The sequence below is a fragment of the Glandiceps talaboti genome, chromosome 18 (genome assembly GCF_964340395.1).
Source record: "Glandiceps talaboti chromosome 18, keGlaTala1.1, whole genome shotgun sequence".
In the NCBI taxonomy this organism is placed as follows: Eukaryota; Metazoa; Hemichordata; class Enteropneusta; family Spengelidae; genus Glandiceps; species Glandiceps talaboti.
In genome coordinates this window covers 2,409,934-2,482,022 of record NC_135566.1, presented here as the reverse complement: position 1 = coordinate 2,482,022, position 72,089 = coordinate 2,409,934, and the positions used below count along the sequence as shown (strand labels likewise).

General features: G+C 36.9%; 1 protein-coding gene across 1 annotated transcript; it reads left to right on the top strand.

Annotated features, from left to right (window-relative positions):
• The first annotated feature begins 34,414 nt into the window (after positions 1–34,414).
• On the top strand, positions 34,415–71,811 carry LOC144449108 (LIM/homeobox protein Lhx5-like). The gene is made up of 5 exons (XM_078139567.1): positions 34,415–34,587; positions 34,958–35,163; positions 39,789–40,351; positions 53,829–54,015; positions 69,229–71,811. The coding sequence occupies exons 1-5, from the start codon at positions 34,415–34,417 to the stop codon at positions 69,594–69,596; spliced, it is 1,497 nt and encodes a 498-aa protein (XP_077995693.1). The 3' UTR covers positions 69,597–71,811.
• Positions 71,812–72,089: the final 278 nt, after the last annotated feature.

The window sequence follows — 72,089 nt, the reverse complement described above, 5'->3', positions numbered from 1 at the left end:
ACATTTCACGAGCCGTTGTTATTGCCCGCTTAATATTTCCTTTAATTCAAGTCGTTTGTTGTGTGACTAAAATTGTTTTGGCATCATAAAGTTGGAAATTGAACCCAAGGGACGTGCAATGATATTTATTTTATTACCGACTTCAAATCGTGTTCTGAATGGCATTCACAGATAACGCAAATGTTGGTATTCCGATGTGTTATAGAAGGAAATGTTATCACATCTTCAAACAGAAGCAATATTTCATTGCGTGTTTTTTTTCATGTGGAATGATGAAATATCGTATGTAAAGGAATAATACTGAATGATGACAAATTATTATCGCTGTCATCGGTGATTGTTGTTGGATTTTCATCAGGATCATTCTAATTTGGGGTCTTTCACATATCAGTCTTTTTAATGACTTGATAGTGGATTGACCGAATCGGGCTTTGTTTAAGCAAATGTTCTTCATAAATGTCAAAAATGATATTTTGAGAGATATGGGAATATTAACGAAGAGAAACGAACAGAGAAGAATACTGACAGAGATAGACAGGAACTGACGGGGCAAAGTAGTAAAAAGGAAGGCAGAAAAATATACAAACGGAAGGATGGACAGAGAGAGAGATAGCTAGGCAGACAGAGACAGACAGACAGACAGACAGCCAGACAGACAGACAGACAGACAAACAGACAAACAGATAGATAGATAGAGACAGACAGACAAAGACATATACATACTATAGACAGTGAAGGGGAAATTTTCCATCCACTGTGTATGTACAGTCATAGGCTGAAGGCCGGGGTTAAAGGAAAAAGAGAACAGGTGAAGACTGGCCGTAAAAGCAAAAGAGTAAACGAGTGATGTGTGTAGACAGAGCACAAGCGAGAACGAGAGAGGTAAAAGAACGAGGGACAATCTGAGTTAAATGCACGTGTAGCAGTACTAAGATTTAGTAGCAGTACTTGTAGTGGTAATTTTATTGTGGCAGTTCGCAGCAAACATTCGTTGACAACTTTAAATGTCTGACTGAAAACTTGAAGACATCTCGAGACATTATTAATCGTGTCTTTTATAACAAAGTGGGCCTCTGCGGTTGAAATAAGTCCTAGTCATCTACGATGCACTCTCACGGTTCGTGCTTACCACTGTGACACATGTACATCACAGAAGTATCATGGGTATACTTTTATCAGCTAATTATTCAGATTAAGGTCAAATAGAAAATACAATCAAACGATGTCCTTAATCAGTATGTGGTGTTTTGGGTTTGACCTTTGTATTTAATTTTCCATTGCTACCAATTTACAAGTTATCGATGTCTCGCAAATGAAAACTTTATCTTCTCCGTCAAAGTGAGGGAACAATTATCTTACAATTAGGCTACTGAAAAGTAACCACTGTTGTTTTGATAAGATATGTATGTATGTATGTATGTATGTATGTATGTATGTATACTATTGGTAATTTTTGAAAATGTATCAGTTAATCACTAATATGTAATTGCAATACTTTTTGGTATAGATGTGCGCTCCTTTTTAATCTGAAGATAACGTACAAATAGAGTAGAGTTTATCATCCAACATACGGGTATTGATGCGTTGGTGTTGAGGTTTACACTTGGACGAATAGAAACACCTAGACCTAGAGAATCTATAGACCGGATGGTAAAAACAGCTTAAGATATTCTAACAATAGTGAATGTTGTGATGGATGTTACAAAGACAATCATCACAACTGACATATGATATCTTAATGGCACGTTCGTGATCTAGTCACACGTATTTCAATGCGTCCACTTTTCGACTCACATTTCAACTTTTTGAACGAGATCAGCACTATTATTTATCTATGACAATAGTGTGGAAACATGGCTTCGTCATTCCCTCTCTCCGAATCCCTCTGACAATTCCAGTAAAAAAAGCATGTGAAATCCAATCCTATGCTTTTATTCGTTGGTAGTACTCAGGCATAAGCACATGTGTCAAAAGTGAAAGGGATTAGATTGGCTTTGTTGTGAACACTCTGTGTTGTTGTGATGCCAAACATTAATGGATACATTTCAGCCACAGAGAACACGGCACAACGAGGCAAGCTTCTATGAAATCTACGTTCTTTTCTTTTACACCGTGAATGACTCGTTGACGTACGAGTGTCAATGGAGATCGATTAAAACCCCTTACAAAGTACCAGCCAGCCTCGCAGTCGACGCTATTGGATACTTCAACAATTCCTACTTATTCTAAAGTATTGCCCTCTCAATGAGATCTTTGAAAAGCTATGTTCATTCCGCGTCAAACACATGTGCCAGCTATTCGAGATGCTTTTCGAAAACTATTCGACATACGGAATACGGGGATTATCTTTGCTTATTGCGTAAGTGGAATCAACTACATAAATGTTCCAGGCAAAAATCAACGGCTCAAAAAGGGTCACATTTCACAAGATGTCTTTGTTGAAGACTTGGTGAAAACCGAGTCGTACAAAACATTGTATACTGCATAGATATTGTGCTGTGAGCGTTGACAGAGCACCTCAATAAACACCAATGGTTGTTACAGGCGTGTCTCTCACCAGTAGACATGCATGCACAGTAAAATAGCAGTGATCATGACCAACTCTTACATTTAGATGCATGATAGACATCGAACTGAAAAATTAATTTCGTTATGCTCTGTGTTCAAAAGTATTTCTAATATTACAAAATTTCACCAATTCGGTCACTTTATATCTTCAAACAGATGAAAATAAACACTCGTTACAGACCATCGAATATTTTGCGACATGTTGCTAACTTTGTTGAACTATGTTTAAAATCTTTTTCTATTCTAAACCTCAAAATTGATTAAATTCATTCCACGGCAGAGTTTGGAAAGTTATATCACTTTCCAGTTCATTTCACAGAACAAGAATATCATAATTGTGAAATAAAACTAAATTGTAACTTACAATCCAGCCTTTGATATGTTTTGTTAGAGAATCAGACACAGTCATCCTTTAGAATCATTGAAATGTTTAATAAGAGGAAAAACGACGAGACGGACTTTAAAAATACGAACCTCCTATAGCTAGCAATCTCATGAGAATTACACAATCAGTCTTGACAGATTTTCGTTCTCTCAATTACTGCAAAGTCCAAGTGTCTACGGACGTCAAGTTTAGTACGATGCAACTTTTGTATGTGGAGGTTTATTCATGTATACTAAGCTGGTAAAAGCATACTCGATCAAACTGTCTATTGAAATAGACAGACTTACGACAGCCACAATCTCCAGTATTGAAGCCATGAATATTACACAACCAGTTTTAAATCTGTTTTTTTACCTAGTCTGTTGCGCTGCTATGGTGACAAAGGGCATTGAACAAAGACAACGGGTAATGTGACGTCATAATTATCGTGACGTCACCAATATGTCAGAAGTTAACTTTAAAATTAGCATGACTACAGACGTCGTGGTTTACCAATTTCTGACCTTGGTGATTTAGGATTTAGTACGGCTTAAATGGTGACCGACAACATTTCGATTTTGAGACAATACTGCATACGGAAAGGATAATGAGAAAATTGAAAGTTGCATATAACAATGCTGCACGCATATTGTTAGGTTGTGATAAACGAAGTAGTGCTAGCTCTATGTTCGCATCGAATAGGATGTTTACGTCTGATGCTGATGAGAAAGCAAGTATTTAGTTTGAGAAGACGAATCTCAGTAAGTTGTAACAGCATAATTAGATGTACATGTGATTTACTGTATTTCAGATCCCATATGGTGGAATTATGGGACAAGTTACTTTTTGTTTAATTTATATGTTAAGATTCTTATATTTAAGAACATCAGTCATGTAGCTTTTCTGTAACATATATTATATATGGACGTTGTTGTCCGAATTAAAGACTGATTCTTACTTGAAATATAGCAATGAAAATCAGACAATGTACCCAATGCATACATACATACATACATACATACATACATACATACATACATACATACATACATACATACATACACACACACACACATACATACATACATACACACACACACATACATACATACATACATACATACATACATACACACACACACACACATACATACATACATACATACATACATACATACATACATACATACATACATACATACATACATACATACAAATAAATAACAGTTGGACAGAAAGACAGGCGGAGGTAGGGAGAGAGGGAGTAAACGGGTGGACGGATGAATGGATAAATAGATAAATGATTAAATAACTAGATAAATAAACAAATAAACAAACAAACAAACAAACAAATAAATAAATAAATAAATAAATAAATAAATAAAGATATAAAGATATAAATATAAATAAATAAACATGTAAATAAAATCCAAGACAAGCACTGGGATGAATTTCATCCAATTCAGATCTGGTGGGTGATGGAATTTAGTAAATTAAATCGGCTGGTAGTAGTTGTTCTTTTTACGAATGAAATATTGACAATATCCGTTAAACTGTTTAATCCCGATATGCCAATGATCTTTGCTTCATGGCAGGTATTAGTGTTACACAATATGTTTACTATTTCAAATCTAATTACTGGCCTAAAAGCAAAAACCTGATAGTCAATGTTTAGTGTTGTAGTTTGACGATCCAACTAACGTGGATTATATTTCACAGTAAGCTTATAAATAGTGGCAAGTCTTAAAGCTGATGTTGCTTTCATTCCTTACGATATATAGAATTACAAAATCTCTTTTGTTTTTATTCTGTGACATCGTCATTTCTAAATTTTTGCGAGCATGAAGTGTTATTCACACGGAATCTACTTCTGGGCGCTAGACAAGTAAGGAACGGTGGACCAATACATTCGACGATGGAAATAATCGACACGGAAATTTTATAGTGTTTCTTTTGTGTTTAACTTCATGTACAGATAAATATATAAAACGCTCATAATACAATCTCTAATGCACACTTTAACGTTTCGTGTATAGGGAACGTACTTAATCCATTGGATAATATAGTCGGTTATCTGCCATATCCGTAGTAATGGATCGTTGGCTTTTGTCAGGCTCGTCATAAAAGGACGCGTGGAAAAGAAAGCTATTGTTCCTTACACTGTGTTCATTGCACGTTTCTTGGTGTTGTCAATTTTACTGAATGAGGGTCGTTACGTAGCCAGAGCTAATTTACATCATCAGGGCCGACACTTTCCTCGCCGAGAATTGCAAATGCATGTATGGAAATTATTCAATATGATGAGCCTAGATCTTAAATTACATGTACCTGACTTTCGACTGGAATGGACTAAGAGATGCATCGTTCCATTTTAGTAACCGCGAGCCCATGATACTCTGAAATGTTCACACCTAAAAATGTAGCTTGCAGCAAGCGAAAGCCGCCCTGCTTGTTTGTATCGAGGACACTGTGATGGATGTATTTACAGTAATGACAGACAAGCCGATTTTTCGAAGGAACATGAGTAAGCCGAGATTTACACAATGAAAAAGCTCATCAAAAATTGATGTAAATATATAAAGGCTATTAGTTTTGTATGCAGTTCTTGTGACTACTACACAGTTGCCCTACCGACCACCTGGGCCATCTCAAACTATAGCTTTTAGAAGACCTGTTTTCGTCTAATATTGGACACTAATCGTATACGCCGTATTTAAGTCGACAAAAAATGACAAAAATATCCAGTAACCGTGACCTCTCCGATATTAGTCGAATGTCCCGTTCGGTAGAAGAAAATCGCATTCTGAATCATTCAAAATGGTTGTAGAATTATTCTAGCATATTTTTTTCGCAGTAAATTAGCTCTCTTTGACAACTTGTAATGTAGTATATAAAATCGCTTGTTAATAATTGACTAGAAGTGAATGGCTATCTAAAATAATACTGGTGCTGCCAACGAATGCAAGAACACTTTCTGAATTTTAGACAAACAGGAACAAAGACTTGAAACTAAAAAGATGACAGATGATGACGGGTAATAAAAACAGGAGATACACATCTACTGTTGAGATAAATGACGGATTTTGATTCCAAAAAAATCATAAAATCTACCAATTTTATCAACAGTTTGTTTAATTGTCAATTTACTGGATCCTACGTATATATATATTTCTCACCTTGTTCTAAATCCTATAACTGCCACACATTTAAATGATTTCTGCAGTATTTAGATTTTTGTTGCATGGTTCTAAGCTTAATTTTCCGATAATTCCAGTTCAGTTAAATTGAGGTCTGTATTATACTAGCCAATTGAACGTTATAAAATCACATACGAGTGTTTGAATTATAACAGAGTAAACATATTCCACATCAAAGTTCAACCCTGGTCACGCATCTGTGTTCGGAGATCAAAATCATGGTGTACATATTCAGAGTTAAATCGACGGGATCCAAAATAGTATCTTTCCAGTTTTATTATGTAAAATTTCCACCATTCCTCCTGAAGTCATCGACTATTTATTGTAGATATAAAAATAATTAGAATATCAGTTTCGTATTTTAAAAAGTATAAAAACGCACATACGCAGGAATATAAAGTAAGAATGACTGTGAAAACATGGGGGGGGGTTAAGTATTGAGGATGAAGACACCACAGTAACATTTTAAATTTAAATCTTTTAGCACTGTGAATTCACCAGATTCAGGTATAATATAGTCCACTGATGTGAGGATGTAGTGTGGCATAGACTGTGCACTGTCTATGATTGTATTGTAGGTGATTCAATGTGGTGTAATCGAGTATACAATAAGTCCTGTGCATGAAAGGAAACTCATTGGCTCATGTTTTAACTGTATCTTAAGACAGAAAGTGACAATTTCTCATAGTTTGATTGCTCAAAAGGAGCAAAACGTTTTTGGGAATGCACTTTTTAGTAAAACGTCAGTAAAATTACTTCAACGAAAGGACAATCATATTCTATATTTAGCCCATGTCATCGATTGATACATATAAACTTATTCGACTTGCACATTTCTTAGACGGTAAACAAAGATTGCAGCCGTCACAAATGTCGTCAAAATTAATTGGATTTGACAGTTCAACGTGATGTCATAAAAGTTTTGTTTTTAGATTCATACAGTAACCAAGTAAATTACACAGTTAGGGTCACACAACATACACCGCTTCTACTGAACATTGTATTCGAGAATAAGTAACGTATTTTCAATCTATTTCAAAACTTTGGGGTATATCCATTCTATTTCACTGTTTAAGCTGCTGTAAACCCCAGTTCCTCAGAGCAAATACATCTTACGTTTTCAATAGCCAAATTTGATTATAACTACCAAGTATAACCTATCGGCGCTCTCACTTATTAACAGTATCTTAGGCAATACTTTTTACCTCAGCCACAGTAGAAAATTGTCTATAGTGGTCTGAGTTACACATTCATGGTCGATGTCTCAGCTTCGCACCTACCATTCTTATACAATACGACAAAAGTGTAAGAACTAAAAATAACAGAGAAAACAACAGTAACAGTAACAACAAGAACAATAGTGTTGAGGACGGTAACAATGATGGTAAATATTGTTGTAGCGTCGATGTTGATAAAAAGTCATAATTCTGTAAAATACTTCAAACAAAGAAGTCATCCGTTGGCCATATTTCAGTCCGTGTTTTTAAAATCATTTATGTTCTATGTTAGCTCCGGTGGCTGACTCCATAGCTCTGGTAGGCTGTAACTTGTTTATAGTTCTATTGGAATGGTTTGAGGGTCAACAAGTATATATTTGTATAAAACTAATTCTATGACCTTTCACCTTTATTTAGAAGTGAGACAAAAACCCTGACTGAGCTCGCAGCGACTGCGGGAAGTATCAACAGCGGGTTATTGACCACGATGCAACCTCTCTCACCCTGCCGCTACATCATACAAACGGTAACAAAATATTGACATATAAAGCTCACAAAATATATAAACAGGGGTAAAAATGGACGCGATTTAATCCAAATATTAGGGATTGTTTTTTCTTTAAAATAAGTAACATGCATGTACTCTAGTTAAAGAAGTTGTTACAGTACTAGTATCGTGTCGGATCCTAATTTTTCTAAAAGCTATTTTTTCACTTATAATTTCGACTGTATAATGTTGGTCATTTTCTTTACTTACCTGTTATGTAACATATTTCATACCTAAACCCCAAAACTTTGCCCTTGTCATCAACAAATCGAGCGATTAATGTATCGTTTTATTAATCCATTGGACATTTTGTTGCTTTGCCAAAAAAAACCCCGAGATTGTCATCTCTCAAATAAGATACCCTCTCCTCTCCATGGATGCAAACAATCGTGTGTTTTCTCTTTTTCTGAACACAGGAAACGATAAAAAATAAGAGAGAAATTATATACTAAATAGAACAATTTAGAACGTGTCTAAAATGTTTCTATTTTATTGTGATGAACGAGGGTCATCTTCGTGATGACGTCACCATCAGGCTAAACGTCAACTTACAGGACTGGCCGCAGCAAAATCAACAAAAGTTGTTATATGCAGATATAGCGCCTTTTCTGTTAATCTAGTATTGTACTTTATATTAATTTATACCCCTCGTCATATCAATAGCATAGAGGGTGTGTAACTGGGGTCTTATATTTTACTATGTGTAATTATGCATAATGATATGAAACTAAAACCGGTCATTTGAAGCCAATCTAATTCGATGAACGTAGAAACTTTGTAAACGAACATATGGAATTTTACGAATTTTTGATATCCCAAAATGTCAAAATGTATACGTAGTATCATATGGAAATAAATGTACCTGGTGATAACTCCTTTTATTGTTGCTGAAGCCATGGCTGAATATGTTCAGTTGTTGGAATGTTCTAATATGAAACAAAAATAATCACCATAAATGTACATCACAGGCGCTTATGAACGAATCGAAATTCAAAATTTCAAGGCAGGGTATTTCTTATGTTAGGTCACCGCTACCCGTTATCACCTAAATTCTTTAAGGGAACATGATACATGTGCTGGCTGAGACAAAAGGCGCACCGCTCTTGACAGGTTGATATCAGATATGCACGCTGTGAATTCCTTGTGTATATTCCAAGTTGTATGTTTCAGAGATAAAGCACGTTCCTTATCATCTTTCATGTACATCTGTTGCCCCGTAACAACAGGACAGGTTGACTCATCTTAGTTATCTATATTTGGGAGAAAGAATCTCCAATTAACTAGGTACCTACGTTGTTATCTTACGGGAGGAGAGTTACAAATTCCCCCTCCCCTTATCTTCGACCCTCCACAATTTTACTAAGCTCTCCATTGAAATTGAATCCACTCATCTTCACCATGCACGGTTGTACCATATACAAACCGCTCAGATGTAATATAGATACTTTATTTCTTGCAATTAATATCAACAAGATAGGTTAGTAGATCTCTAAAGTTACCTTTTTGGAATCTGGTTTGAAGCGACTAGCGTAGTGTATCTCCCTACCAACCATATAGACTGGAATCCAGTGTCAAACTAAGATAAACTATTGTACGATTGTGAAACCGTCGATCAAAAGCCGGAGAAGCGTGTCGTGAAATTTGGATACTGTGTTGTGATTTGTTGAGTTGCTTTCAGTAGAAAATAAATATGACCTCCCAAAACCGTAGTTGTTTTGTTATCTGTAGAATAAAAAGACAGTGTTAAAACATTTCACGTTACGTTCCTTGTAGACACCGTCGTGAAGCGCAGACCTCTTTACGGCACCACCGGAAATATTATTATAATCATGATTATGATTTTTATTATTATCTTTATATAAGAATAAGTGATTGGGCTTGCTAGAATGCTCGTAGAAACTATATCATTATTCAGAAATACTATTTCAATTTCAAAAAATCTATTAGCAACTTTTTTTTGTCTCTGGTAGAAAGGCGAACAAAATTTTGGTTTGTAACTGTACAAGAATCATTTCAAAGTTGTTACTAACGCCAACACCTCATAACATGTGAATCAATGATAGACTGGTTTGAACTAGTTATTCAAGGTGGACGGTCACCGTGATTATATTCATGTACAAAATATAGTAAATATTCTAATGTTCAAATTCATGTATTTACTATTGATCTCATCGCCCCTTTTTTTCTAGACGGAGTTTTAATTGATATACATGCAACTGATACTGGGTATTCCATATAATGTCCAAATCGACGCGTCCGAATTATCTTTAGAAAAAAAAAGATATAGTCCACCACATTCTTTTATAATAAAATAGTCACGTTGTTTGACCACGAAGTTGACAAAGGTGACCTTTTTAAAAGATAATTTCGACAGGAATTAGATGTATGTCACAAATAGATTTACAGACTGCCAAATCCACATCCCTTCCACGAGAAGAAAAAAAACGAACACTGATACGAGTCATTAGACCCATTGACGATAATTACATTCAAGTACTTGAACACACTATACAAATAGTCCTGTTACCCACGGGGCATGACCCATACTAGCACGGAAAGGGGGCACACGATTAACAACACATAAAGCCCACTTTAATGTTTTCTGACTTGTAGTAGGAAGTAGTTCGCGGCACTCGGAAGTGATTAGTACGATCTCAGACCCATAGCTCACCGAGAATGTGTCTGTCTAACAGCGTGTTGTTTATAAATAGGATCGTGGTTAATAAGAAGCTCTACTTGAAATAAGCCATATGTTGCAACTAACGTGAAATGTACAAGGAAATCACTACTTGGAAGCAAACAATCGAGAAATGCCACATGCTTTAATCTGTAAATAAATACAAGAATATCTTCTTTATTCTATCATTATGCTCATCTGAAGAGATGGCATTTCGACCACATCGTTATTGCATATCATTTTAGTGGTTTCTTCCTTTGTGTTGTCAGTCAATTTCGATCTTTAAAACGAGACACACAAAGGACATGGAAAGAGACTCGTTTATGAACAACGATAACTTGCCTTTCTAAGGGTTGCATTCCTAAGCTGAGGACATTTAGTCAGAGTCCCCAAAACTGTTTATGTGGACGATTTTGTCTTCTACATACTCCTGCAACTTCTTAAATAATAACCAGTGTTAGCTTATGTTTGTAAATTTATGGTAAAACTAAGTTCAATGCAATAATTTCAGAGTCATCTTTATCATCTTTAATTGCATGTTAGAGGAACAATTCTAAAATCGTTGACTTTTCATAGGAACAAGACAAAAGACGGGAGATGATCAGTTGTAATGTCTTGGGTATGCCTACCAGCTCTTCTATCATTTATGAAAAATGTTTGACTTTTTGGTATTTAGTAGATAGTACCAAATCATTATATATATATATATATATATATATATATATATATATATATATATATATATATATATATATATATATATATATATATATATATATATATATATATATATATGGGGGGGGGTAAATCGATAGGAAAGTCAGACTACATGTACAAACATATGTGGCGTGAAAAGCAGAGATTACATGTAAAAGTTGGACCTTTAGCTCAAGACTACCAAACTCATTTTTTATAATCCATTGGCCATGATTTCATTAACAACACTATGTACGACTTTGCATTATAAACCACCAACATATTATACCAACAGACAAACTATGTTCTAACAGACAGCATTTGAAAAGTCGCCGAAGTTCCGAAACATTCTTGACAATGTACAATACTGGTGATGTAAAATTGTACCGTTACGTTAGCAAACGTCCCTATTGTAAAACAGCTAGGTAAATATATCCATGTTCGTGTTGACTGTGATTATGAGAGCACTTCGTAACTATAGCAACCTCTTTTGCTGTACCGGAGGGGTTTCCACCTAGCTATGTAGTAATTATTGTCCGTTCCACCTTCGATCTCATCAAGTCACCATGATAAAAAGGTGAACGCGTCCTCGTATTGGTATCACCCCGTCAGTACATTGCAAGCCATGTTGGTGATACTCACCTATCTGTATGACGGCTCTGCTCTGTCTCTGTCTCTGTCTCTGTGTCTCCTCACACGTGCGGCCACAGCTGCAACATCAATCGCCGAAACTCTGATCTGGTGCTTTCCTCGTCATGCATTCAACGGATGCTTCGGGGCTTGACGAGCGAGTGTCAGCGATGGAAAGCCAACAGAAAGCCATTATCGGCTTTCCCTTAGTGTCTTCCCACCGGGTGAATGGCGGTTTGTGTACATTTCGTTCGCTCATATCAAATTTATACGGATAACGTAATGTCTTTGGTCTTGGCTGGCGAGTTTCTGATATGCGGCTATAACTTTTCATTGTCTCTGGACAGATCAAAATAAGAAGCTGGTAATGAACATTCATGCGCAATGACTCAATGATCCCAGCAAATAAATCATTCTAAAAGATACTTCAGCAATTCGTATCTTTACTACAATTTAGGATACTAGACAAGGGCTCTTTAACATCATCACCTCTTTTCGTAAAATGACACGGGGTTACAGATGATTAAATTGAAAGTTTAAAAGAAAACGAAATAAATTTGGACAAGTACGTAACGGAGATGATGTATGCTCACCATGTAAAAATAAGGGACAGTTGGACACGTCTACACACGGTCATACAGACAGTCACCATCACAGACACAGACACATACACACACGCATATATAGACACAGACACAGACACTGACACAGACAGTGACAGTGACACTGACACAGACACGGACACAGCCATTCACAAAAACATGATAAAACAAGGCTGCTAAACAATTTACCATAACACATTTCGAAATATTTTACCAAAAGTCTTTCAGATTGGCTGGATAAAAGAGTTGTTAAATTTGTGAGAAAAAAACGGGAGATACAAACGGCAATCTCGACAAAAAGTATTCACATTCTTATCAGTTATGACCGTTAACTGTTAACGTATGTCATATTCATGTACAATAAAGGACTCCTACCCATACCGGTGAAACCGACAAAAAGATGCAAATTAACTGAAAAATTGACATCTGATTTACATTTATGTAAAGAAAAATAGAGTCGTGGGAACTTGTGGATTCACACAAAGTATTTGTTGATTGGTACTTGGAACTTAACCTCTGAATTGACGTCAGTGTCACGGCACTGAATTACTACATGTAACCTTTGTTGTCACCCTACTTGTACCAATAGATAATTAACCACACCTTATTCTCCCATTAGATCAGTATTGACAACTTTCCATAACTATGAAAGTTGGTCAACAACTTTATCATGTCACCTGTCAAGTTGAGAACGTTTATAAAATTGATGACCACCCTTTGTTATGTTTTGATGTACAGTTGTCCAACATACCAGCACATTTTATATTTTTGTGTCGTGAGTTTCCGGGGTTTTTTTTAGAGCGGAATGAAAAAATATATGTTTCCATGGCACCCAAACATCCCGTGTTGAAGCTTGATGTTACGTTTAGTAGGTTGATGTACATTACATTGATTAACTTTGGGTGTCACAATTTTTCTAATGTTGCAAATATTATATGTCTTCGCAAGTCTCGATTCGTTGAAATCAATATTCCATATGTTCTGCTCCAAAAGAGGGGTCTATAGTATCAAAAGTGTGCAAAGTAAAAGGCAGGAGGGAAACATGATAACGCTTTGCATATTGTGTTAAATTCGAAACCGTTTTCTTTCAATGTCTAACTTGGACGATATTAGCTGGTATTACACTTCAACTCTGATATATCTCCAGAGTTTCGTCTCTTTTGCACGTTTTGTGTTTAGCAATCTAATAGCATAACTGTCAACGCAAAACTAAACTAATTATTTCCGGTAATGGTGTGATATGTCGTGAACTGTAGCGGGGGATTGTTTTCATTTGGTAAGACTCGATACTTGGCCTGAGTCTACCATGTAATAATCGCCCTGCGTGATACTCAAATTAGTCACAGATTTTCTTCGTTCGTATTTCCTCATGTTCAACCTGATAACATTTTCACTACGAACTATGACAAGCGTTATGATAAAAAGACAAACAAGTTGCATTTTTTTCAAAGATGGTCTTTCCCTTGTGATTATCACACTCTAGTACAATATGCTTTGATGTGATATGATGTGGTGTATAGTGTGTTGTGATGTGATGTGATATGATGTGGTGTATAGTGTGTTGTGATGTGATGTGATGTGATGTGATGTGATGTGGTGTATAGTGTGTTGTGATGTGATGTGATGTGATGTGATGGGATGGGGTGGGATGGGATATGATGTGGTGTATGGTTTGTTGAGATGTAGTAACAATGAGTCGTGTTGTTGTGTGTGATGTCGTGTGATGTGATGTGGTCTGATATGGTATGATGTGATGTTTTGTTGTATGATGTGTTGTCGTAAGATGTTATGTAATGTCGTCTGATTTAATATGGTATGATGTGACATGACGTGATGTGACGTGATGTTTTGATCTGTTGTTTTGTGTATTTGTGTTTGTTTGTTTGTTTGTTTGTTTGTTTTTGTTTGTTTGTTTTGCTTTGTTGGGTTGGGTTGGGTTGGGTTGGTTTTGTTTTGTGTGATGTATGATGTGTCGTGATATTTTGTATGATTTGGTGTGATGTAGTACAGTAAGATGGGGCATGCTGTGGTTTTATGTGATGTGATGTGATGTGATGTGGCGTGGCGTGGTGTGGTGTGATGTGATGTGGTGTGGTGTTGTGTGGTGTGGTGTGGTGTGGTGCGATGTGATGTGATGCCACAGTATTATACACCATAACAGAGTTTATTGCATCACACAACGTCACACCACACCACACCACACCACACCACACCACACCACACCACACCACACCACATCAAACCACATCATATACTATTGCATCATATAAACTCTCAAGCTAATTTTTACTAGTAGAGTAAACTTCCCATTATCTATTGAGCGGTTATGAAAACTTCGGCATATTATCAGTGTGACATGCAAACATCAGTCATGTTATCATAATTGACGTTTCTTTCGCACTATGGGTTTGATACTTTAATTAGCATTTGAAGTTCGTCTTTTTTTTCGAGATGATAATCATATTTTCATAAGCAACATAAAGTTACGAAAACAAATTACAATGTGTTATCCAAAGAGCTCAGAGTTCTGAAGTAAATCTAAATCAGGTTAAACTATAAAATGTACATGTGTACATTTCTTACAGCAAGCTGAGACAATATTGAGAATTTACTTTAAAATAATGTATATAAATGCGCATGTCTTGTACGAAGGAACTCCCCATTTCCTTTGTGATTTTTTTGTTCAAATGCGAGTTTGAGAAAGCAAGCTGAATTCGACCACGAGTACCCTAAGGAATGTAGTCGTAAATGACATACAGGTATCTTGCAAATAACCCTTCACTATCGGCGTTTCTAGTCACGGATTGCCAGCCGACCAGCAAATAGTTATTAAAACTTTTATGAAGACCGTTAGCAGTTCAATTTTCCGATAACGTCAGGCGTTGTGTATTCACCGAGAGTGGCGAGTCCGTGTGTGTGTGGATTTCATTCATGCATGCAAATCGGCTCTTTAAAAACATGGAGTGAGATGTCGAAAACTCCCATCCTCTATGTACGTGTAATTGACTAGGTTTGTCGATTACGAAGTAATAAATCAAACAGGCAGAAGCAACGAGCGGTGTTGCTTGAAATGGACATTGTGAATGACATCTCAAAAGTCGACATGCATAAAGTTAGCTTACATCTTTCTTTCTTACTTTATCTTACTTTATCTTTTCTTATTACATTAATCATCACTGTCAATATCATCATCATCATCATCATCATCATCATCATCATCATCATCATCATCATCATCATCTAAGCATCACAAACTATGGTCAAGTGCGCACAGAACAAAGGAAAATTGAAAGATCGTCAACACAATTCAACATCAATGACCGCTTAAGCGTTTTTATATGTTGAACTTAGAGATTACTAAGCTGCATGAAGTGCTTTTAGCTGGAGGGTAAACTTATGCAATGAACTCAAATGATAACACAACCGCAAAGCATCATTTATATAGTATATTGGTTTGCCTATGTAATCCTTGGTAATGTGTACTTTGTTTGTAAGCTTTTACAACCAAATTTAGATAACATGTTTTCAAACCTTGTACAAACGGAAGAAGACCCAGTGACAGACCACGAGAGGTTCAATCAACGTTGACGACTACTCTACATAGCCTTCTTTCTCTATCTGGGTTCCAGCTATCGTCTGCTTCCGTCACCGTCTCTGACCTTCTGTATTTTTACGCGTGTGTATGGTTCGTGTCTCTGTTCGTTCTTCAGCCTGTGTCTAGTTCCGTGTCAGTCTATCTCTGTCCCAGTCTATCTCTGTCCCCCATCTCACACATTACAATATTACATTATTGTACTTGCATTAGGTCAGAAAGTCATATCAAAAGTACTAGTATTCCACTAAGCTTGTTAAAAAATGGATAAGATTTTCCCCTACAGTATGTGATGACTTCCACTAAATATATTACATTTCAGCCATATTTGTGATTGCAAGAACGGAATCACCTGTCCAAGAAGAGAAAATAAAATTTAAGTCAATTGATGTGTTTCGTGTTGAAAGGGGAAATTTGAGCCAGACTGACATCCCCTCCCTCCCTCTCTTCCTCCCTCCCTACCCGCTAGTGCATAGCTACAATGGTCGGACAGTATGTTGGTAAATGACAGACATATATCAGGACACAGGTATTGAACACTTTCACGTGACCAACATTCTAGAATAGAAACATTAATTTTTATCATGTGTTTGTGGGATGTAATTATTTTTCTTTAGACTAGAGTACCTGGCCTACTATTCCAGAGCTTAATTTAAAATTCTAGTTTAGCACAAACGACAATAAAACAGGGCGTTTGTTTAATTTATAGAGTCCTAACGCTCAACATATTGCAATTAAAAGAGTTGAATTGGCTGTAAGCTTTGAACAAGTAATCGCTTCGTTTCGATATTATCTCTTCCACTCTGTTTCGTTTTTTATTTCCTCTTTGATCGATTCACCATGTCTAACTCACTGATCGGTGCCCTGTAAGCGATAAAAGGTCACCAAACTTCCGTCAAACTGCTATCACGTGGAAAATTCTCGCCTCTGAAAGAATTTAATGAATAATTAAGGTCAATCAGAAATATCTTAATTCGCTATCTCATCAATATTTGACATGAAGGGGGAATTTCTGTGACTTGAATCTGCAAGTCGGGGCAAGGGAGAGACGGGGGAGACGGTGTGATAACCCTGTCCGATGTAAATGTTAGCAACTACGCAGTATAAACCATAGCCCATAGCCGTTCGATTCTTTTGACAATGTTATCATTTAGATTGTTAGAAGTTGTTGTCAGTGAGTCAATCTCGCCAAATTATTTAGTATACATGGAGATAGAATTTATTACGAATAACAATAATCTCATTTCAAAGTTTCAAATTGCTTAATAATAGTTAGCAATGACAAGACAATTTTATTGGCGTACCCCCCCCCCCCCACACACACACAGAGGAAAGAGTCTATTTTTAATATTGGTGATATCCCTGATAATCCTCAGAGAGGTTATGTATGTATAATTTGTATTTATAATCTCTTTCACCAAAATGATGTACACATTTGCAATATTATCGACGTGTCCCTCGCCATCCACGAATCGAACAACGTGACTAGAAATTGGTCAAGCGATTACATTCTCCCTTACAGTACAAGCGAAGATAAACTTATTAGTACTGAATGTAAATATACCTCCGAGGTTTATAAAGCATAGCTGACTTTACTTCATTTTCCCTTTCCTGGGGAAAGTTCTGGTTCAAAGTGACAGAACTTCGATGTCATTGTTTTGGCAGGCTATCATTTCCCGCCTTCTTGTACACTGAGAGACATGACTACTCATCGTTGTTGTCTAAAATGTTCACCGGGAAGGAATTGATCTAGGAAGTAGCCTCGAGAGAGAGAGCGGTACAGGTGCTCGCAGTGCTTCTTTGTAATTTTCTTTTTATAGTATTTCACTCTGCAATCCACGAGTAAACCGTTAAAGTACTGAAAAGCAGGGAGGTCGATGAGTGCCGCAGGCTGACTCCACCTCGCCGTGCTCTTACAAATTTTCACTATAACTCACTGAATAACTATAGTACTGGGTCATTAGGAAACTGCAAATACCTTAAACTCGTATACCTAGTGAATTAGTACGATGAAATTACAGCAATGCTACTTTGTTTTGTAACATTTTAGAAGTTAACGGACAAAAAAATGAAGTTATTCTATATGTATGTGTTTGGCTTTCATAGGAATCGGAAGATTTGATATTCAGATGTGGTATCGATTGATTGATCGATCAATCGATAAACTAATATAGGTCAGTTATTCAAGTTAGACACTATAGTGAACGAGTGGTTTAACTCACACTATTCTACAACCCAAATAAACAAACAAACAACTAGTCGATCAGTCAAGGAGGCGATTGAGTAATCTGTACATGGACTGACTACAATCAATCGATCGACTAAACCACCAACCAACCAACCAAACAAACAAACAAACAAACAAGCACATACATACATACATACATACATACATACATACATACATACATACATACATACATACACACACACACACACACACACACACACACACACACACATACATACATACATACATACATACATACATACATACATACATACATACATACATACATACATACATACATACATACATACATACATACATACATACATACATACATACATACATACAATCAATTAACCCAATCAATCAATCAATCGGCCTCCAACAGTTCCCATCTCATCTAGACAGGTATTAGCTAGGGCTCATCCAAGAATGTCTTCAATCGGCGTAATGCCAACACATGGAAGATGAAGGAGACTGAAAAAAAACACCTTGTGGGAAGGGGAATTATTTCAGTATAGGTAAGAAATTAATCAGATTGGAAACGATGACGTCACACTTCATCATTCGTAGATTCGTGTACTCACATGCTTACTAAGCAGCTGATCAATCGTCCAAATATGGACTGAACTGACTTTTACTCTAGCTATCAATCAGTCAATATGTCGTTCAATGGATCAATCAATGAACTAATCAATCTACCAACAATGATTGAAGGAACGATTTTATAAATAAACCAATCAAATGATTGAATATATACCCTATAGTGAATACTAATATCTATGGATTAATCAATCGGTCTGTTTAGTAGTCGATCGTAAATAAACTAAATTAGTTGATTAGTTACCAATTAATCAGTCATTTGATTAATCGATCAACTATTCAATCAATAAATTAAAATCTAACCAATCGCTCAACAAATCGATCGATCGATCGATCGATCAGTGAATGGATGACTGACTGAATCAATTAATCAGCCAATCGATCTATCTAGCAATCAATGAATCACTGATCCATCCAACCAACCAACTAACCAACCAACCAGTCAATCAATCAAGCAAGCAAACAGTCAGTCAGTCAGTCAGTCAGTCAGTCAGTCAGTCAGTCAATCAATCAATCAATCAATTGGTTACTAAATAACAAACGAACTAAATCCTATAAACTATAAACCATTGAATAAATGGACGATTGCTTTTAAGTATGTGACTTTGTTTACTGAATTCCCCTAGTAGTTTTAGTAGTTTAATGTATGTATCTGTATTATAGTGACACGTATTCAAATTTGTCATAATGATATCTCTCCCTATGTGACCTTGGGGTGTAACAAATCAATGTATTTGTCACTAAATCTCTTGATCTATTGATATTTCTTCACGCCAAATGCACGATCTCCTCCTGTGTGCATCGAGCCGGAACACAAAAACTACTCATCAAATAAAGCCGTCTGCTCATAGTGTGTGTGTGTGTGTGTGTGTGCAAGGAATCTCGTTTTTCATAAACAGTACTAGTGTAGGTGTATTAATGTATGGAGATGTGAAATCGCATGTGTGACGTAGGTTAACCATATCAAGTTCATGATAATCACGTACATGCCTAATTCACCATCATCGGTCAGCTTAGCTTTAGGATGCAAATGATCTGGCGGCATGCATACTTGATGTGTTTTCTGTGGAACGTACACGGATATGGGTAAACTTCCAGTTGTTGTAAGACATCTTTACCAGGTAAAGATGTTATAGAAGGCAATCTGGGGGAAATGTTTATCAGGCTACTAACTAATTGTATTGGTTTATTTTATTTTCTTGCATGAAATCTTCAAAAAATGAAATGAAATATGAATAATATTGATAGAATATTACAACATCATATGTGTGCCTGTGTGACCTGAATATGTGGTAAACACTGACATCAATGTCATACACAGCTAGACCTCTTTTGAAATTAGAAGAAGCCTGCAGTTCCTATACGAACTGTAAACTGTTAAAGACATTTTTCTGGGGTGTTCCATTTGTTCAGGACATCTGTATTTTCCACCCCTCTATTACTTCCCTCTCGCATATTATGGGATATATTTTTGTGAGACTATATAGGGTTTACAATCTTTATATTAAATAGTACTATCATGAAATAGGAAAGTCGTATAATTACAATTCAAGTAACCAGGCTCCACCTTTGTTGGGAGGGGGGGTGTATGGGCTGGGGAGGGTACTAATCGTTGGTTATATATTAACAGAAATGTCAATTTAGACCTAAATGTTGTAACACAATTAATATTGACATCCCCAGAACTCGGGAGTAACATTCCACGGATGACAAGGTAACAAAACAGACTAGATACACGTAAATCTCTATAAGTACTCCATCATACTATATTCGGTCATTGAGTAATATTTTGTCAGTACTCGTATTTCAATGAGCTAACAGAGATAATAATGTTTCAACAAGAACTGTGGTTTTCTCCAACAGCTGTTCACTTGAGTTTAGATATGTTTTTTTTCCCTGAATTTTTATGACTTCCTTTTTATCGTTAGATCATGGACTATTTCCCAGATGTGTCATTAGAAGCATTAAACAATTTCCAACAAATATAACAGACGAAGGAAATGCTTTTTAATGATATACCTTTATCGCATCGGTCTATGGGGGCAAAGGTAGAGTAATATTCAATATGTGGAATGTGCAATGCTAAGGTTTAATTGTAGTCTACCCTACGGAAAGGTCAAAGGTCAATATGCATTGTTGTGACATTCTTTGTTGTGATGTCCCAGTCGCACTTATTTGGAATCTATGTTCATTCCAATGTATTTCGTTTCTCCCGTTGACATGGCTCAATTTACGTACATGTGTCTAAAATACAGGGGTATATTTCAATCGGTTTTGAAATGAAGGAAACTGAACACACGTGCAAGTGTGCTGCAGATGGCCAATGATATAACCAAAGGAAGTACTAATAGGTGACTAGTTTCGATAGTGAAAGTTAATGGTTACCTCAGTAGGTGACATTTCTTTCCCTTGAAGGGAAGCAAAGGTTGTGTTTGTTATTGTTATGCTCAGGAACCTAGAAAAGTCGTTGCACAATCACACTGAAACAGAGTTGTAAAAAAATGGCAAATCTGTCTTAGAAGAGACTTTCTGTACACTGGAGTGATGCATTCTGGGAAACTAACAAAGTGTGGTGCTAATCTCATTAAACAAACAAAAATTTACTAGTAAAGTAATAAATTGTAATTGTGATTCATTGAGGGTGCTGTATTTTTTGGGTGCGGACCCCCCAAAAAAACAGTTTCAACAAACGTTCACAGCTACAGCTAGTTCAGTTTTAACATGGTAGACAATGATTTCACTTTCAAATAGCGATGCTACATTGTACGCTGTAGAATAGAACACCATTGATGCTAGGCTAATGTCGAAAGAAACCATAACGAACTGTGTTTTTCTTTCAAAAAGCGTTGATATTTTTACTTTTGTTTTATACATACAATTCATACAATATTCATCTGATAATAGGCGGGCAGTCAGTACTATTCTCTCGTCAAACACCTTCTGGTCTATTCTTAAAAATTTGTTTATCTCTCTCAAGTTTACATTTTGCAAGTGAAAATACTACCAAACAATAATTGTTATCCAAGGTTTTTGAAATGTTGCATTTTTTATCAGCAAAATGCCAAAAGTTTAAGAAAATACAAGATGTTCCGTCAATATTTTGATTAAAAAAGAATCAACCGTTCAATGGTGCTCTTTGATTTTAAAAAATGACGTCATACATCATTTACATGTATACGAAATTTATATTTACTAGTGAGACATAGTACTCTACTTAAGTAATGTAGAATTAGATGTTAGTCCTCAATATTTTTCTTCGTTCAGCCAAGAAAAACACGAGTGACCTAAGGGGTCTTTGTCACTACGAGTCACTAGACAAGGTGACAAAACTCTTAGATTACGAGTATTTTCCGTCTGAAAGAAGAAAATATTGGAGAATAACATAATTATACCACCACCAGTAATATCAAAGAAAAGTCTTGGAAAATAATGGCAATTTTGAACGTTTTCGAACACAGCAGAACCAGTGACGTAGACACGAGTTGTCATGACGTAGAACGCCCAGCGTTTAAGTTCATATTTTTGATGTATGGTATAAATATATGTATGTACGTACTATGTGAAATAGATGTGTGGAAACTTTGCAGATTCACCTTGTATTATCAGTATTACTCGTAATGTACCGAAATTCAAACCTGTAAAGAACATTCATATTTATATAAAGCCTGCAAAGCAACAGTCACCAACTCAAAACTGTTACCATGGAAATATAATTGAATTCAAAATATACCCAAAACCCAAAAGTTAAAATGGACGAACGCAAACATGGAATATCCTTTAAACTCGTGGTTCCCCATGACAAGGCAAAAAAATGAACTGAAAAGCAATCCATTCATTATGCTACATGTCAGCGACTCATATAACCACTTACTTAAATGTCTATTTCCAATAAATTAGCCTGTAATAATTAACTCATCAACGAGGATAATATTGAAATCAACAACATTCGATTTTAATATCATATAGACGATAAATTATTGTCAGCACAAAGTTCATGTTTCCTCGTGGCAGTGGATGGTTGATGTCCCATTCAGCAAATTTTAAGTATCAAAACAAGCTGAGACCTGTGCAGCCGAGGAACAAAAAACAAAAGAGGTATATTTTTAGGTTTCAAAATTTGCCGTATTTCACAGAATTTAACCATCCTGTGTAACAGCTGTAGTACAATATGGAACGCTCTACTCGTTCGAATACAGGCGAATTCTTTCATTCTTTCTTTCCTTTTTTACGAGTATTCAAATCAAGAATTAAAAAAGGGAACAAAACACAGACTAATTTAGGTCATATAGACTTGGGCGTAGTCAAATATCGGTTATCATGAAATTCGCTGCTGAAAGTTCTCGGTACGGCCCGAGCCTGCGGCGCACTCGGTGCCACATCTGTAGTTGTGGAACTGGTAAATTGAAGGAATACACGTGCGAATTAGGGCTGATTATCAAAGGGACTGCAAGCGGTGTATTTCGTGACGATAGGACCAAATAGTGCCGCAAGCTGACAAACGAGTTGTAGTTTACGGTTAACTAACATTAGATAGTCTCTAAATGTAAGCAATGAATGGATGGATGGATGGATGGATGGATGGATGGATGAATAGACGTCCATATAAGGCGTGCTTGCTCTGGAGCTAAAGAGGGTGTTTTGGCTGTATTCAGTGAATGGACGGTTTTGTACTCTTAATCGTAGGTTCTTTAAACTACAAGAGAGTGTTTTGTCTGCATTGAGCTATTATAAGAGTAAATCGATGGATGGATGGATGGATGGATGGATGGATGGATGGGTGGATGAATGAATGGATGGATGGATGGATGGATGGATGGATGGATGAATGGATGGATGGATAGATGGGTGGGTGGGTGGGTGGGTGGATGGATCGATGGATGGATCGATGGATGGATGAATGGAGGGAGGGATGGAGAGACGGATGTATATATGTATGTATGTATGTATGTATGTATGTATGTATGTATGTATTATGTATGTACGTACGTACGTACGTACGTATGTATGTATGTATGTATGTATGTATGTATGTATGTATGTATGTATGTATGTATGGATGGATGGATTGTCACATGATGCGCCTTCAAACGCGACGTAAAATGTCTTGCCATTTTCAAAACACGTCGGATATAATTGTTTGATAATGTCACCATGCTGTACCTTGAACTTTGAAAATGATAGAATAATTCTTTCATGGGAGGAAAAGGTTACTGGCAATTGAGCAGGTGTATTAATTTGTTGTTCGGTTTAGCTTATAGATCTAGTCATTTTCTGTGATAAAGGAACGTGTCGTGATATGGACTTCTGTTGGACAGGTATAAAGAAACACGTTTCTGATCACAGCGCGTGTCACCAGAAGCTACGCATGACGTTGTTCAGTATGATCATTTTCTGCATTTCAAATGTCGTTAATGTCTGAATATACACCCATGTATGCACCCTTGACGTTCTCGCATACACCCATTTACGGCCATGTATGCTTTTGAACTCAGGTCTTGCTACTGCTTTTGTGTGAATAAGATACATTTTGAACCAATCACTGCGGCTGTAATGTGTCTAAGAAAATACTATGACTTTGCACCACTCGTCAAACCATATACTAGGGTCTAATACACACATTTTGAGTTGTTACTTTAATATACATCATATAAATCTGCCGTCGTTTTTCTTACCAACTCAAAGCGAGCATCAACACCTGGAAGCGTAGTCAATACCATAACATCAAAAAATAGCAAACAAAGTACCAAAATTACGTTTCGTGTACGTCAACCTATTTCAACCCTATGACATTGGGGTATATATTTGTATTTTTACTACCGTATGGACAATTTTGGAAGGAATGTTTTCCATTTTGTTGTGCCGTCTTGTGTTGCTATGAGTTGAATGTTATTCAAAATTAACGAGTCTGACTTTGTCGTTGTGATCTATATATAAATGGCGACTGTCCATATGTCCAGCCTTCGTTGATACCGTGGATGTCGCTCTATAATACGTGCTGTAATTACATCGAAAAGCAGAACCGTTTCCAACACTACTTTTGTTTTCTTCTTTAATTTTCCGATAATTCAGTCGACATTTTTGCAATACTTTTATACAATGAAAGCAACGGTTGCCTTAGTTACAATGTGACAAGAAAGTGTTAGAGACATCTGAACATCACCACGGAAGTGATGAAATTATTGCAATATCAATAAAAGATGTGGTCGTAATTTTTACCAGGTGTTTGAATGGTGAATAGAAAGACAGTATTGGAGATTATACAATCTAATTGTTGCTATAGCTGTGTGTGTACTCTCCAAATTTGCATATCATTTCAAACAATTATTAATGTCCGGTGTATCGCTGTGATGAAAGACGTGGCTGACAACGTAAAATGTTCAAAATATGTCTTCGTAATGATGTAGTAGGCCCAATCATTACTGTAACATCACTCTGACGCTTTTGCCGTGTCGAAAAAAACATGTAAACGAAATCACTGCAAGCAGTCAGGTTTGTTGTTTTCTTTTATATGTTCAGACATATTTTGACAGACAAAAAACAATTTCATAATTTCGCCTAAAATTAAAAGCATCCTGGGTAAATCTTGAAAGATATCGAATGAATTATTGAAGGCTCTCACGTGTAAAGGTATACATCAGTCGTGAGAGTGTACCATGTACGGGTAGAACCGTGTGAACGTCTCCCTTGGGACAATTGGAATCGTACAATAACAAAAATGAAGTGATGCAGCAATGATGAAGCCAAAAGGATGTCATTTGCATAGACATTGATTCCTAAAAAATTAATTACAATATATTCACATAGCTTCCAGTACTTATCTAACAGAAAAATGTGTTGTCGTTTTGCAGCTCCTGAAAATTACGTCCAGGCTACTTATTTGTTGACATTTAAGAATAAAAAATGTATCGACCTTTTCCACAATGGATTTTGATGCAATGGAGAAATACAAATGACTTTTTACACAGTAAACCTTGATTGTATGTTTTCGTTTGGAGTGTGTCACAATCGAATGACAATCAGTTATTGGTTTGTTACAGTTGTATTTGAAGACTGAAGTTTTGACAATGAAGTGTCGGATTGGCATTCCCGTCTAGGTAGATAGTTTATTGAATTTACATACCTATATTCATATTTGAATATACTCTAGTGCCCCACGTGTGAGTCTTGTTTTCCAGCAAAGTGGAAAACTGCCAACAACATTAACTACTACTGTACAGTAGATGTGAGATTAAAATAATGTTCGGTTCATGTAGTGGTCTTAATGTTACCCTGACGCCGTGCAACAGGTGTCTGTTCAGACGGAGTATTGTCTTACTGAGAAACGTTACTCTGTGCGGTTAATCAACATTTCGAGCTTCATTACCGACACGATTTTGACCGCAATTACAGTTTGGACAAAAGTCGGTCAAGCCATTTCGGTCAGCCGCCGAACAAACGCCTCGTTTGCGTCACAGCCGGCAAGTTATAACCATGCTTTGTTTTAAGTGGGGTCGCGTGCGTAATAAACCCCCATCGCGCTCTCGTGGAAAACCCGGACAGTAATTAACTATAGCTTTTTTTGTCTCCTTTCATGACGGGCGGCATCTTTCTATTGTCTCTTCAAAATAGAAATTGCATTATTCGTCTCTATCCTGTCTCCTTTTGTTTCATTTCTACACTTCTCTTTTATTTATCTCTTGGAACCACGCTGATTGCCGTCTTTGTTCTCCAACGTTCGGACTTTCTCCATTCTCTATAATTAGCGACCTTCCAATCTTTCATAAAAAGACAAATTGAACGTTGTCAATAATAAACATTGAACAGAGCAAACAAACGTATAAATGTAATATTAACTACAAAGGCAATCACTCGTAATATCTATATTAGTCATAAAAAGAACTCAGAAACAAATATTAGTTTTATAACCAAATTCTCAGACCACAGTGTCAATACGTTTTCTGATGTTGTCACCCTTTGCCCCATGTTTCCCATCAGATTATTACTATTTTTCTATGAATACGTCATTAAACGTCTATTGTTTGTATTTTTGATAGACCATAGCAATCAATTGATAAAGGCCTGTGGTATATTAAATACAATCTTCCCCTAATTACCTACCTCTTTCAGTCATACTTAAATTGAATATTACAGGGATAATACACTAATGGTTTGTAGTTCAATTTTGAGGTTTGTGATTCAGCTAACTCTATAATATAGCAGCAATGGAGAACTTTGGGACAAAGGAAGACAAAACCCCTCAGCAGTATACTGTAATTGTTATCTTCGTATTGTGAATGGGGTCTCTATAGTGTGTCAGGTGCACTGCTTGGTGAATGCGATGGAGGCTGGTTCATATTTATATGAATGCAACTAATGCCCTCCCCCACCCCCACCCCCATAACCAACAATGAAATATGACGGTGTAAAGTTTTATACTGGAACCACTTTTAGTGAATTATGTGATATTATTATGTTACAGTATTGTAATATATACGAGTCTGTCTGTCTGTCTGTCTGTCTGTCTGTCTGTCTGTCTGTCTGTCTGTCTGTCTGTCAGTATGTATGCATGTCTGTCTGTATGTATGTATGTATGTATGTATGTGTGTGTGTATGTACGTACGTACGTACGTCTGTCTGTCTGTCTGTATGTATGTACGTACGTACGTACGTACGTACGTCTGTCTGTCTGTATATATGTATGTATGTATGTACGTACGTACGTACGTACGTATGTCTGTCTGTCTGTCTGTCTGTCTGTCTGTCTGTATGTATGTGTGTGTGTGTTGTTGTTGTTGTTGTTGTTGTTGTTGTTGTTGAAGAAGTCTGTATAAAATGGCAAACGCAACTACAGTAAAAATAAAACTCGATTAAAGTACATTTGAAACGTCGAAATGGGCTGACAGAAAACACACAATAACTAGAATAATTGTGACAGATAACTAAGATCGGAGAGGGCATTGACCTAAACAATGATTAACACTTTTATTTTTCCAAACTCAAAATCTAATATTATTCATTTAATGATGACTGAAATGTACACCAAGACTTACTCTAATCAATGTATAACAACGTATGGTTTTTATTTTGTCGTCAATGGCTTCATTCATTGTTTTCAGGGCTTCGTTCTGTGAGTGATATGTATCAACTTGTGTTAATCTTTAAACTTACTCATTACGATATCTATTTGGTACAACGACATTGATACGTTCTTTGATGTTGCATCTATGATGTTCGTTTGTCTGTCTGTCTGTCTGTCTGTCTGTCTGTCTGTCTGTCTGTCTGCCTGTGTCGAACTCTAGAAGTATGTGATGTGTAGCAAATACAAAGAATTGAATGTAATTAGAATTACCAAGTCTCGTTTAATGTATCGCTTGAATCGTTTTGTTGTCGCTAAAAGCAGTTACAATTTTATACCATTTACAAAACCAAAAAGAGCTTTATGTTATGCCATCCATAATACCTGTTTTTAGTAAAAACTAGAAATACGCCATTCTTAAATACTGTAAAGTAACGATGGTTTTGTTTTTCAAAGTTAACCACCAACAAATTGCTACCATTTACATGTTCCTTTGTCATTTTTTTCACTTCGAGTGGTCTAGTCTGTGACGGGGTTATCTTTTTTTCGACTAACATTAATTTTAAAAAGGACATACATAGTGCACGAATCAAAAGTTACACGGTGACAGCGCCGACACTGTACAATAGCGATAACTTCGAATGCATGCATATATTGGCTTGTTAACAAAGACTGTCATTTCTATGTCATATCTGAACACCTGAAGAGAATTGATGAGACATGATTTACGTTTCGATAATTTGACTAATATAACATTTCAATATAAAACAAAATCAAGAACCGAGGAATCTTGAAGTTAAATATATGACATGATTATAAATGATATTAATTGTCATCGTTTTTTTTACAAAAAGACAAACGGATTATTTTACATGTACACTTCTCCGATACCGATTCTATGTCAGTATTAAATGACTGTTTGCAGAGTTGTCTGTAATGGTCAAGACTATAGTTAACATACTAGTCTTAAACTAGTATATAGTTGAGTTGACAAACAAACCCTCGTTGTTTTAGAAGTCCTTGTCTGGATGATAGGCAACAATTATGACCTAAACCTCTGAAGTTGAACTTGGGGGCTAGAAACAGAAAAGTATACGCAGAGATGACTGGATTCGTTTTAGGGACACTACTCCAAGAGTCAGTTAACAGTTAAAGTTGAGATATATTGATGTACTGTAGTTTTATAGTAACATTTTGATAGTTAATTGTACTTTCCTTCTTTCTTTCTTTCTTTCTAGACCGGTGCCTGTCTGGTGGAAAAGAAGGACAACTTAGATTGTAGTCATACACTAACATTGACTTCAAGTCCAAAAAAGGAGGTCAAAATCTGTTGGCAGTTGGGTAACTTCAATTTGGAGTAAGTAGAAACAGAACAGACAATTATCGTTGGAACGATATATAAAGTAAGAATGTCGTAATAGAGTAGGTGAAAACAACAACAACAACAACAACAACAACATATTTTTTCCTGTATTGTAATCAACTATACTACTTTAATTTTATACAAATCAATACCCAATTCATTCATCTCTTCATCTATCCAACCACGTGACATGCCCCTGTCAATTCATCAGTCAATAAGTAGATCGATCAACCATTCCACCCCCTTCTTCACTCAGTCACTCAATAAATTAAGCAATCACTCACTCAATAATGAATGTATTAATAAACAAATTAATAAGTACATGAGTGAGTAAATAATAAACACTTAAACTTTCAGATAGCCATCCAGTGTCGATCAATCAATCCATCCATCCATCCATCCATCGATCGATCGATCGATCAATCCATCTATCATCCATCCGTCCGTCCGTCCGTCCGTCTAACCATCCATCAATCAATCAATAAACTAACAGTCAGTCAATCAATCAATCAATCAAGCAAGCAAGCAAACAAGTAGTCGGTCGACAGTCAGTCGATCAATCAGTCAATCAGTTGAGAGAACACATGGTCGATCGATTAATCAATCTGTTACGCTTGACTGTGTTTAATTTTGTCTCAAAAGTAAGTCAACACAACCAAGGGGTCATTACATCTCGGACAATTAGACAATTAACGTACACGCTAAAAATATAACCAAACCTAGCAAATCAGTGCCAAGTTTGCTGGCAGATTTCTCTATCCAAAATAACATGACTTTCTCGAGGCAAATTTGGGAGATTACAGGGTTTAGCTGTCTTCAATCTTGGGTTAACAACGTAGCAGTCTATAATATTTATAATATGAATATGTAACATTTCGGTGGTGATAAACTTGGATGCACTTTCGAGTGACTCAACAATATTAGCTACAATACAGACAACTATTTAAAAAAATGAATATTGTGGATGTCATCGCTAAAACTGTAGACAGGAGAAAGTTTGTGAAATTTGGCAATCCCCCAAAATAAACCTAGTGAGAATCCGTTTGGTGTGATAATTGTGCGTAGTGGACACACACCCCTACAATAGACCTGGGTCTCGGTATTTCGTCTACTGGGATGACATGATGACTGGCTTTGTCAAATCTCTTTACTCTAAACAGTGGTAAAACAGAATAGTGACGTGTATAACTTTTAGCAATTCAAATCACTCACCATTTGAAATCAGTCAACACATTTCGGTCACTCAAAGGTTGGGTTAAAAATAACAAGTAGTGTGATGTTGCGTTATATAAGTGGAGTAGTCAATACAAACACAAGAGAAACGGGATACTTCGGAACTGTCAAATGCTTGTAAACAGTCTCGGATTTCTCCCTCCTATCGCTACTGTATGACCCGATAGTCATCTGAATAAAATACTTAAATTATGTAAATATATTCTGTTTTGGATGAACTAAGTTGTATTCCATGGTTGGCGATCGGCAAACGTGACTGGGATAACTGATACGATTTCATTTTTTTTTATTTTACTGACGCTTGACTCAATGTAAATATGCCTATAGTTCAGATCTGTGCAGAGAGTATTGAACAAATAGGTAATGATGGAGTAACATATCGAGTAGAACAGAACAGAACTGTCGGCAGGACGCATGACAGATGTTGTATCGGAGCGTGTTTGTTAGGGAAAAATGATGAACTGTACGATTGGAACAATAATAAAAAAATTATTAAACATTTACCTTTTGCTGAAATATTCTATATTTTATTTGAACGATTTCTGAGCGGAAGTATATAATAGATTGGTACGGATGTTGATTGTCTATAATGTCTGTTTAGCTGACCGTTCCACCGGTAGCCACAATCTCGATTGGCGCAGTATTTGTATACTGGCACAGTAGTCTTTACGCTATAAAGCCGCTTTACCCATATCGAAATAACAAGCTTTGTCAGTGTGTTGAAATGCTAATACGGCGCACTAACAAAAGAGTACTTGTCGAAGGAGTATTTGTCATGCAAGACTGAACCGAGAAAGAAAATCGAACGTTCTCTTGATGTCTCCGAGCCCGAGGCTTTATGCTGCCCTAAACTGATCGAAGTTCCCAATGCGAGTTGTTGCTTTTTAGCTGGCCCTGGGGTAGTAGCATCCAGAGCATCAGATGTACCTGCTTGGAGTTCAAAATCAACAAATATTGAAAACAGCAAGGAAAGGGACCATAAAGCGTTATGGTTTCTTGGTCTTTGTTTATCAACCAATTCACACCGAAGTTTACCACTTACGACGGAATATTATCAGATCGCCGACCGTTTGACACTTTATAAAAGGTGTGATATACATGTTCACAATTACATCAAAATTGCCGCTTTCAACTTGCCTCCTCCCTAGCTGCATTACAGACTGTCATGTCACTCCCAGCAGCGGCAGCTTCGGGCCTTGCAAACAAATCTTTAAAAACCCGTCCCTTTTAGCATTGTTTGTTTTCCTTACAAAGTTATGGAACGTCTAAAGCGCCAGTCGTTGCAAGTTTGCGATACTTAAGTAATAGTTCTACTCGTTACAAATAGAGACCGATTGGCGGTAATTTGGCATTTTCGGACTATGATTCTTGGTACAATAACATATTGAGAAACAACCATGTCCAAAGTTATTACAGCCGGTGTCTCCTTCATTTTCTTTCTGATGGTCTCTTTAGCAAAAAGGTGGATTCTTTATTCAAATCCAAAGTGAACGCTTTAGTGAGAAGGCTGTCTTGTTAATGTTCACCCGTGCGTTAATTCTACGATTTCGAGTCTTTGATAAGATTCTGTCTGGGTACTACTAGTACTGCCCCTACAAAAGCTGGCTGCTGCGTTTAGCAAGTAGCTGCAAAATGTCGTTTTTTTCATTGGCGACTCAGTTATACACGTTCTTTCAAAGTGTGTGATTTATGGCCAAGTTTGCAAAAAAAAGAATATCACTCTAAAACGTGTTTGACCAGATGGTTTGTATTCAGTATGATACGGAGAGTCGAACCAATTCAGTAGTGACTCAACAATAGCAAGAATAATACAGTTCAGACTTGGCAGTGTGTCATTCGCAATTCGTTCATCCTTCGTCGAATCACGATATCTCATATTCCCGTGTGTTTTAATGCACATTGTTGGTGTGTCGACCAGCATCCTCACCAACACGGAAGTGTGGCTACCGTTTTCTCTTCGTGTCTCGGTTGCTCATACGAAGTGATGTATAGCCCGGATGATTTATTTCACCCATTGGCACGGACAATAGCAAGGGCATCGGGCAATTTGTGAACCAAGTAGTGAACAGTAAAAGTAGTGCTTGCGACTATAGTTGCCACAATACCGGTGTTATTACGCCACTTGTGTCGTTAGCAATGATAAATGCCATATTAATCTTTACCTCCCTCTCTCGTCTATATTCAAAAAACGCACTAGAGAGTTCGTTCTTTTGACTATACTATATATAGTATATATATCAGTTGTACGAGAAACTTAATTTTCATTGTTTTGCCGAATTCTCTCTTTTTCCCCTTTAATATCACTTCTGATTGATTGGGTACATGTTTAGCTTTTAAACACAGGACACAGTGTATGATATTTCAATAGCGTCAAATTCACGTGGTGATAGACCGTGGGTTCTACTTCCATGGATAGACACTGTATTGCCACCACTCACATCACACAACGGGTCAGTGAAAGCAAAGCTTGACACGTTTTCCTAAACTGAGATAAACAATGTCATGATATTTGGGAGAGTTGTATCACTATCGTTGAGGATCGGCAGTCAAGAGAGTAGGTCAATACAAATATTGTCATACTCTCTACAGAAGGTGATAGTATACGTTTACGTTCTTGTATCAGTTTAGACGCTGACGAATAAACATCGGCCACTTTCCGTCGATAGCGCAAAGCAAAGTTGGGCCGGGTTACATAAGTAGTCAAACACTCCAAAAGCAACATCAGCATAGTAAATCTGTTTGAATTTTCAGGCACTGTTTAGCTTGTATGCATGTGGCTTTGAAAACGCTTGTGAAAGCTTTCTGACGGTGAATGTAACATCAACAACACTCAAGGGATACCGCCCACCACTCTCTGATTGGCCAATAGGAATGTATTTTGCATAATAATAGGAGGCGGGGCACAGTTGCTATGGTGGCTACGTTGCGATTGGTTTGCAAGGCGCCCACCCTGTCAACTCGTCAACGCCATGACACCGACAGCGCCGAAGCGAGGAGATACTCTCGTGTGATTGCTTGGACTGAGGTGTCATAATTGCAACAGTGTGAATTGGTAGTAGTACAGTATAACAGTGCTTACAACCACTGACAGCGTAGAGTCTCTGTCACAAGTGTCGTAGACAGGGGAACAAGTCGCTGCTCTATAGTCATACTCGAAGAATTTACAACAGAAAAACAGTAATTTTGATACAACTGTTTTTGTCCCTTCATAATCTACACCGTATCGTTACGTATGGATGGTACCGACTCACTGTGAGGACACACCGGTTGACTTAATTTTCTATACTTACTATGGACTTCACAGGATCTTCACGATTGTGACGAATTGGCAACTTCAAAAGGCTGCGGGACGTGGAAGATCGTTTTGGAAGGGGAAACTCGTTCGTGCCACCGGGAAGCCACCACAACCAACAACAGACCACGACAGCTGCATACAAACAGCGTACATGCGAAATAGATTTATCCGCAGATACATACAGTGAAACCCCACTAGTGTTTGCTTCATCGAATCCCTCCCACTGAGTGTAAAAAAGCTCAGGGGTCGACTGCCAAACTACCGATCATCGCTCTTGTGGACTTGTACACTAAGGGAGGGCATGTACTCAACATACACGGAGACCTGCAAGTATCACACGAGGTAGAAAAAAATTAAAACTTCGATGTTGAGTGCTAGTTGTTGCTTCGAACCAAATCAATCAATACATTTGTAAACCAAGTCAGAGCCAGCTTCCAGCGAAAAATAACTCGAGACGATTGTGCATTTCAGCCTGAAGTGTATCACTATATACATATTGTATATTTCACTGTGACTTTTGGGTGCGCTATATTTATTTCAGCGCCATGGTTCAACTATGCGCTGGTTGCGAGAGGCCAATTTTGGACCGATTTCTCTTAAACGTTCTGGACAGAGCGTGGCACGTGAATTGTGTACAGTGTTGCGAATGCAAATGTAAACTGGCCGACAAGTGCTTTTCACGGGATGGCAGACTATATTGCCGGACAGATTTCGTCAGGTGAGAAACAGTTGTATTGTTTTACCCTTTTAATTCCTAGACGCCACATTCAGTCATGTACATTTCACACTTTTATATGTACATTTCTCAACGCCTTGTTGTAGTGTAAACTCTGCTGTTGTTTGTCGAACCATTCAAACAGATCTCTTACGTAGCTAACTGTGAATTGGTTTCCAGTTTTTTAAATAGTTTCACTCATCGCAAACTCTCTATATGCAATGTATCACAGCAAGTTTGGAATGCTATAGAGCTGAAGAAACAACCCCTGAATGTGTTCTGTCGTCCATACCTTCTTAAAAATACACAACACGTGTACTTAGTATCATCTACATACCTTGTACTTACTCTATGTGACTTTCCCTTTCCACAGGCGATACGGTACAAAATGTGCCGGTTGTTCTCAGGGGATATCACCCAACGATCTTGTCCGGCGTGCCCGCAATAAAGTTTTCCACCTTAAGTGTTTTACGTGCATGGTTTGTCGTAAGCAACTTTCAACGGGAGAAGAACTATATGTAGTGGACGAAAATCAGTTTATTTGCAAAGATGACTACATGAGTACAAAATCACCGTCAGGTAGGTTCGACATAATACAGTCAGCCATCACAGCATATTTGTAAAGGTGTAAGGGAAATATAGTGACCCCCCCCCCCCTTGCCAGCAACTGTCGCCTGCTTACTACAACAAAACCCAGTTGTCATTTTGAAGCGGGTGTTGTGTTGTGTTGACATACAGGTATTTCACTGAACTCGATCGTGTTGGGATAGTACACGCAATAAGACTAGTATGTCTATATAACAGCTGGCATCTATAAGTCAGATCTGCTACTATATGGTGTGGACGGGTAAACATCACCTGTGAGTAAAAAAAATAGTACACTGATGGAAAAAATCGCTGAATCAAAAAGCTGGGTTATCATCAGTTATATATTGATGAAATATAACAATAAAGTCAAAATTAGCGTGTAAGAGAATAAATCGAACTGAATTGAAAACTCCACAATAGAGCAATATGTTCACTGATTGTAACTTGTATATAGTACATATCAAAGGAAAGTGAAACTTACATGGATATTTTTTTGTTTTCACATATGCCCCGACCCTCAGACCTTATCTTTCATGTACGAATCGCAAAGGGACCTGATTTTTGAATGAGGGTACAGAGATATAGATAACCAGATGCATTGGACAATCGACCCAGACAGGCCCTCAATCAAAATATAGTAATTCTCGAGTGATTTCACTTTCAATTTTTGCAGCGTGATCGCAACCTGTTATCGAGTTATGCTCAAAAGCAACCTAGCATATATTCAGCAATTGACGTTTTGTAGTTGTAAATGAAATATAGAAATGAACTAGTGATCTGTTTGTTTCTGTGGTCTATTTCAGATAATTATCTCGCCTGGTGTAAATAAAGTTCAGGCAATTGTGATTCCAATGGATGTAATATCCCTCTTGTTATCGAATTATTGTAATTTGTTATTTGGACTGTTCCACTCATTTATCGATCTCCTCATACATTTGAAGTTTATCAATAACCGGCTATTTGGCATACACTCGTACGTGATAATCGTTGTGTGTACCTCTTCACCTTACGGCAGACGTGGAATCCGTAGGTCTCACAATTGTCGATGATTTATCATCGTCCTAGTATCGCACTACTTAACGACAAGTCATTACCCATAAATGATGTCCCCCGTTTTATTGCCTTAAGCCAGAACTGATGTTCCGTACCGTTTCACCGCAAAAATCTCGCATTATGAATTTTTACAAGCGCAGTACAGAAAGTCACTACGGAGCGCTGCAGCTCTCTGCCGACGGCGATTATTCCATCCCCGATGAACATTTCGCCAAATCCAAAATGGCCGAGCGGACCAGAGGTCGAAATTGTCAGCTATCCACAAAGCCATGGATTTAGGTGTTGTCAACAATACTGTGAACGTCTATTCAAAAATCTGGCCACACGAGATCAGTCGAGAAATTATATTCTAACCAGGTAAATGAAAGACGCGTGTATTCAATCCATACAGCAACTGTTTACTAGTCAATATTGTCAAATCAACAATAAGAAATAACAGTAACACTGAAAAATAGAAAGGAGTTCGTTGATATAATACATTAGTATATTAATTATTATGTCCCCATTATATTTGTTTATTCCGAATCGACTCCTTGATATCTCGTCAACATAGCTACGTTCTTCATAGTACCCATATTACAATATCCAATGTTTCATCTGGATTGGCGTTTGAGAATTTAAAGTCTGTGTTAGTTTTGTTGTCAATCGATGCAGCGTCATGTCTATACAGCGGACTCATATGAATACCATATCGAGCTGTACACACTCCGTAGCAATTATTAAAAACAAGCGTAGTGCACATTCGAGCAACGGCACACGTGAAAGGTGGTTTATGTCGGTGAAAAATTGTCTTCATTTTTTGTTCCAAGCGCAACTTCCGCCATGCGGGTGTCCCCTGAAGCCAGGAAACGGAAGGAAAGAGCATTGTTTCTGTCGCTGGACCCGTCATCACTGTACTAGTCAGCTGCATCTTGCGTATGAATTATCACCGGTGAAAAAAAATCAATGCTTCGACGGTTCTTACATCGATGTATGTCAATGACTGACCCGCTTATACCTTTACAAGCGTGTGAGCCAAATTCTCATTAAAACTTGACTTTTTTAATTTTAAAAACCGTGATAGAAGGCATTTCAGCAACTCTGAGTTCAAAACGGGTTGTCAAATTGTGTATACATAGAGAATGCATTTCGACATATTACTCACTCCAAGCCTTAATTATTCATGTTGGCGTAATTGATCATCAAAAAAAAGTAATCTCTATTGTTTTTATTTGATTTTGGGCATGTAAACGAGTTCGTCTCGTATAATGTATAATTCATGCATATCTTGGTTTCTAAATCATTCGAGTATATAGTGTGTTAGCAATGATATAGAGCAATTGTAGATCAATAACTTTAAAAGTACTAGTATACTGAACAAGCACACTGTGTAAATTTTAACTATAACAGCCTTGTATTTCGTTACACGGATTCTGATTCCCAGAGTGGCTCCACGAATCCTCTGGGAAAGTGACTTTTCCCATTTGAAAACATGTTCTAGATGGAGTGATCGGTAGTATCGATAATTGCAGCACTTGGCGGCAGGTTTCGTTTAGCCTTTCAACAGGCCTTATCTCGCAACCATCGCCCACTGTGCACGGCTGGAGGGGTTGGCGATAGTCGCTGACTCTTGTTTGATCGCAACCAGTAAACTCACTAGGGGTTTAGTTGCCCAGCGAATCAGCGGGCGGTCTATGGTCTGGGGGTCTCAAAACGGTGATGTACTCTCGCCATGCCTTGTAAATGCATTATTGCTTGACAAATAATGTCGTTCGTTCACTGGATGATGTATTAGCTGTATAGCTGTCAAAAATGACGATTCGATGCCTGGAGGCTATTGCAGCATTCTGTTTCTTTTGTTTTTTGAGTACGTGTAAGTAGGTTTAACGTTTGGGATCACATAGTGTATATGATATAAAAAAGTCCATGAGAATATGCAAGCCCCGGTTACGATGTTCAACATTGCACACGCAATATACCATAGCTAATAAAAACGCTAACGACCCACCATTCTTTACAACGATACATATTTGCACGGTAGTGTGATTCTTAAATAACATGTCTGGACTATTTTCATTGTTTTAATTAAACGTTGTTACGAAGGTGCCATCAGATTTTCATTGCACAATTCTTGTCAGGAACATTTTTAGAAATGTACACCCACTATGTTTGCACTATTTATATTTTAACTGATTTGATTTCAAATGCACAACCGCAACAGTTACTAAAATCAATGTGTATTATGTCGAAAGGGAATGTACAGAAGATATACTGTACAGTGATCTATATTGGATATGTTATTATCGTCAACTGATTACTTCAATAGCTAATTTTGAAAGACATTGCTTATGCTATCATCCTGAGTCACCGAACGAACACGTGGGTAGTCACCGTGGTCAAAAAAAACTCCGAAGTGAACAAAGCGTCGGTTGGCAACGTTTGGAGACACGGCCGATTTGTCACTCCTCGTCTTTCCAGTTGAGACAATAACTGTCTAATTACCGGATAGGGTTAATGTGATTAGAGCTGAGAGCGATGCCTAGCTACCTTATAAAGTGCTACTTGTATTCTCCAGCGTTCAAAAGCTTCAATTCCTCTTTAATTGCCCATTCTCAGACCCTCAAAAAAAGATTGACATCTGCGAGAAGAACTGGTAAGCCATAAAATGGCGACTATTTCGCTGTCGTGATGTTCCGAGGAAAATACAAACTTTCAATCACCGGTTGAACTCTGCTCGTATTTAGATCGAAAGATTGAATATAATTAAAACACCGACATTACCGTCAGAATGATCGTCCAATGTATGTCAGATTGTTTGTTTGCACTGGTAGTTAACACATGTATTTTTGGAAGCTGTTCAGTAAAACCACGGTTAATGTACTTTAAAAATAAAACTCTTTTGTTAACTACATATACGTTTTTAAACCCATTTAAAAATGTCCTCCGTATTTCGTGCAACAGACAAGGGTAAAAATCCCGTCTGTTATGACGGTGCGCTAAAATATCCATCAGTTGGAAATCTTTGTTTAATTTCCTCTTTGGCCGCTGTACCCCAATTTGATGCGTTCACCGACTGTACTTTGTAAGTCTATGCGAGCTCACGCTCCGCTCTTGACAGCTCGTCAAACCGGTTGAAGCGAATTTTTCTTTTGTATGTTGGCAATACTACTGCTCTGAAAGCGCTCTCCAGGTCCCCTAGGAAAATACACTCAATGTATCCATTAAGAGTGTTCATATTTCCAGTCGTGGAAAGTGTATGTTGCTTTTGCTCATTCATAATGAAAACAACATAAAGAACACTTTTGTACCGACAGCTTCCTCCAACACAAGGATTGTTTTTAGCCTGAAATCAGGACGGGATTCAATTGTGACCAGTCCTTCACTCGGGTGTCTATGTTGCTCATTACTATATCACGTCAATTGTTTTATCTGAGGCAATAAATTTCCATTTTCATATCGGTATAGGATTGCCTCTAAGGACTGATACAATAAAACAAAATGAAATTATCTAGCTCACTTTAGCACAGGTCTCATCAATAAAATATTCATTCTGCTTATCACAGTTTTCCCCTTTTTTTCCACAGCCGAGTCGGAATCAGAATTAGGTGGGGGACATCTCAGCAACGGAGCCGTCACTTCCAATGGCTTTGGCCTTTCCAATGGAAGTTGCGATTCGCTTCTACAGAGTCCACCTAGTTTAGTGAACCCTCCTTCGTCAGTGGCTCCCCCACCATCAACAGCGGCTCCCCCGTCGGCTCAAACCCCAGGGGAAGACACGGAGAGTCAACCGACACCACCTATTCAAGGTGATTTGGACGAAGATGAGGATGACAAGGACGATCTTTCATCTATAAGTGAGAGTGTTGAAGCCAATACAAATTCTAATGATGGCCAACAAACAAACAGTGATACAAATGTGCACAATTCTAATAGTAATAATAGTGGAACAAATGTCACACCACCAGCAAATAATGAAAACACAGACTCTAATAATGTTGGTGGACAGAAACGGCGTGGGCCACGTACAACAATTAAAGCTAAACAACTAGAAACTTTGAAAGCTGCATTTAATGCCACACCAAAGCCAACAAGACACATACGAGAACAGCTAGCCCAGGAAACAGGATTAAATATGAGAGTTATACAGGTAAGTTATACATTCAAATATCTAGTCAGTTATCATGCGATTGTACGTTTGATGTTTGTTTTAACGATCATACTAATTTCAAAATTGTTTACACAAAAATAAGCTTCATGAACATTGTATGAGTTTGTCCGTCCTCATAATATAAACACTGCCAAGTTCATTTACAACAAACTTATAATGGTCCCGTATGATATTCAAAGAAGACCTTGGAAACTTATAATACACTCGTCTGAACGAACACTAAACGAATTAAGAATTCGATAAAACCTACCATTACACTAGAGTAACTTGGGCGTACTCTCATTGTGAAGTTGATTGTGCGCACTGTGTTGACACCACTATCATTCTCCGACAAAAAAGTACGTCGGAGAAGTTGAAGTTTATAGAAAATACCTAAAACTCCGGGGAATATTATAAAATACCACCGAATTGGCACATATCGTACACGCTTGGAAAACGCCGAGAAATTCGATTCGTTAGTGAGTATTCCAAGAGCCAGCCGTGAAGATCTCGAGTGGCCATATCGATTTTAGGAAGCGACTCAAATTTATAAAATAAACAAAGCATTTGCTTTTATGTATCACTGCAGAAAGTAGGAAGTCACCACTTCTTCATTTAGGCACGTTTTCTTATTTTTATTTATACACGATCCTTCATTTAAATAAATTATGGATTCGAAATATTTGGGTTTATAATAGGAACCTATCTTTCCATAAGATTTCAACTGCATGTGTTTTTTACGATATCTGATGTAGCGCGTGCACAGCTGAAGTAAAAGCCAACCCCACTACTATAGCACACTTAGAAAATATATTATAGTTTACGTTTCTGTTTTTCTTCTTTTGTGGAGCGAGTCGATATTTCGGTTCCTAATTCAAATGATTTCAACACCAGAGTGTGATCATTGTCTCCGGGCTGAGCTAAGTTACACTATGAACAGTTCCATAGTAGCTCTAAACCTTACCGTAACGTTGGTTACTAAATGAAATAAAACAGTAGATGAATACAGTCAAGTGTGATTTGCTTTTGAAAAGAAGAAATGACAACGTTTTGATATATTTGTACAATTTTTTTTAAGGCGGCTAGTCTAAACAAAATGATATATGTGAAATATTACCACAACCAAGTCACACCCTTGTGTATGGCCTGAGAAAAAAAGGCACTATCAGACAAAACGCCCGGGGAGATGAGAACATTGCGTGATTCCGCCATATGTCGGTGCGTATCTCCCTCTTCGTCTGTGATAGCACAAAGTATTAATGCTAGGAAAAATAACTTTATTCAATTTGACACATCTAAGTATTAATACCCAACTACACTGTTTCAAAATAAATTTATTAACATATTTTAAGGAATAAGTAAATAAATAAATAAATAAAAAGATAATAATAAAGTTTAGTGTCACATCGGTAAACGTTACCAGTAGTGGTTACTGTTGATTCTTACTTAACTATGAACTGAAAGATAGACAGTCTATCAGTCGTTGTATATTAATCACATGTATAAAAAATAGTTATTGCGTCTACTATATCGCTTTATGGTTACATATGTATGCTAATGCCGTGCAGTGGCTTCTGGGTGAGGGGGGGTGACTTCTGACGGGGGGTTATTTTAAGCGACTTTAATGTACCCCCATATATTGATATTTTAATATTTTTATTTTGTTTGAAAACACAAATCAGAATATCAAGTGATATAGATCCATCAACACCAGATTGTCCAAAATCCTTTGGATCACCAAATAATTTGCAAAATTGAGCTTACAATATATATATATATTCCTATTTCTTGTTGTTGTTATTTTATTTGCATATAATCAGTCTGTGTCGTTTCCCCCAAAGCAACATATAACACTTATATAAGTTGTTCTAGTGCTTTGAAGCATACAGAAATCCATTAAATACCACATACTGTTGCTGTCATGGCAACAGTAGATACAAACATAATTGTGAAAAGCGGGTCTTTTTCTCGAGATGTGTATCCCTGCGTTGCTCTCAGGCATGTTTGGGAATCCCGTATGGAACTTATGATCTTTCAAATGCATCGATTTTAAAAGTGCTTGGTTAAAATGTGAGTGCATTTATATGTCAATATGAAAGGGCGACGGTAGAGTCTATGCAACTCTGAACAATCACTTGGAATACGTCGATTTCAAAGTATGATCACGGAGGCATTGGCGGTTGAAATTAAATTCGACAGTTAGAAACGAAGCACAACTTGATTATATCATATAATATTTCCGCGTGAAGGATGCGCAGTCAACGGTGAATAGGAACCATTCTCTAATGTGCCGTTCTTAGCCAACTGGATGTCCATCGGGACCCAAGTCTGGGCAAGGGTCAACTTGAAAAAACTACAACGAGGTTTTTACCCCGGTTGTAAGCCACTGATCTAAACCCGGCGGCTTGTCTTTTCATTTCTCCCTATTTGGACTCGACTCATGCTTAGGCTTCCGACCTCGCAATGTTTCCCCATCCCGCGGGGAGTACCCTACCCCCTCGAGGGTCCCTCACATGCGTGTTCACTTTTAAGATCACGGAGAAAGGGCACGCAATTGGTGTCTTGAATATTCCACACACAGCGTGAGCATGTAATTGAAACCCGTACTTTGCGTCAGGTCGATATTTTAGGTTTTGGCGGAGTGGGGTTTGATCAGTGCACATGAAGAGCTTTAATTCGACAAGTTTGGGTGAAATCTCTATTCTTTAGGAAGCCATCACAGCCTGGGTCAAATTGAATATTGAAGAGAACGCCCCATTAGGGTAGTAATTAGCGGTTCAAACATTACCAGTAAAGGCAGTTGACGAAAGCTTGCAGCGTGTCACTGCGTGAACACAGATATTCTGTAGACACACGTGTATGCTCGCGATGGGCTATAACCCAAACAGACGACGATTTCTGTTATATTTGGTAGTGGGGAACTGCGGTTGCCATTTGACAACCACAAACGTAGCCATCACCGGCCATATAGCAACAGGACAACTGTTCACCCAAAACAGATAACAAAACACAAATTCAAGCTAAAAAGAAATTATGAAAAATAGTTTCGTTTTGTACTAAATCGCCAAGAAAGAGTAGCTACTGGTGCGTCTCAAGAGTCAATGACCACATCAAATGCTTTTCTTTGTATGAACGACATAAAACTTGGCTCGACAAATGCAAAATAAAATGAAATAATTGATGCAGAAAGGGCAAAGGTCAATAATCACACACTGTACATGTACAAATGCTGCCGACAGTACCCATTTTGACGAAGTTAGTTCGATCCAGGTAGTAATCGTCTGCAAAGTTAAAAGGTTTGCACATTTGAATATTTCCATTAGATTAGAAGATAAAACCAGTTCGTTAATACATTTTTTTCGTAATCATTGAACGTGAATGAATTGATTTGTGTGTCCAAAGTGCTCAGTGAATGGATATTATTTTTATTTACAATGTGCAAAAATGTCTGTCTAGTTTATCTCATCAAGTCACAACTGTCTGTTGCCGTTGTTGTTGTTGTTGTTGTTGTTGTTGTTGTTGTTGTTGTTGTTATTGGTGGTGGTGGTGGTTGTTGTTGTTGTTGATGTTGTTGTTGTTGTTGTTGTTGTTGTTGTGCTAGGTACATAATGTATTCGACTCTTGTTCATTCAATGATGACATACGAAAGTACATACCGAGAAAAACCAACAGATTAAAGAACAGAAATCGAATATACCGAGGACACGTATTCGTATTAGTTGTGCTGGGTATCTGCAACTTTATGATTGGCAATTGGTATCTTCGTTCCATCATACCCAGTCTTTACCCGCCAAATTATCCAACGCCCATATCCACACTTTAATGTGTATAATATTCAAATTAGCGATTTTCCATGGAGACTGTCGATTTTGGTTGATTTTAATGAAGAGAAGTAAGTAATAGATATATTCATGCCTTGGATCATTAGAGTAAGTGTGATAACGAATTCATTATAAGCTTTGCAATGCGTCAAATTCTGAAACTTATTTTCGATTTTAAAAAATCAATCAATATTAAAATGAAACGTACCAACAGATGTGAGAGCTTCTTTTTGAAAGATTGAGCTTAAATTCGAATTCTATCGCTGAGGATGTTTTTTTCTAAAACAACAACAATAACATACAAATCAACTATGTAAACAATAGCATTTCCTTTCTGGCAATGTACAAATTATGTATTTCATATTTCTAAATTTCATGGTAAAGCCTGCTACGTATTTTCGTTACCATGGAAATATTGCAAATATTCTTGATTGGCTTAAAATATGGTAGCCATTTTGACGAAAAGTTTATCAGATTTCGCTTGGAAAGTATAGTAAATTAATACATTTTCGATCACTGACTAGCTTAAATTGTCCCAGTTTTGTATGTCAACAAAGTCAGTTATCATATAATATTACAATCCATACATAATATAATATTTCCAGCCAGCATATTTTGTCGTGGTGATATTTTCAGAAATTTCTGTGAAGGCAATATAATGACATATGGTGAGGTAAGCTTATTGATATTAGTCAGCAGTGGCGATGTTTCAATTTCTGTGATTTGCTCTTTTTCACGATTCATTCGCAAAGGCGCCGTCTTTTTTTCACTTGAAAAGCTGAAAAGCAGAGTTAGTATAAACACCAGTGAGACTGGTCACGCATAGTTCAAAGGAATCTTACATTTGCATCAGTAAAAGCTACTTTTCAAAGCACAGGAAACGTTCTTCAGCAGCAAGGTCGCTTTCTGCTCATTCTTCTTGAAAAAGCATTTGACAACAGTTTGATGCAGCAAAGGAAAACTCCCAGCGTGTTGTCAGTATAGCCTAGGTCTTAAGGCGACTAGCTTTCTTATCCAGACAGCGGCATGTGTAAAAACAAACTGCCGCTGGTTCCATAACATGGATAGCGCTGCTCCATATATATCCAACTCTTACCATCTCAAGTATTCTATCACGTTCGACATTGTATCCATTGGTGAAGATATCTTGCGATTCGTTAGTGGCGCCCCATGGCGACCAACATGCAATGATGCTTTTCGAGATTGGATAAAAAGAGTTGGGAAGAAAGGAGGGTTTCGAAATTAGTGTATACATGCAGTTAAATATATAGTTGAAATATTTCCAAGCGTTAACCTCCGTTACAGAACTATAGTTATAGGTATATTATTGAATTGTGTATTTTTATACGATATATTGAACTGGTCGACACATTTCACTAGTACCTTTATTCTGAATTATGTGAACTACAAACGGAAATATGGACACGGATGGAATCAATTTTCACATTTTTTTTCATTCCGACGTCCAATATTATGCCATTCTTTGAACCCAGTAAGATGCACCGTCGTTTGATGACATAACATACAGGAATACTAATACACCTGAATTCAGCATAATTCCATTTCCTGGACACAGACGCATGCATATATAGACATACACACAGTCACGAAACACACAGAGACACACACAAACACACAGATAGACAGATGCATACATACATACATACATACATACATACATACATACATACATACATACATACATACATACATACATACATACATACATACAGACAGACAGACAGACAGACAGACAGACAGACAGACAGACAGACAGACAGACAGACAGACAGACGAACAAAAACATGTAAGTAATTCAATCCTGAGCATGGACAATGTAATGTCCTTGTAGTCAACTCCCCGTCCGACATATGAATACATATCATTTTCCAGGATATGTAACGTTTTCCACAAAGGAAAAGCTATCTATAAATGTGCAACAATACCACCACCATTATTCACTGCCATGTTTAAAGAAAAAACAACGTACTATATATATATATACAGATTTGACATATTTGCATAATTCCGTATGACTTCCACGTATAGGGGTTGACTTTTAGCTTGATGAGAAGTCGTCAAGAGGCGATCAATCAACACCAGTAATACCACCAACCCTTTTAGACTTCTTGGTGCGATATTTATAGTCATTTGGCTTTCCAAATTGAGTGATTTAAACAAATGGAACAAAGTCAGCACTACATTCTAAGTGTTAGCTAATTAGTACCGATTACCATTCTGTATTAGGTAATGATTTGTGCTAGCAAATGGAATTAACTGTACACCACGTGGCTGACCCTAGATCATACTAACCAACCCCAGTAGGTTGTGTTTCTTATTTATATATTTATCTATACTGTGAATTTATGTGTAGCATTTGTTTATTTGATACATTAAGTATTATCTCTTTTTCTTTTGCTTTGAAATGGTGATTTTCCGTTATGTTTTGCGTTTTAGCAGATCTACCAAAATTGGCACTCCAACACACGTATACACACAAACACATGCATACATACATACATACAGACATACATACATACATACATACATACATACATACATACATACATACATACATACATACATACATACATACATACATACATACATACATACATACATACAGAGACAGACAGATAGATAGACATACATACGTACACAATAGACTATCTTTTTCATATATATTTATATCAAATATATTATTATTTAACTATTCACCAATTCTGAAATTTATTTTTACATTTCGCAATTGTTAAAACATATGTAAAAGTGACGGACTCTTTAAATCGATTGGTTCTGAAAGTAAACCCACCCCATACTATAGAAAAAGAAGTCTTGTTGTTTGCCGGACGTCATCATAACCCAGGTGTACCTTTCAAGAATAATATTGATAACATTATATTTCCTTATAGGAATCTCTTCCAAGTAATTCTAAATTAACTTCCCGAGAAGGTTATGACCTTTGACATTTGAACCGGGTCAGAAATACTTCAAACTATGCAGAGACGAAACAATCTGATAACCAGAACACGGAAATCTATTGGATTGACTTTAGTGTCTCGATGCGATAACTATACTTTTTTTAAGCAAGTGTTTACATAAATCTAGAAAGGGTTTTTCGATAAGAATCGAAAAACAATTCCACGGTATATTTTGGATGTGAAATTAACCAATGTGACAGTACTGTCATAGAAATTACGTCGGACAATGTAAACGCCGCCGAATCGGTCAACGCGGCATTTCTTTCATTAGGACAAACAGAAAAAATGTCATCGATGTGGGATTTCTAAAAACAACATTACATGCGAGCTTAAATAGGCTTCATGGAATTCAGTGTTTCCCCATTGTGTTTGCATATTTAGAGAGCTTTTGCTGCTTCAGATATTCTACAACAGCTGTTGCCTCACTGCGTGTCTTTAAAACATTATACAACCAACCCTGTAGAGAAATACTAGTAATATATACCCATACTACCAAGACTGTCGATGTAGTGCTGAAATGACGCCAGACTTCATTAGAAAGTGATGAATTGCTGATTTTTTTACATGTACGCGATTACTAAATGAAAACACATTTTATATTTCATGGTTTCTTTTCCCTTTTAAAGATTATTATTTATCAATCGACAGATCCCACAAACTGTATAATGTAAAACTGCAACAGAATTCCATAGAAAAAATTAGTTTCATCCCATACAATTTCCGTATCAATAAGTGTGTTCGATCATTTTAGATTGTGCATTTATTACGATTACTGGCTACCTACAAACATATAGTACCCCATATATTAGTTACGGGGTATATATATATATATATATATATATATATATATATACACACACACACATACCCCTAGCTCTTCCAAAAGTTTCAACAACGACATTGACAGCAGACTAGAAATAGAACACGTGACGTGAGTTGGGCATTGCTGACAATGTCTAAAGAAGAGCTACATATATCCCTGATGTATCCTTGTATATCCCTGACGATTGTTCCTATCATCGCGAGTCCTTTATCATTGATATCCAATTAAAGTTTTTGTACATTTAGAGTTGTGATGCTGTGTAAACAATATTCCACGTTACATGTTCACTCCTGGTATATATTAGAAATGACCGTCTTCGCACCACAGCCATACTGCCCGAACGAACCAACTGTCCATCATCTTTCAACCCTCATCTCGATTTATCTCACTTAACACTTTAGGACATCCGGAAATGTTTTCGGCAGCTTTTTGCTAAAAATAATGATAACCTTCGAAACTAAGTTGTTATTTTTCAAGATGTTGAGGGAGCCTTTTTTTAAATAGAAGTAAACAAAGCTGTAATCATTCAATTTCTATCATGGACAAACTCGGTAGTGTCAAGCATTCAAACTGTTACACGGAAGCTTAGGAGAGAGAAAGAGAGAGCTATGAGATAGCAAGAGTTTTAGATCGCTTGTCATGATACCCAGTTTTGTTAGATATGGACGGCATATTTATCACTTGGTAGCTATCTACAGCACCTATCTACACATACGTAAGCTGATAGAAAAATCCCTTCATTTGGGGATTGCCAACAATAGTCTTGATTCTCGGCTGACGGATAGGGTTATCGCCGTTACTGTAGATGGGGGTGTGCAAGACGTGACAATTTTCATAATTATGGAAACAATCGCAAAGAACTATGGGAATTTAATTGGTTCAAATTTGACATCAAATAAACAATATTGTTGCGTTATTTAACAAATAGGAATGAAAGCATAAATTTGCAAAAGACAGTTTATCATAGTCTATATATATCATATCAGATTGATTTTTTTTTAAAATTAAAAAAAAGAACATCCAAACAAAAATGATGTAAGACTTGAACTCAGTTCCCCTGTTCTTATCATAACTATTCTATTTCACGATGTCAAACCTTGGGCCAAAACTGGCGGGAGTATATTTCGAGAGAGCAGACGATATATTTGACGTGTGTCATCACGGATAAATGGCATATAGTATGTCGTTCGTAGATGATACATTTCCGTTGATACGCTTCAATTATTTCTGTATTTTGACGTTAGAAAAAGACCGGATGCGCACGCAAACCCAAAGGATGGGAGGACACTTTTTCTCGGAGGTAATTTTTGACGAGAGAGCAAACAGGCGGGGTACAGGTCTTCTATACACACGTCGTCGATTAAGTAGCAATCTACTCTTCCGCCGAGTTCGAAACAGAGTGCTCTTAATGTCACCAATACACTCAGTGAACAATGTATGACGAAATAAAAGCACATTTTCGTCGATTTTGACACCAGGGGCTGCTCTGACAGGTTAAAAGCTGCGAACGTTAGAAAGCTAGTATACATGTCACTGGTGCATTATTTGCCATAGAAAACCTGGACCCTCGGGTGAAACAAAACATCGAAGGTTGCTGGCCATATTGTTGCAAAGAGTCCTCTTTGCATTGTTCGTATGACACGTATAATCACTGCAGAAATCACAATTTTTGTCAAGGATTCTAAGAGCCTCAGGTTTAGTATGAAAGGAGAAATTATCAACCAGTTTTACTGTCAAAAACGCTTTTGTTGTATATTTTTTCGCTGATCTTTGTGACAGACGTTGCATTGATGGACAAATAGACTAACCATAGCATTGCGCATACGTATCTCTACCAATCGAAACAGATTTGACAACGGTTAGAAAAAAAAGAAAAAACATGTGACATACATACATGTTAACGCTTTTGAGACAAACAATATTTGGCGGGAAACGTTCATCTATGCAAACTCACTATATTCTTTTTAAACTGAAGATTAATCTTCATTGACAGCGAAGACGGCAAAAAGTGTGTCTATGTATTGATAATAATGAATAAACAATATGCACTTACTATAGAAATATATAATTATTGACACTTACGGTTCTCGGGAGAGGGACTTTAATACATCAAACGTGTGTTTTACTCTAAACACCGCTACACTGTTTTTAGCATACACATACCAATTCCAAGTTTGCCATTTAGCCAAAGTTCACTTTGTTTGTTTGTTTGTTTGCTTGTTTGTTTGTTTGTTTGCAGCTGTTGTGTCGTTTTCGTTTCCTGAAAAATGAGTTCATGTTTGGTTCAACGTGATACACAGCATTAACATTATTATGGGTATAGGGGTGGTTATATTATTATGGGTATAGGGGTGGTTATATTATTATGGGTATAGGGGTGGTTATATTATTATGGGTATAGGGGTGGTTATATTATATCATTTCGGATCAAATTTAACATATTCAAACTCAGGGAAAAGTGTCAACTTTTCATTTTTCGATTCATAATTCATTGTTATTACGGTATCACCAGAAGGACAAACTTCACCATAGGCTTGGTTTTAAAATCTGTGTTCGGTTTTGTATTCTTGGTTGAATATTTTGGTTGGATTCGCTGAAAAGACTGAACATATCACATGGTCGATAAATTTACAATTAGTTCTACCATTTCAACTATTTTTGGATAATTCTTATATTTTGTTTTGATAGATATTTTGTTTTGAAAAAAATGTTGTAAGCCTAACCGTGAGAGCTTTTCATATACCATCAATCGTTCCTGAAATGTCGTTTTTATTTTAATTCTAAATTTATAGCTGCATCGATCACGGAGAGGAACACTCCGTCGGCTTGTTACAAGAGAATCAGTATTCCGATAACGTGATACTTTTCTGCCACTAAGACACCGAACCGTGGCATATACACCGCGTCACCCAAATCCCGTCTCGTAAGAGGCTTTTCATTAGCAAATCCCCGAATTATTAATTTTACTCGGGCATATTTTAATGACGATAGTTAGATTGGGGGTCCATTACCAGCTCGTTGAAAAGCCACGGTAAACTATAAAAAAGCCGTGCAGGCAAAGCCCCGAAACGAGCCATGGAAGCAAACGAACCCTCATAAAATACACAATCACTCATGCACGTCTTTGCATGCCTAATTATTTTCCATAAAATCACAGTTGTATTTGATTTAAAAGTTGGCTTACAATGACGTTATAAGTGGAATATCTGAAGACGATTATTTCAATCGACTACAAATTTGTTATTTTCAAAGTTTAATTTCATTGTAATTTTATGAATGTTATTTGGATTTTAACTAGTTCAAAGGACCCGTCGGGTTGGAAATAAAAGCGTATCATATCGTTTCACCAGAGAATATAGAAATTTAACTAGAAATCAAGCATGTGGTGCGTACAACATAGTCCATGCTGCTGTTGAAATTTCACAGCCTATCTGATACGCTATCAGCTGTTAAATGTCAAGTAGCCAAATTATGTACATAATGCACCTGGATGTTTCTAAATTTTCAATATCATCACATCGTTTGTAAAGAAGCACTTCTCGTTGTTGAAAACATTGCTCAAATATAATTCACCTAAATACTTGCTCGGAGAAAATTGCTCTACTCAGAAATATTAGCTATATTGGGCGAGTTTTTTCTCGCGTTCCCAACAGACGAGACTTTCTTCTTTGCACTTTTCACCTTGCAATCGACAAATAATCAATTTTCAATCGCTAAATGGGGGATGTATCTTTCACTGCGATCGCTGTTTACATACTAATCACGGTGACGAATTATCGAGGGGCAGAGGAGAGAGGCCAATCAGCGCCGAATGTATTTCATATCAGCCTGTCAACAAAGTCACAAAGCTGGCGGGAAACAAAAGAAACATATATCATGATACGTACACCGTGTTCGCTTTCTTTTGTGTTCCTATGTACTCGCCAAAACGCTCTCCGCATGGCAATCGTGTGTCACAGTCTAAGAGCAAACTGTTACTACAGTCTGTAGTTACCATAGTTACCATTTTGCCACATTGTCAAGAAACATAAATATCAGATTTTTTTTCGGTTCAGTGTGTATCTCTCTACGTGAATCAATATCTGTTTATTTTCAATTTGTGCGAATTTGAACATTTTGTCGACAAAATTTGCAATTGTGGTATTATTTTTTTTGCGAAACCATGAATAGGCAGGTGTTTGATAATCGCCGTGACCAAAAAAGCGTATTATGTAATGAGTAAATGTATTATAAATGTATACAGTGACAATCGATACACCACTTAAGACATGTTTATTGTCCATTTACACGAATATGCAATAATCACTTGCAAAGGTCAATGATGTAGTTTTTCAAACACGACTGACTGTGGAGATGATAGTGTAACTACATATAGTGAATGACGTACCAGTGTCTCTATTGTCCCGTGTCTCGACTATGTCACATTTTACAACAAAGATGAAATCTCGTGAAATCAACTTGAACACGGAGTGAAATTTACCATTCACCTTTGATGCGGTGATTTTTTTTTCAGTTCATTTTGCTTTTCACTTGTCTTCCACCTTTTCAGTTAAGAAAGACGACAGGGGTATTTTAGAGATAGTTCATTTGGCAAGACAGTGTTTTTAAGCGTCAGGAAAGCTTTGCAGAAAGAAAGGGGGAAGAGTCTTTGGGGAATTGCCAGTGAAAGGAGACTAGAGATGATGAAAGACCGTGTTACAGCGTGGAGACAGCGACACAAAACGTACACATCAACTGTTCGATCAACGTGTAAATTGCACTTCTTAATGTCCAGTTCCTTCCCCGAGCTGTCATTAGAGTTCTACAGCGCACTGATGACTTCCCGCCTAGACCATCGAAGAAGAAATCAACAAGGAGAGTGTGCATTTCACGTGTTCATTTCAAAGTGATCTGAATATGACACACGGTGGAAGACCCGTATAACAACAACTAAAAGTGGCTTCAAATATGTGACCTCGTGTGCATCAATAAGCACGTTTAACCCGAAAGAAACCGTTGCTATTGAAAAAAATGTCGGCATTTTCGTGCATTTCGCATGTTTAAAAAATATCTTATGGTACAACGCGTTTCGACCTAGTTTTAAAATCAATAACAGGTTGAGACGAAACATTCAGTGCATTTACTTATTGCCGAACACAATACTGAAAAGCAGAGATTGGTGTTTTCACCAGCTTTCAAAATCACTCTCTTTTATCTCGTACATTTGTATTTAATACCTCTGAAAAGCGTCAGTCACACACATACATTCTGTTCTACTTTGTTCAATACCATGGTATTTTCAGCCAAGCATAACAAGCCGCGTTTTACTCTGTTTTTTAAAGACTTATAAATTCAGTTTTATTTTTTGATTAAACAGTATTTTAAGTCACAATTTGCAAGTTTTCTTTTAGAGAACATGCATGTCATCAGACTCAAAATGATGCTACAATAACTAGATGTGTCTTTGTCATGTTGTCGTAGTGTCAGAGATTGATCTATATGTATCATACGTGTAAATGAAAATGTTGGAGATTGATCAAATAAAAATGATGGAGAAAATTTGTAGAGTGCTTTATTTCAAGTACGATATGTTACAAATAAGTAAATACATGACATCAATGACAATTAATCATTGATTCAACCAGGAGAAAAGATATTCCAAAATATAAATTTTCCCCATTTACAGAAAAGATTATTTCGAGACACAGTGAAGTCGTGATGTATGAACACAACTTTGTATTTGAAATTTGGAAAACAACAAAACAAAAAGTGAAAAATGAATATTTTCATAGATGTTTGCTACCCAACTACTCTGATGTAACTTGCTGCCAGACGATTAAATACAATTGAGAATTTTATGCTTTGGTCTACAGGTTTGGTTTCAAAACAGAAGGTCGAAAGAACGTCGAATGAAACAACTCAGCGCCCTCGGAGCAAGACGGCATCATTTTTTCAGAAACCCCAGAAGAATGAGAGCGTTAAGAACTGCAATAGGAGGACCATATGATATCGAAAATAGTCCTGATATGATGGGCAATCCAGGATTCAATTATTCACCAGGTAAATGCTTTGTTTATACGTATTTGTTTATAGAAAAAAAACGTGACACCACAGTATACTGTAAACATTTATCAATCCAAACATACACGTCGAAAAATTAAGTTCACGGTGTGCCAACATATTAATTGAAATAACATATGGATATGTATAGCAATGTTATACCATCGAGTTGGACCCTATGATTCAATTTGAAAGTGGGAAATATCACAAAAAGTTGAAGAAAAGGGGGATGAAATATAGAGCTCCATTGTATAACATTATTGAATTTTAATATGTACAACAAATTTAAAAAAAAAAAATAATTCGGGAATCGTTATATATATCAAGGTGTGCAAGTACCACTTAAATATAATTTTTAGGAGAAAATAACTTTTGGGGTCTGGATATGACGAAGTAAGCATACAAATTACAGAACATTGGCAAGTTAGTGTACAACCGTTATGTGGCAACTACTATATTAGAGGAGAATTAGAAAATCTATCTTGCAGGTATTGGTGAATCACTATATGGTATAAGTGTATAAAATAACTCAAAAGCGTATACATTTACTAAACAACTAAATACATCATCTCAAATACAATAACTTTTTTAACACAATGCGCCATGCGGCTTTGCATACAGCCATGCCTATGGGGTTCACGCTTCCAGCAATAAAGGTCATACTTTTATACAGAAAAAAAACACAACAAACGTCAAAAAAACGTCATTTCAACTTTTAATACAGCTTATTATTGTAATGTAAGATGTTTTGAGAAAACTGAATTTTGTAGTTTGGCATTTAGGCCGCTTTGACCTCACGGGTCAAAGGTCAATGTATGACTATCACAACCAGATTACCAGGAAATGTACAATATTGATGAACTTTCTGTGGAATATATTGCGGCATCGAGTACTGATTGTCTAGATATTAAAGAACAAACTCGTAAAAGGGTTTCAATCCTCCAGCAATCTCCAAAAATCATGAAAATACTCCCACGTTTTATTTTTTTCTTATGTGTAGAGAGAAGTCCTCATATAGAAAGCATATACACCCGTCCATTCACACATGTAATAAGTCTATATATTTGAATTCTTTAGAAAAAAAGTACTTCATTTTTTCGGAAACGTTCCCATAAAACATGCCATATACCTGAGCCATAAATTTGCCCTTTGTCGTAGGTTGTCAGTGATAGGTTCTTACTGCCTAATTATGCATGGTGTGTAAGAAGGACAGTTGACGATTTAATCAAAAATGAATAAAGAGAATAATTAATTTTGAGGACATTTGCTGGTAGTAATACTATATCTGAACGTATAATACTACTTTTATACACTAGTCAACGTGTTTGCAAAACTCACTTTCCTCTATCTGGGCCTCGTTTGTTTCTCAAAGATCGAACTTAGAAAAAAATGTATCGACCAAAAGTGATATGCCTGAAGAGGTGCAAGTACGTTGAAGTCTCCGAGACTATGATGACAGCATAACATCTGTACAGCCTGGGACAGCTGTGTGCTTAAGTGGACTTTTAAAGCTTATTAGTTTGATCTGCTGGGCAGTATACGAAGAAACTCTCAGGCACACTCGCTGGGTAGCATGCCACAGCACATCGAAAATTAGTATGCATTTGACTTCAGGGATTGACATTGTATCGACAATATACAGTACAAATGTGAAATATTGGAAAGTATTTTGACTTGAGGATAAAAAGGCTGAAATCCTACACTGCTAGTATTAAAGTATAGTTCGCCCTAAATGTTCTAATATTTCAAATGGATACAAACATCACACTAAGCTTGGATATGCGAGGAGTACAGTAAGCTTAAGACAAGAACGGTACGATGTAGTATAAAGAGTTTGAAGATGTCTGATGTCAAACAAAGTCTACTTTTTTCAGGAACATCACGAATATTAAAAACAAGATAAAAGGAAAAGTAAACAGTGGTGACAAAAAACACGAAAAAACCCCACGAACCTTAAATATTTCTTCTTGCATTATAGTTGTGAGATTAGGCCAAACAAAAAAAAAGTTGTTTGGTTCCGATTACCCGACCCCACCTAGATTTTCACGCCGACCCTAAACTTTTTTTGCGTATTGGAGAAAAAAATAATAAAATCACAAAGTCTCACGAGAAATAGTGGGTGCGGAAACTGACATCAACTTAAAAAGACAATATAAAACTATTCTTCCAATCTGTAATGGCTGTACATCTGATAGGAAGAAATAAATAACAGACCATTTTGAAAACAATGGAAATCCTGAACTAAAATATCACACATGGAAAACAAATATGATAAAATAAAATAAAAAAATCTACCTACCCCATCTATTTTAAAATTGAATTTAATCAGAACCACATATTGGTTTACGCCTTATAAGTGGACAATGTTAAAAACGTTTTAAATTCGGTAATATTTTGTATAAAGGATAATTTTTTATTTCCATGTTCACACACACACACACATATGATTTAATACAATTGCTCAAGCTCCATAGAACCATGTTCGCACTACAATAAATTTCAGGCTCGGTTTAAGTTATTAATATAATACCGTTGAGGGGCTATCAAAGTTAACAATAAATATTCATAACTGTATAATTTATGTGTGTACCATACCCGTATCCCTATCCTCGATTGAGTACGCAAAGATCATAAAATAAAATGCAATATTTATTATACCAGCAAGAGATTTTAGTCCGAGTATACTTTAACCATGTTGCCGAACAGCTTCCCATGTGAACATAGTTCAATCATTGTAATTTATGTGGTAGCAGTGGTGTAGTAATAATGTTATGTCCCTCCACTGTGATGCTTGAGTCACCGTACACAGATTAATTTTGTTGCCATATACAAGTATTCTCAATTCGTGAAATGCAGAATGTCTAACTTGGTCAGCTCAGAATCTCCTTTAATACTCTGTTGTACAAATGGAATGATAGGAACACGAATGTTTAGCTTCCGATACGTTTCGCCTACTTTAACATATACACATACACGGAATGACATTTAGAATTTCTGTACAACCAGGCAAAGGCATTACAATTGATGTTTGCATTTACACTCATTTGGGACGTAGGTAGATTTCAAATTGTCTCACCTATCAGAACACATACACAAAAGACAGGTGCTATCTCCGGTCTCAAATTTGCTTATAGAAAGTCGAGTAATATCTGACATTTAGTAGGTGTTATGTACTATATTAAAATGGTCGCTATACCCGAGACTAAACGTAATAGCTGTAATTCAATATCTTAATAAGGTAAGGTTTCTTGAAGAGGAGGGGGAAATGGCCATGTAGCGGCTCAAATCATGATTCTGTATGTCCCCTCAGAAAATACAAATAAATGGTTGTACATATGAATCGCAAGCCCATATACAGACAGACAGACATACACTCAGACACACAGACAGACATACACACACACACAAACAAACAAACAAACAGACAGACAGACAGACAGACAAACAAACAAACAAACAAACACAGACAGACGCAGATACAGACACAGACAGATAGATGAACACTTTCTTTTTACATGTGAAAGCCATTCTACACAACGACAGATCTTATTGAAAGGAACAAAAGAATTATTACTCAACAATATATCAAGATTTTAAACAAGGGAAAGAACTACTATAGGAGATAATACGAAACACTACAATGAGTCTATAAGTAAACAAATAGACAAACTTATAAAACAATACCTTATTGAGGCAATTGAAAAGAGAAAATGTTTTGTTAAAAGTAATGTAGAATAGTTTAGCGGTTAGATTTTCTGACAACCAACATTGGAAGGGTATTTTTTTTCGTTTTTATCAATCTTCTTACCTCACTTTAGTTTGTTTTGTTTTGTTTTGTTTTGTTTTGTTTTGTTTTGTTTTGTTTTGTTTGTTCCTGTATATGTTTCTATTTGTCTTTTTTAGTAGTGTATGCATTTTAATTGTCCTTGATACAAAAGGGATGTAATAAATAAATAAATAATACACACACACACTCTCACACACACACACACACTCACATACATACATACATACATACATACATACATACATACATACATACATACATACATACATACATACATACATACATACATACATACATACATACATACATACATACATACATACATACATACATACATACATACATACATACATACATACATACATACATACATACATATATACATAGATCCATAATGCTAGTACTGTTGGCATGGATGGATCGTCCCCATCATTGAAATAGACATGTAGTAGGAGAAATTGACACACCTTTTCCTGGAACGATTTCCACAACGTTAAGAGACCGGACATCCTTATTGACACAGTGTAAGGGCGTTCGTACCATCGAAAGATAACCTGTCATCATTTAATTTTCATTAATGCTATCTTGTAAATGGATTGTCAGAAAATAATTATTCTATTTCATTGTTTCAATACTTTATTTTCTCCCTGGGCATACACATTACTCACGTCCAGTTTTTCACAACTACCTACCTAACATGCACGGTGGTCGGTGATATTATCGCTCCCTTCCCACGGTGTTTACCAAGGCCATATACCTAGCTATCTACAACCCCTTTGTTCGACGTTAGCTTGTCCTTTATCCAGCCTTCATTATTTTCTGTTCATTACAAGTACCTATTGATCATCTTCTTGTCTTTAAGACACTTTCAGAAAGCACCTATCTATATATTTGTAAAAGCATAGATTGCTGTAATCGAGACTGTCGTGAGTAGAACACCTTAAATGGAGATATAACCATGGTAACCACTTCGTCTTAATTTGTCTGTAAATAGTTCCCCCTACATTGGTCAATTACTCCGATGAATATCAAAACGCTCTTTAGAAAACTCATTTGGGGTTTCCGATCTCTAACCAACACCAGTTCTGCTCCTGTAACTTTCTCTTTCAAGTTCTATTTTTATTCACAGACATATACTAGAATTTGACACTTCATCTGTTAAATGAACTTGTCCACCTAGTACTGAGCGTGTCCAACACATTTTCTTTCCCTTAGAGTATACAGCAATATATCACAGTTAAAGTCGGCAAAACGGCACCTTTCAGACTGGAGAGTTTTGGACGCAAAACGCTCATTTGGAAATAACGTATTTTACCATTAACACCCGTCAACCTCCGAAGACAGCAGGGCTATAAGGTGCCATGATTTCATAGCAACTTCAGCTTGTGAATGTTGGGTGACGATTTTATTTTTAGTTAAAACAATGAATACCCAAACAACAAACAAACAAACAAACAACAACAACAACAACAACAACAACAACAACAACAACAACAAAATGACATTTTCGCAAACCAGAGTTATTATTTCTACCACTACGTTTCGAAATGGAGAACGTTAAGAACGTTGCCGTAAAACAGGCCGTTGTTTGCGACGATGCAAAATGATGAAATACTGCTGGTCAGTGGAAATTACATATAATGAAATCCACATAGAACTTACTCCGAGTCAATAGTATATATGCTACTTGCTTGTACAAAATGTAATGTCTTAAACGTGAGTCATTATCAGCTGGGTTCAGTGCTATTTAGATTGTAAGTTTCCCCCTCGAAATATGTGAACTTAACTTCGCCCAAATGCGATTTTTAGCAAAGGGGGCCAAATAAACAAATTGTCCACTCCAAAATAAGAATATAAATGACTACATTATTAAAGTAATAAGTATGTGTTATAAATTTACTTATAAAGTCAAAGATTTATTACAATAGCGTGGAAAAATGGAGGGTCTATTTTTTTAATATGGTCGCTTTTACAGAGTGTGAAATAACTGTAGAAGAGCATCAATTTCTGATGTTTTGATTTGAAATCAATATAGCACATGTCGAGTGAAATAAAAGCAAATTAAATAGATTTATTGCTAAATAATTGCTCTGTGTTTACTTAAGGAAGGGCGGCCAACGTTAGACGAAAGTTCACACAACTTGAAAGTAAAGCATTCTTTGCTAACATGAAACTGTATTTACAGCATCACAGCCTACCGTTGACTTGGTTGGCTGCAGGTACTCTCTGATTACACCGATCTTTCAATGCTTCGAAACCCTTACTTAAATTATTACAACAAACAGTATCTTTACAATGTGTTTACATACTCTCACGAGTGGTTAAGTGTTACAGCATCTACAACCTATCTAAACACTCTTACTGTTCAATCGGCACGCACAGGAAGTTTGCTCAACCTACACCCAGACGCGTTTGGAGGATTTGATACAGTGACGTTTTCTCCTTGTTACCCTGGCAACTGTTATCTTTGTGCAATCGGCGTGAGAAGTAGCCGTTCTGACGCTCCAGAAATCACTGTTTCTAAATCATCGTAGCGATATCCAGATAAAGTGCCTCTCGTGGAAGGCCTCTGTTACGGAGTGTTAGCTAGTTATTGATCAAAGCGTATAGGTAAAGTGGTCTTCTTTTGTATTACTTTGGGGTCGTGCATAATTGCTGTTTCTAAGAGATTTGTCTTTTCAATAAACAATCGAATTTTGAATTCACTTTGAAGTTAAGTGTATACATAAGTAATCTCTGTCACAACCGTCTATGAAATCATTTACGGGTTTTCTTTTGCTGTAAACGATTTGCTGTCTCTGAAAAAAGTTGTGTTTGTAGTGGACAATTGTTGAACCAACTCCTTAATGCTGGGTATGAGTATCCCCTTAATACTATTAATGCGATAGTACCCGGCGTCTCTCTTTTCTCTTTCTTCTGCAAGAGGTACTTAAACCATTTTGAATAGGTAATGCAACTCAGTGCCCCCGAACAAAAGGGGTTGTTTGCTTTAGCCGAAGCTTATACTCGCTGAAGAAGAGCAGCTTTTCATCCGTGTGAATCGCCTCGGCATCCGATTGTTGTTGCGAACTTTGGAGTAAAATAGCTCCGTCAGTATTTGCACAGAGCTGATAATCATTCAGTGGTTTTGTTCCAATGGAACAAAAAGCGCACTGTGTTGGAAAACGCTGGCCCTTTGGACACTCACATGCAACACAATGTTACTAGTGTGAGTCACTGACACGGTTAGCCCACCTTCTCAAAACACATGAATGAATTGAACAGCGAAATTTCACTGCAATTTCAAAACCCACGTCTTATTTCTCCCTCTCATATTTACGTCTAGTAAAATTCTGTTAAACACAGACAGTGGTGTACGTGAAGATTTTTTCTTTGCCTAGCTATTCACCGTGAAAAGCACACCTTAAATTCCCTATTTTCATCAAAAGCAAACCGCTTGCCACCCCTTTCTGTTGTCACAGTTTTCCGCCTGGACTGTTTCATGCAATGAATATTCATGACAGATCATGATTTTTTAAGTGCCCTTTACAATCCACAGTGGAACATACAGTAAACTCCGTCCGTTTGCGTGATCTGTCACTCTGGCATTAAATCGAGACAGTGTAACCATTCGGTCTCTCTCTGTCACCAAACTCTCCAACCATTGTACAGAGGGAATGTATTTGTTCACTTTACCGTGATGAAACCGGTCATACAGACACCAAACGTACATCAACCGTAGCCGTGCAATACGTTCCCAATTCATAGCTGTGTCAGTTGTTACAAACTCATCGAGTTCTACAATATTGTAGAACGGTTTGCAGAAGAAGTAATAACACGATCGCCGATATATAACACTCACCCAATTGTTAGAAATCCTTCTGGCTATTGTCAATATCCATATCCAATACGTATGGAGTACTAAACTCTTCATTTCTTAAGCTAGCCATTGCTTTGCCTTAACAAGGAATTTTTTCTATAGATTGTCATGTGCATTTTTATAGGTTATCATGATTTCTATTCGAAATATGCAAACATAATGTATGTAACGTATTCTAAATGTTTATATTATGGAGTAAACCCTCTATACATTACACGTGACCAAAATCAGTTACGATTTTTGCAGTGTGGCTGACTTTTTCTTTATAATATTCATAAATTGTATCTATTTTTACAACGAATCTGATGTGAATAACCAAATTCAGTAATTTAAATGCTGGTATATTTTGGTCTGGCCCTCTTCTATTATGCGTTATCTTTAATTATGAAATATTTAAATAGCGTTTTCTGCCAGCATTTCGCATACTAAACAATTCTAACTTAACCACTAAAACTGAACAAATAAACAATACAATGACAAACAAAATGTAACAAAAAAGAACCACATGTTAGCATGGTTTTCTAGCGAAAAGAGCAGGCTGTCGGTGAATATACATTATTGCCAATATCAAATACGTACAGCTACCGAGATATAGATCGATCACTTAGTATATACATTGATCCAATGGTTCCGAATAGATGAATGGAATTGATTGTAAAGACAACGTCGTTGTGGTCTGCCCTTTCACAAAAGTCATTCAGCAGCCATTGATTTCCATACCTTCCAGAAAAATAACAACAAGTGAAGTGACTTCTAATCAATGGCTGAATAACATGAATGGTTGGACTTCGTAACCTTTCAATTAAGACTGTCTATATAGTTTATATCTAGAAAGGGTTGTCCGGAGGATGGGATTCAAAGATATACTTAAAAGAGATTCTACCCACCCTTAGTCTGGATGACAACATGGTGTCGAATCATCTCTGAGAGAAATCTTAAGATTCGATAAAGAATAGCACTAGACTACCACATCCCACTCCCGATGTATGTACACCCCCCCCCCATTTTCCCCCTTCGTTCTCTCTATTCTACCTTTCCCTGGATGTGTGTGCCATTCTCGAAACCCTTCTCTCGCTTCGTCTTCCCCTTCCCTTTTTCTTGTTCTCCCCTCATTCCATCTATATTATAAGATCAGTAGATAAAGTTGATACGACCCAGAAGTTTAAACTATATGAGCTAGAAACAAATACAAAATAAACTTAAAGTATGTTATTTTTGTCTTGTTTCATTCAACCGTGTACAGTACACATATGAAAAGTACTACATGTTTCAAGGCGAATTTTACATTGAAAGCATTGTCGATTCATCATTGTGCATTCGAGAAAAATGCAGGTACGACACATTTAATGGTTAATGTGAATGGATTAAAAACCGTGTGGATTGTAGAAGGGATGTGGGTTTAAAATAAACGATCAATATTTTTTACATTTTAAAAATTGGTGCCTTTCTTTGGTGAAGTCCTGGCGGTGTCGTAAAGTTTCCCTAGCAAAACAAGTAGGCGTAGCGAATGTTGGGCTGACACAATGAAATTGCCATTACCCCGTTCTACATCATTGCTCAGCGTTTTCAGCTAGAGCGGCGGAACTGAAGACTGGCAAAGTGCTTATATTTAAACACAACTAATGAAGTACACGGACTTTTGTACCATATACACGGAATGTGGTCACCGCGATTGCTTCGATAGTTCTGCCCGATGATCACAAGCTCATGGGGTTACATACTTGAAAAGACGCCGACATCGCCGTGTCTCGTGTCATAGGACTCCTTAAGTAGGCGTTGATTAATTCTCAAGAAATTGTTGTGCGATTGATCCTAGTACTATTCTAGTCACGTCAGTGTATTTGTTCATTTTTAGAGGCGTAAATAAAACAAATAAACACGAATCGGAATGATGTCGCAGCTATTTACAAATGTTCTGAATTGCCAACAAGGAGAAATAAGTCGGCTTAATGTTGGACTATAAATTCTTAGTCTATGAGTTCAAAAAGTGGGTTGGTCACAATCTCACCCTTTCAGGACACCTATCGGATGAGCAAAGTATCCAACAGTAAAAAATAAATAAAGGAACGCTATATCAGTGATTTCCACCAAACAGCTTTCGTGAGTATACGAACTTCCTCGACCTGATCGAGATCTAGATAGGTAAGGTAAATACGTTTGTTTGATTGGTCAATTCGACTGACGTCATCACGCACTCCGTTGGCGCAGAAAATATACTGTATCACATATGAACGTTAAAGGTTTCACACTATCTTCCGGCGAAAAGTGAAATATAGTTTGTTTATCAGACTACCCAGAGAGTAAACTTTTCAATCTTCATCATTTCAAGAAGGACTACACGGAGTGTTTGAAATGTTAGTTTCTGTTAATCGATTGGATTTGGTGGCCTTACAAAGAAACCGCCGTCTTCAAGAAGCTTATGGACTTGCAGCTATCGTAATCTTTCTGTTAGCTCCTCTTATAAAGGTCAGAAATCCGAACAAACCCACGGGACGTGTCATTTTTTCGTTGATTCTAACATGTACCCTCATTAACATGCATCTCGCCCAGAACAAATGCCATTGTTTCTCGATTTAGGTTACACTATAAGCAAGCATAATAATATACACCGCTCTGCATTACTGACTTCTCATATAATCTTCCGCTTGACTTTATTCCTTCACAGCTCGAATTAATTTACGTAAATAACGTATTCCTATTTACTTTTAGAGAGAAAAAATTGCATTCATAGTATATTTTAATATCTGAAATACTTGAAATTAAGACTGTATAAAGGTGAGCTGGTTGCTTTTACACTCATAATAAAGATATTAAAAATGTCTCGCTGCAAGAGTACGTTGGAAAACACGTGCACCATTTTGACAATTGGCAATCCAGGTACGTATGCCAGTTGCTGGATATGTTGTCAATTGAGTTTTTAGTCATGTGACGTATCAGTTGTTGAAAAAATAAAATAAAAGCCAAATTGTAAATTATCAACACCAAAAATGAAAATGAAAAAGAAGAATGAGTCATCGAAAGAGAAGTCAGCAAAACCATCAAACTACGCCCCTTCTCACACCAAGGCATCGTGTATCTGATGAAACTTCCGGTATTTGTCGGTTTTCCCTTTGCTACACAGCAATGAATTTAATGTTTATAAACCAGTGCAAATTTTGTCAAAAGGGCTCTATTTTGAAATTGATCACACAATTTTGAAATATCAAGCATAACAACGAGTTCTCTTATTTATTTTAGCAATAGCTCGTGTTTTCTCTGTGCGTCACATCTGGTACATTTTCCGTTTAGAATGGACAACATATGTGCTTTTTAAAATTCGCAGCCAACCTTTGGTGTATTTTCTTTTTTTTGACATCTAGATGAATAAGCAATGAAACAATAAAAAGAACACGTATGTGAGTAAACTTACCAGACTTGTAACACGTGATATACATGACTTGAATACTACAGCAACAATTCCCTTGATGACAAATAATCGAATTTGAAATATGAACAGAGAGTATCGTTCAATTTCATTTTATTTTCTTCCATTTTATTAGATCGACTATATTGGTTATTAGAATTAATATGTGACTCGCTCATCTTCTGTTGTCTCTATGGTAATGCATGAATGAATGAATGTCTGTCATAACAAACTACACGTCAGCAAATGTTGGTGACTTTTACCTTTACTTAGGATCATGATGTCAGCTTATGTGAGCGGCATTGATTGATACATGAAATAAATTTTAAAAAATTACCAACATCCAGACATTTAAACTCGTTTAAAACAGCGACGGGTGTACACCTTCCACTGTATCAAAATGGTAGGAAGAATACATTTTAAGACGCAGTGTCTTTTTGATCGGAGTCCATGTTGACGTTATCGTTGGTAATGATGCGTTACATCTTAGTGAGAGTACGAAAACACACGTTTAGCAGTGACAAAAACGTGCAAAATACAAAGACGGCCACTTTCACACATCATCACCTTCCTAGCTTATTATTGCGCAGACGCAGTGGTAAAGTGCCGACAGGTGTGCTGAACCTAAACTCCCAATACGAGATGAACTACGCGCAGGATGATACTTGTCACCTCGTCTCGTACACAGTCAAATTTCGTTGGCAGTGATTCCGTCTTGATGGATGTCTCCCCGGTGACATGTGCTCATCTCGCTGCGAGATGTTTTCGCACTTTCGGTAGTCCCTACAGACATGTTGCCTTTACAACAGGGGAGTGCTCGCTCATGGTGTGTTGAATATTTAAGAAACACCGTTCCTTGTTTTTTTTTCAAAAAGAAATTTGATGTCGACAAAATCCAAACAAATGTACAACAAGCAACGCATGAAAAACCACAGTACTGCTTTCAATTTTGGTTTACTAGTGTTAATTTTGACGTGGCAATAAACTCGACATAGTCTAAGCGACCTTGCACATTAAGCAAAGGGCGGTCAAGAACTTCGACCAGACGTCAGACCGATCACTCAGTTCTCTGATGTCAAAATCACTGCATCGATGGGGGCGCTATCACGCCTGTTTTATGAAGTCAGGCGTAGCTTTGAGGGCTTTGTTGGTCTGCGTCAATATTGTTGTCTTAAATTGAATAAAAACAAAACAAAATCACAACCCTCTACATTTTAAGTTAGACTACAGCTAAACTCTTACCATAAAAATAATTGCGGCGTGATATAATTGGTGTATATCCGCAACATGGACGGCGGTTATATTTACCTTATATTCCAGTGATAACATTTTCCGGAAATGTTATCCCAGTGATTTCATTCTATCTGTATTTAACAACCAGTGTATCCCTGGCTTGTCTTGTAATCTCATGTTAAGTGAGTAGATTGCACTGTTGAAGTGATCTTTACAGATCACACGACTGCTAACAGTATCGGACTTCAAGACAAGGATTTTGTAGGATAGCTTCCATCATTTAGAGCTTAAAAGATGACGGGTGTAACGTTACATGGTCGTCATTCCATTTCATCTTCACCGTTGTAGAATCCACAAATTTTATCAATCGAAGACCAACTCTTTGTTGGTCTGAAATGTAATCATCGAGAGATTCGAATTGCTTTATGTGTATAGGAAAAGATGAACAGACTTTAGTCAGTGGTTAGGTAGAGTACACCTTGTTAATATATATATTCCCCTTATCCAGCTCACTTATTTCCAGTCACATTTTTTTGGTGCACATTTTTATGGTAATTCTTCATTTTTCTACCCTTTTCAAGTCAATTTTAGACAAAACATAGAAATATTAATTGGATGTTTATTTTATAATCATAGGGAATGTACTTAAATCAGCAGTGTTGTGTGAAAGTAACAACGACAAATAACTACATCAAATTCAATAGTCAAATAACTTCAAGGTTTTATGTTATGGGCACAACTTTGACTGAATTTTTACTGATGTTTCATAACACCGAGGAGAACCAATACGAATACATTCAGATATAATCAGGTGTTTACCTATTATGTCTTGCCTTTGAAAAAAGATGTTTTATTCTGACTGTCACATGGTCCTTATGTATTTCTACATACATACATACATACATACATACATACATACATACATACATACATACATGCATGCATGCATGCATGCATGCATGCATACATACATACATACATACATACATACATACATACATACATACATACATACATACATACATACATACATACATACATACATACACACTTAACTTTCAGTAATATAGAAGGCCTTGTGTTTTCCCCATTCGCCATATAGTTGATGTTACATTTGCTAATTTAAAATCTTGATCCAAACATGCCTCGATACCTACAGAATTATATAATCGGTATGTAGTCCGTGTGACCCCCTAGCGGAGAGGTCATGCACTATATGGATTAATACAGGTTTGGGATCAGAAGTTAAGAACAGGAATTATCCACCGTATATTAGTATAGCCATCAGCAGGAGATTACTTCTATTGTAATTTTACATTAGTCAGTGACAACTGCTGACGACGGATAAGAATGTGTGAAATCTCTGTTATGGGTATACCGGGGGTCAGGATTCGGATACAGTTTAGCAGACTTTTGTAGAAAGTACTCAATTCTCAAGTTTAACTTAGTATATGTGTGGGCGACAAGAGAATCGAACAAGCGCTAAGCCCAATATTCGTGTTGTCTGCGTGTGTGGAGAGAGCGATCCTGGATAGATAGACTGATAAATAGAGACAGAGACAGACAGACAGACAGACAGACAGACAGACAGTCAGACATAGATTACCGTGTAAATAGATCTTATGACAGACACTTCTTTTGTAATAATGTGCATTTGATGTGTTGTAGTATTATGCAAGTAGCCAGTTTAATGACTAGTTTAGTGCAGAAATAATTATTCTAAATATAATAGTGCGATTCAAGTTCACTATATAGAGGTCTGAGATACAACACAAAGTAGTTTTCCCGTGTACACATCATGGTAGAATATCAACAGAACGACTATGTCAATAGTTTCTCATTTTGAATTGTTGTAACTTGAGATAAACTTATCAAGAAAATATATGTTGTTTTCCTAACAAAGGGAAATTAGCATTGCTAATTTATACGTCAATAAATCAGCCGTACGACTAGATTCAAATCATCATCATCATCATCGTCATCATCATCGTCATCATCATCATCATCATCATCATCATCATCATCATCATCATCATCATCATCATCATCTTTTAAGGAACAATCACTGTTACAATTGAAAACTAAAAAAATGCACACAAGGCTAGCAGGGCGAAGACACACGATCATCATCATCATCATCATCATCATCATCATCAGTCTCGCCATTTTAGTCGTTGTCAATGAAAGTAATATCAAGTGAAATTGGACAAAATAATGGTATACTATTTCAATGCATTTAAAGACAAGAGCGAAAATTTGAATTTGCCACCTTTAGTAAAATGTGAAACCTGTGTAATTTGCATAGTGTTTATTCCTATATCGCGAGTACGTCATACAATCGTGGTCGTCGGTACGATTTCATTTTCAATGAGAGAGAGCTGCCTGAATGCAAAGGAAGCCTCAAATACTAAATCCAGGAAAAAACAGTTTTAAATGTAAAATAGGATAATAGGCACTTGTAATTCCTAAAAGTAACAAAGAACCGAGCACGCTTTTGCGATTACCTTGGCGTTATTTATTGGGGATTCAAATTTCATAAAACAAGCTTAAGAGAAAGAAAAGGAAATGCGACATTGAAAAGCTCTACGTCTGTTTATCCTTCCAAGGATTTCTCGCTCTACTGCAACTCAACGGCGTTCCGTTCTGATTTATGATTGGAATCCTTATTGAAAATGCAAAGCAACACACGACTGCTTTGAAATTTACATTACGGTGTTGATATGCTTATTTTGGTGCTAGATTAAGACAGCTCTGTTGAAATCTATCACTTCGAATTGTGAGTTCAAAATTGACCTCTCGGAATTCAGGGATGGCATAATGGTCTTGGAGACAACGACTGTTGTCACAATAAGGATAGTTAGTTTGATAAAGTGTTTTTTCTAACCATAACTGACATCTAATTTTATCGAACTCTTGTTTCTATTTTTACAGAATATGGAGCACCGGGAGAAAACTTTGGTTCCCAGGGATATTACGATATATTCCCGGGTCAGCAACCCAATCCTGACGGACAACAAGGCGATATGCCATTTATCCCAGCTTCCCAAGCAGGACATGCCCCCTTGCCAAATATGGAGCAAGCGTTGCAACACCAACAACCAAACATCGGAGGTTTGCCACCTGAGGCTTATCTGCATCCAAAGGACGTAGGATCACCTAGTCCGGACCACATGTCATTGCATTCAGTAGACGGATTCAACGGAGATCGTTACTTGCCACCCCGATCGATGGCCGGAGGTCCTGGTTTTGGCGCTCTCACACACCCAGCAGATATCAACGAGACAGCCGTATCGTGGTGATGAACAATCTTTTCAGTGAACTCAGAGATTGGATACCGGAAAGCAAATATGTATAAACTATATTTTTTCACAAGGGGTGCTCTTTACAACGTGTTGGATTCACGCCAATCGGATGCGCTGTCGCCAGTAGCCATGACAACTAAGCATCTTAGGCACCAGGGATCGAAATAGACTGAGGAAAATAGTTGAGGCTCGGTTGATATACTGAAGAACAATGAGAGAATGATACAAGAGACTGCTATTTCTATCCATTATTGACACGATGCGTATAACGAAAATAAACAATTTTAGTGGAGAGAAAAGCTTATACGAAATAATAGCAACATTATGTTTTTTGTTCTCGATATCTGGGTGATAATTTAAGGGCGATAGAGATTATATGATTTTACTGCCATACATCACGATACGGAGACTAAACTCCATAATTTGTCGACACATCAACACCACTAAATCTCTGACATGTACAGGACACACGACACGCCCAAAGTTGCTTAAAATTACCCCTGCTTTTCGAAACACCGTTCTACAGAAACAGAGTCAAGCCATTGGCTTTGAAGATCGTACAAATATCATCAAAACAGTCACCGAGGCAAGATTGACCTTGCGGATGCAGCCATCCAATCTGTAGCCGTAGTTATAAATTTGGGACAAAAATCGTATTAATTTAATCCCAATTCAGTCAGACTGGACTGCCATTTTATTCACATCTGTATCGCAAATCTGATTACTTCAATTCGTAATGCGAAATTCAATAATGTTGAATTGAGTCGTTGAGCTCCGGTGAATGAATGCCAACCATCTCGGAGAAAACGAATTATTGGTCGAAAAAAATGCCTTGTACGTGCGACTATGATGCATGTAGTGGTAGACGGCAACACAGAGGAGCCCCGACTGATCGCAGTAACGTATTTTGGACCGAGACAAAACTGTAACTTCTCACATATCTTTTTCAACTATCTTCGTCTGCTTTTATCGCAAAAAAGAGAAGGCATATCATTTTTTAATTGCACATTTTGAAAGGGAAAATTTGTATAAAGGGGATGGCGAGTTGCAGTGCTCATTGAAATGTAAATGTTCCTCTGTTGTTGTAGATGAAATGTAGAAGCTACAAGTTTAGTAAACTGTAGATACTGAATGTATTTAGTTAGGATAAACAACGATTTGTCGGCAGGGGAGTGCCAATGACAAATTCGGGTTGTTTGGTTAATATTTGTTGGTTGGTGCTTTCCTCTACAGCACTGTTCATATTTTGCCAACGACTGTATCAGGACAACTCAAATTCGATGTATGATCTTAACCTGTTAGTATTTATATGGTATCTCCAGCTGGTTGTAATCTTTTATCAAACATTTCTTTTCTATTTGAAATTTTGAAAATTTTCGAAGCCCTTTCTATAGGCTGAGCAACTTTGATGTTCTTCTGTGTAGTTTATAGGCTATTTTCCCGCCATTTATATATTCTGTCAATATTTTGTCTTCTCCACACAAGTCCACAATTAATTATTTTGTACAATTTCAAAAAATATGATCGTCCATATTGGAAAAAACACAGGGTAAATTTCCCAGCTCATGCTTTCCTCTTGGTTTGAATGACTTGCAAATCCCACCAGAAGGAGTGTAAAAATAAAACTTTTCATTTATTTGATCAAAAACAAGATTTTTAAAAAGATTATCATTAGCTTGTTCACTTTTGAAATACTTACTGCACGAAAGTGTTGCCAACAATTTTAAAACAATATCCAAGTGGCATTTTTTGTGTATTTTGTGCAGATTTTGCTACACAAATAGATTTTATCGTGCACTGTGTTTATTTTTAAATGTTTTAAGATGACCAGAGTACAGGGCGACATGAAGCTTGATACTTTATGAACCAGAGTCTCTCAAACGAAGGAAACTGAAGAAGTCATTCCTCTGGATGTGGATTTCTACCCTATAGTTTCACGTCAGCCAGTGTAAATAATTTAGACTCTCAGAAACTGAATCGCTTGTAAACTTATTTTGTTTTCTCGCCCACTCTTGAAATAGAAACCGTACTATCAAATGAACACTGTACTGGATGGGATATTGAGTGGCCATGTTCTTACACTATAGGATGTCTTGTTCTGATTTTTTTGTACTACACCAAAAGCAATGTCCGGTTTTATTTCAAAGGACAATCCAAGCGAAAGATAATCCAAATGTATATTTCCTCCCGTTATTGTCAATCAAATAAATATTATTTATGGATTCATTGAAAAAAAGAATATTTCATTTGAGTGATTTTTAATCTTGTTTGTGTGATACTCTTTTCCCCGGTAATCGCATGCCGATGATCAAGCTTGCCATCTGGTCTCTCTGATTTCACTTGCTGTAGATAATTATATTGGCATCAGGGCCATCATCGCAGTATCTCATTTATTATAACGCCACGGTATTATGCTGAAATCTACACATGCATGACCTTGTACATTTCAATAGACAGAAACACGTGATCGATATGCGGTACCTGCAATTC

Excerpts from the sequence above, each read along its gene's own strand:
- LOC144449108 (XM_078139567.1), top strand. The coding sequence starts at position 34,415 with ATGGTTCAACTATGCGCTGGTTGCGAGAGGCCAATTTTGGACCGATTT. Across the intron at positions 35,164-39,788 it reads GAGTACAAAATCACCGTCAG|CCGAGTCGGAATCAGAATTA; the intron begins GTAGGTTCGACA and ends TTTTTTCCACAG. Across the intron at positions 40,352-53,828 it reads TAAATATGAGAGTTATACAG|GTTTGGTTTCAAAACAGAAG; the intron begins GTAAGTTATACA and ends TTTGGTCTACAG.